Raw genomic sequence first — 72,089 nt, forward strand, 5'->3', positions numbered from 1 at the left:
GGACCATGCGGGAGCCTCCCAACACCCACGTTGGTCATTAGTGTCACATTAACCGTCTTTAAAGACACCTTTCCCCGTGCCGTTCTCCTTTCTGTTGCCTGTAGGATCAAGTCCAAATCTTTCATTGAAGTAACTGGTTCCTAAAGACATGCTGCCTTTGTGAAAACTTTTTCCAATCAGCCTCACCATTTCCTTAGCACACCCACTTGAACTTATTTTGAACACCTGTTTGAATTTGCACTCCTCAAATGCCGTGTCTTCCCTCGTCTTGCCCACATCGCTCAGCCCCATCGGAACTTCTTGTCTGTACGAGGCTCAGCTCACCTCTGCTCCTCTAGGGAGCAACATGCAGGGATCTCTCCACTTTTGGATTTCCCCAAGTACTTTTTGCACCATTATCATGCTGGTATTTCTTTCTCCAACTGGACTCCTTGAGTGTCCTAACCCTTGTAACTATTTGCTAATGGATTGTTATCATCAGTATTTTGGGCACTCAGAAGGGGTAAGAGAACATGGATCCAGGAAAAGACAAGGGAAACACAAAGGGATGGAGAATTTTATCTACAATGTGATGCTTTCATTGTTAGCTGAGTGCTCTCGAAAATCTTTAAAAATTCCCACTTTGCCGTGTGACAGAGGTCTGCTGCTGGGGTACTGGGGACACTTGCACATGGAGTCAGTCCGTGCCTTTCAGGAGGTGACCATGGCATGAAAGAGACTTGCGCTGGTTCATCTTTTTCCTTAAAGCTGCAAGGAAATCAAGTCCATGACCATACTGACTCACACATGTAGTGAATCAGGCCAAGCTCAGGACTAAATGATGAAAATGAAAATTAATCAGGGACTCCCATGGGTCTCACATATGGCAGTTTTGAATCTTTTTTTTTTTTCACTCATAATTGTTTTCTTACTCATTTTCTTTGGTTGAATACACAACCACAAAAAAAATCCACGAGGCGGTGGTGGTGATAGAAATGAATAAACCCATGGAAACAGTGAAATATCTACAGACCTAAGATTAGGAAGGAAGGAAACAAAGGCAATTTCAGCATCTCTGCGAGGCGTGCACACCTTTCCTTGCCAAGACCCCTAGATCCGGTTGTGAGACTAGGTGCCAGGTGCTTCCTTGACTCACTCAGAAAGCAGGCTGTGGACCTCTGGTGCTGTTGAGGTGAGTTATATCTGGCACACAAACACCATATCCTGCTCCTCCTTTCTGTCCTTCCCAGAAGCGATGAAAATGAGCAAGTAGTTGAGAAAAGAGAGAGATGGCTTGGTGCCTCTTCTTAATTCACAGGGATTTAAAATCAAAACACTTCATGGTGTTATAACGTAGGGTTATGTCCCCTTTATTGAATTTTTGTGGTAAACGAAACCACAATAGAAAAGAAGCAATCATAAAGAACATCCTGCCTCAGAACATCATCTTCCCTGGTGGAGCATCACCACTTTAATGCATCGAACCCTTTTCTTTTCACGTTAGTTAACAAACAGCATTAAGCGTGACTCAAGTCAGATTTTGAAAACTTGTCTGGTACCTTTCATTAAGAATTGAAAGCTGTGGAGGACTGTTGCTCCAGGAAACTTTGCTTGACATTTTAATAGTATTACCTCAGCAAGAGCAGAGAACATCCACGAACTTAGATTTGAACAAGGTAAATCACGAATTCATCCCAAACTGCCTTCTTTTGAGTGATGGGGTGGTTTTTATATGAAATGTCAATGTAGCTTCTCCACTTGACATAAAAGTCCTAATTAAAAAAAAAAAAAAAACCCTAAACTGCTGCTCAATTTTTTTTTTTTAATCAAGCAATTTCTGTTTTATCTTAAGTGCTTTTTGGAAGAGACTATCAGGAAAGGACTGGAAAGTAGTTATCATGACTAAATCAGCTCCTAGGGGGTGGGGTAAACAACATTGGCAGTGAGGGACCTCAGAGCCCCGGGGACCTCTCAGATGAATCAGATTCCTTCAGTTGTTGGACACGGCCCTCTGGAAGGCACACCATGAGTTAACATGCACCAGAACAGCTCGAATGTACTACCAGCTGGTAGTTTACTCTTGTACTGGAAGGCTGCTTTTCTTACACACAATTCTTTGTTGTGCTAAAGAGGCATAAATGTATAAAAGCCTAAAAGTAAGCCTTCAGTTTCTTTATGCCTGGCAAAATTGTCAGCACAATGTGCCTCGAGGACGTATCCACCATGCTTGCCTTGCAGGGTCGTTGTGAAAGAATTAGATCCTATGTAAGAGTCACCCCATACACGTTACAGTCTATAAAGGACTGACTTATCCATTTTCTCAGTTGAACCTCACAACATCAGTGGGAGGCAGGGAAGGCAGATATTATTATCTCCTGAGAGGGGGTGACCCCGCTGCTGCAGCATATGTGCGGCTTTTGCTGTAGGAAGACTGTTTATCGGTTGTATTTTCAAGTATTTTATATTGTACAGGGGTGTTTATTGCAGCAGTGTTTATAACAGGGAAAAATTGGAACCTACCTGAATGTTCATCAACAGGGGCCTGATTAAAATATAGCAGCGCCCCTACGCGGGATACTATGCAGCTGTGAGGAATTTTGAGTTAGAGGTTTTAGAAGTAACTTCATTAGTGTTGAAGTTTGTTCATTTATTTATTTTCAAGATTTTATTTACTTATTTGAGAGACAGAGAGTACCAGTGAGGGAAGGGACAGAGAGGGAGGGGGGAGAAACAGGTTCCCCGATGAGCAGGGAGCCCGATGCAGGACTCGATCCCAGGACCCTGGGATGATGACCAGGGCCGAACGCAGACACTTAACTGACTGAGCCACCCAGGAGCCCCTGACGTATATTTCCTGGGCAAGAAAATTATTCACAATATGTTTGAGCCAGTAAAACAATGCCGGATGATCCCTTTGTGATAAGGAAAACTGTGCGTGCTACACGGTGCTTCTGTGTGCTGAGAGTGTGCGTGGTATTTGTTTCCTTATGCTCATCGATCATTTTGAAATTTTAATGTTACTCAATATTGACAAGTCAACATTTTCAATCGGCTTAGCTTTGGGGATGACAATGGGACAAGTAAGGCCCTAACCTTGGCCTTCCTGGGTAGAGCGATCCCCTTGCGTGTGAGTGTAGCAGCCGTGGGCCTGGCTGGGACCTGAGTTGGACCCACCGGTGGAAAGGCGGAGCATGAGTTAAGGCATAGTTGGCAGGGGTGTGGAATGGGGAAGGGCAGCAGAGAGGGGTGGGGGCACCCCTAGGAGCAGCGGGAAGCCACTCCCCGGAGCCCAGGGGCAGGTGCTGTGGAGGAGGGATCCCCTCGGCAGAAGCTGCCGTGGCCAAGGGTCACAGCCCCTGTCAGATACCGGGGAAGCAGGGAGGAAATACTCTGACCCCTTTTCTCCTGCCTTCTTTTTTTCCCTGCTGCTGCCTCCCGTTGCCCGAGCCCAACAGGAAGGAGGGAGTCAAGGAGAACAGTTCACAGGGGTCAGTGCACACAGATGGGGCAGAGGAGGGAGGAAGCGGGTCTGGTGATGGGGACGCCTGGCCCACGCAGGGGGTGGAGGCCCCAGTGGCAGCCCCCTGAAGAGAAGGGATGTCTCCTCTGGAACGGAAAGCAAGAGCCTGTTGGGGCACTAGGAGGTGAGTGACCTGGTTTTTCTGCTTGTGCTCAGAGCTTCAGGAGCATGGGGATGGGATCACAGGTCACCTGGCCCGAAGGGAGCATGGAAATTCTTTCTGGACTGTTCCAGAGAGAGAAAGAGAGAGAGAGAGAGTTGTGCATCTCTCCCCGTTGCCCCCACTGCCGGGGAAAAGTAGACCCACATCACCCCCACTGTCCCAGGCTGGCCCCTGCTGTCCCAGCTCTACGCCCCAGCCCACAGCAGGATAGCAACGCCTCACACTTATGGGGCAGGCGGCCAGCACAGTGTGCTCTCAGCCCTCCTCCTGATGAACTCACTTCCATCCCTCAGCGAACCCTGTGAGGGAGGTGATGTTTGCCTCCTAATCCAGTGGCTAAGAGCAGCACCGTGGAGCAGACTGTTGGGTTTGAGTCCTGCCCCTGCCATTCCCCAGCTGTGTGACTCTCTTCTCCTCTGTAAAATGGGGACAAGAATAGTGTATGGTTCAAGGGATCATTAGGAGGAAGACGTGAGTACATGTATGAGTCAAGAGTTCTGAACCGGGTTGGGCACATCGCAATGTCGTTAGTTCCCACATAAGGAAACTGAGGCACAGAGATGTTAGAGTAGTTGCCTCAAGTCACAGAGCTGATAAGCAGCAGAGCTGGGACTCTGACCAGGAAGTGGGGTTCCAGTGTGACACAAAAGGGCCACTCTTTCCCTCCCTGCCGCTCTGAAGCCGAGGGGATCACCTTCTTGGGTTTGAAGTGGGTCCACACTCTCTGCCTGTGCAAGATGCAAAACAAGTCCCTCACATTTCGGGACACTCTCGCCACCGTGCAGGTAACAGTCTGCAGTCTGCAGAAATCTCATCCACCTTTCAAATCTCACTTCCTCCTGGCTCACTTCCTGCAGGTGTGTGGACCCCCCCCACCCCCCACCCCCCACCTCCGCCCTGACAGCAGGCATCCGGCAGATAGGGGTGAGTGAGTGGCTGCTTCGCAGTCTCACATTCCTGGAAATCAGAAGAAAGAGCAGAGTTGTGAGAATCTGAGGGTCCAGGTCCACCCGGGGCGGGGGCGGGGGGGGTGTCCTCAGTTTCCAAAATGTGCATGCTGGAGAGCCATGGCAACTATGCATTCCAGTTCAGCTCCCTGCCCTGGGCTGACGGAGAGGATGCGGACAGGCTCCCTCCTTGGACAGAAGATGTCAGGGGCACTGCCGTCAGTTTAACCACTCACCTGAGAAGGGTCAGGAGCAGTCAGGGAGGGCCATGAGGAAAAGCCAGCACCAAATGTTGAGGTAACTGAAAGAGCTCAGACTGGAATTCACCAGTTCTTAAAGCCTGGGCCATACGTCCCACAATCCCTCCTGCTCTTTGGTTCATTTCTTGGAAACAAGCTTACCTGCATCTCTTTCATGGCTTCCTCTTAGAGGATTTATAACTAGATTTTTCATCAGCTTCATCTTTCCTTTTACAGTGAAATATGATCAGTTACCACCCACAAGAGAAGCTGTGCCACCAACACGAATCGAAAGACCCCACGTTGCTGGTCTATAGGATGATTTTCTGGTGTATAGGGAATGTGGCTTCCTTGGAAGCACCTCGCAGGTACAGTACTTAATGAGCCACCAGTTCCTTTTGGGCATTGCAAGCAGGCCCCCTTCCTCTGGGCAGATGGCAGCCTGTGCCAGGACTCTGCTTGGTGAGGGAAGGTCCACCCACTCCCCAGCCAAGCCCCCTGTGCAGGGCTCACCCGCACAGCCTACCTACAGACCAGTGATGGGCATTGCATCCACAACTAGAATCTACCATAACCTAAGCAGAAGCCTGATATTTTGGGCTCTTCAATTTTTTTTTCTTACCCGAAAACAAGCAAGCAAGCTAGCAAACAAATAAAAAAGCACCTTGTTGTCCATGTGAGTATAGATTGCTTGAATTACAGCACATGGACATCTCACTTCACGGGAAAATAATGTTTTGTGAAGTCTGGGATAGTGTCTTAGCCTGGGTTCTCTCAGAAAGCAAAACCTGAGACAGGAGGGTGATGGAGGTGGTTGATTTGGGAAACACAGGCCCCAGGATTGAGGGGGAATAAAAGATGTCAAACAAGACGGAAAGGAAGTCAATCCAAGGTGTTTATTGAGCTGGTTCCTGGTGGGGTCAAAGGGGCTCCAAGCTCCTTGGACATTTGAAGACCATCCATCCTCTCAAGGAGAGAAAGTGAGGATGGATCACTTCCTGGCTCCTGGCACCAATCAGTCAAGGGTTGTCCCAGGGATGTTAACTCCTCAAACATCTAGATGTGTACATACATCAGAATGGTTGAGTCGATGGTAGTGTTGGCAGAGACACTGGGTCAGGGAAGGCAAACCCATATCCATTTCTGGTAAGGCTGAGTCAGTGGTCCTTCGAGGATAGAGGGTGTCTGATGGAAAAAACCTACCTCCAAGTGACTGGCTGGTTTCCTCAAGGACCATCTGCCATATGGAGAGTTCCTTGCCAGTCTCTCTAGTGACCAATATGGCAGTTCCAGTGATTCAGTACAGTGGTTGCTAGACTGGTCGTGGTGAGATGGCACTCATACTGTTGGGGCCATGCAGATGCTCTCTCTCTGACCTGTGTCCCCTCTGTCATGCAAGTCCCAAAGGGGCTAGGGAGAGAGGCTGGCTGGCATCCTCAGGACATCTTTCCACTTAGTGGTTCAGTGCCACCCTTGTAGGGGAGGTGCTCTGGTGGGCCTGGATTTGAATTGGAGATCCAGGTGCTCTGTGCCTGGTAGCATAGGTCCATCTGCATGATTTTCTCCATGGTCTCTTGTCTCCAGACTTCAAACCTTTGAGGTTTCCAACCCAACCAGCAAGCCATTTGCCATGGCCTGTGGGTCTAGATATACCCGGAACTCAGACAGCTTCCCCCACCTGTAAAGTGAAGGAGCAAGTGCATTGTTCACAGCTCTGCTCGTTGGGAGGAGTGACCTTCACTATTCCTCAGGGCCACTCTGCACAGGGCTCTAGTACGGTGGTCCAATTATTGCTGGCACTAACTTGTCAAGACAACCCATCTATGAACTAGGTCTAAGTTTTGTTTTGTTTTGTTTTGTTTTCTTCATTGATTGGCTGTAGGGAATTATAAGGCCTTAGGTGTGAACTGAGCAAGAGATAGATAACACAGGAATCTGAGGCAGATGGAACTTCCTTGTGTCCTCTGGATCCCTTCTGGCCCAGTCTCGAGTGAACCATTTCCACTGTATGATGTACTGCTGCTGTGCCTGTCTGACTTTGTCTGTCTAATACTACCCAGCTCATAATGAGCAGTTCTGGTTGCATGGTCACTTGGTGTCCCATGATCAGAAGATCCATCTCTATGAGGGCTCAGGAGCTGCTTTTCAAATGGGTTTTAGTTTTTTACTGCAGAAGGAAAGTCTAGTTCTGGAACTCAAGGATCTATGGGCTTGGCAGAGACTACACACACACCACATCTTTATTCACAGCAGATAACACCATTAGATCTACTTGTCATATGGCCTGAGTGGCAGGGCCACTTATGGCAAGATCTGCTGCAGATTTTGCTCTGACAGTCAAAACTGGCAGCCTTCCAGGTCACCCAATAAATGAATTAGAGCAGTATTCCCAAGAGTGACATATGCTGCTTCTAATTTCTAAAGATTTTTAGTGGCTTTAAAGCACCTCAAAATTCTTTGACACTTCTGCCATCAAGAGACAAGGTCCATGTTTTCTCTTCTGGAATCTGGGTAGGGTTTTTACTATTTCAAGTTAGAGAAGACAACAGAAGACACATTCTGTGACTTCAGAGGCTATGTCATAAATGGCTGTCTCCCTTGTTCACTAGGACACTTGCTCTTCCAACTACCCTGAAGCTGCCACACTGTGAAGAAATCACAGTTGGAACACAGTTGGAACACCCACATGGTGAGGCCATGTGTTGGTGCTCCACCTCATGGTCCTTCCTGAGCCTAGCCTTCAAGTGCCCCAGCCTAGGCACTAGAAATATAGGTGAAGATGATTCCGTAAGATTCTAGTCCAGTTTGTGTCACCCTCAGCTGTGGGAGTTTCCCCACTTAAAGCTCCAGCCAGCCTTTCTCAACTGAGGTTCCTCATCTGCGCCACACAAGAAAAGCGGTTGAGTGACTATTTTTTTTTTCCCATTCTCCCAAGTACCATTCTAGATGCACAAGAGGGAAATTAGTTCGTTATATACAAATGGATGTCTGAGGGCATCAGGGCTTAATTCTTCTGTGGAACCCCAATTTAGAAAAGCTGGCAAAAATCGAGAAGTTGAAACAAGACATTCCAAAATTCTGACCCTCAGAACCAGTGACCATAATAACATGGTAGTTGTTGTACATCATTAGGTTTTGTTGTGGCTTATTATGCAGCAGTAGAAGACGGGAGTAAGGTATAAGATTTAACATCCTGTCCTTTACCTCAAAGATGGTATAGCAGCACGCCTCAGATCACTGGACTCCTGAAAAATGTCAGTGATGTTGCAGCTTGGAGTATCTTTGTGGGGTTTTATTTCTCTGACACAGGACTTGCGATCTCTGTTTAGAGGGTTAAATTTGTATGATGTCATCAGGATAGTGTCCCACATATTAAGGCAGTGAAGACCCCTGCAGACTACTTTGCCATTGCACGAGAGACTTCACATAGCCTCAAGCAAGACTATGAATGTGTACTGATGTCCTTCCCACTTAAATGAGACTGACTTTTGATCCTGGTTATTGATGATAGGTTAAAAAGAATATGTTCATCAGATCAGTAACAACATACGGAATGCCAGAGGCTGTGTTGATCTGTTTTAGTAAAAATATCATCTATTGCTCAGCAACTGAGACTGGTGCTACCCTGTGGTGGTTGATGGTAGTCCAACTATCATCCCTCACGATCTGTTAGTTTATGTTTTCAAGGGCCATACAGGTGAATTAGCTAACATGGGTATGATAGAGAATATCATCCCCATGTACTTTAAGAGTGGCATTAATTCTCTTTCAGGATGCAGTGTTTGACTTGGGTTTACTTCCTTGGCTGGTGGGATTGGGGATGGATAGTTTCAGAGGCTTCCACTTGGCCCTTCCCACTTAATGGCTCTTACCCTGTAGTTCAGGAAACCAGTAGAAGGATACCATCAGCTACTTTGTTCATCCAAATAATGCACTTGAGAAACAGGGGAATAACTACCACGAGGGTCTGTGGACCTATGGGATATGCTTTGAGGTGTGCTTGTGCCAGCTCACAGTTTCTTTTCGCAGTTCTACAAGTCAGGTACTATCTTAGTCTCTCTCATCACTGGGAACACGCTGGTCTTTCAGCCACTGCCATAGGTGTCTAAGGGTCAAAGCATCTTCCAGCTCTTGTGTTCATATAACATGACATTCTAGAACTCTATCATTCTTACTGATGCCAAGTTGCTTAGACTTATGGCATCATTTCTTCCTATCAACTCCAGGGTGCAGGGGACAGGCACTATTGGAGTTACCGGTGCTTTTTTCATCACTGCATTTCTTACTGCTTTGGCCAAGGCAATGGCCTTTGGGATTTCTTGGGGACTAGAAACAGGTGGAGACTTCTCTGATCTCACTAATAAATCCATCCCCTGCCCCTTGGCCCTTCCTTGATAGTCTTCCAAGTTCATTCTAGCAACTCTATCTTATTTACTGTAATCCATTGCTACAGCCAAGCTTTAAAGAGTCGTGCTGGCAATGCATTATGACTGGATCCTGATGTTTTTGCCAGGATGTTAGGTCCTGAGTCAAGGAAGAATGCTCCCATCTCAATGAATTCTTCCCATTCACCTTCATCTTCAGGCCTCCATTGTCTCACCCTCTCAATGTGTGCTTCTATGAGTGTTTTGCTGGTTTCTGCCAATACCTATTTGCCAGGTCTTGCAAATGAGCAAGTGTACAATGAGTGAGCATCCTATTCCTGAATCAGGCTGTGCTTAGACCTGACTCCAGTTATTGGTAATAAGAGCAGGGCAAGGTCAGACCTTGGGGAGGACAAGCATCACTTTGTGAAGCACTTGCTTCAGATAAGATCTTGGCAGCATTTCCACATAAGGGGAACCTTATGTGTTTTATTCTGGAAAGGGATATAGAGTTTTTGCCTTGAGACCAGAGTGGATGACAATATCTATTTTTTCCTATCTTCTATTCTCTATTTCTGCCCTTCTTTTAGGTTGAGTATTTTTTTATGATTCTGTTTGATCTCCTTCATTGTCTTCTTAGCTAAAACTTATTGTTTTGTTACATTGTACTTCACACATAGCTTAAGAACCTTATAATAGGATACATCCATTTCTCCCCTCTAGGGCTTCACACTATTTTTGTCATACATTTCATATATATGTTTATATATATATAATCAACTTTCCTTTACATTAGTTTTCATTGCTATTTAAACAGCCAGTTATCTTTTAGACAGCTTTAGTTAATTTTTAAATGTCTTATCTACTTATCCTTTCCAGGGCTCTTCATTCCTTTGTGTAGATCTGTTATTTTTTCTTCTGCCTGAAGGACTTTGTTTAACATTTCTTGTAGCATGAATCTCCCAGTGACAAAGTCTTTCTTCTCTTGTGTGTCTAAAAAGTCTTTATTTAGTCTTCATTTCTGAAAGGTATTTTCACTGGGTATAGAATTCTAGGTTGACAGTTGTTCATCATTACAGATATTGCTCATTGTTACCTCATTGGCATTATTTCTGTTGAGAAGCCACTGCCATTCTTTTGCTATTGTTCCTCTGTACATAATATCATTTTTCTATGACTGCTTTTGAGATTTCCTCTTTATCATTGGTTTGAATAATTTCTTTATGATGTTTGTTGGTATAGTTTGCTTTATGTTTCCTATGCTTGGGCTTTAATTCTTTCTCCACACTCCATCTACTCCCTTGCAGACCGCAGTTATGTGGTTGTTGGACTGCTTAAAGTTGTCCCAAAGAGCAGTGAGTCTCCTTTTTTTCCCATTCTTTTTTCTCTCTGTGTTTAATTAGAAAGAGTGTCTACTGCTATTTACTAGAGTTCTCTAAAGTTTTTTTTCTAACAATATCCAATCCGTAATTTGGTGTAATTTTTAACCTCAGAAATTATAGCTTTCATCAGTAGAAGTTCATCTTGGGTCTTTTAAATATCTCCCATGTTTGTACTTCACTAGTTGACTACCTGTAGTACAGTTTTAATAATTGTTTGAATGTCCTTGTCTGTTAATTCTAACATCTATGTAAGTTCTGGACTGGTTTTGATTGATTGTTATTTGCCCTCATTATTGATCATATTTTCCTGCCTCCTTGCATAACTGGTAATTTTTTACTGGATGCCATACTTTGTGCATTTTACTTTGCTGGGTTCTGGCTATTTTTATATTCCTATAAATATTCTTGAGCTTTGTTCTGGGATGCAGTTAAATTGCTTGTAAACAGTTTGCTCCCTTTTGGTTCTTGTTTTTAAGATTTGTTAGGTGGAACCAGAACTGTGTTTAGTCTAGGGTGAATTATTTTTCAGTACTGAGGAAAAAAAACCTTCTGAGTACTCTACCCTATGAATTACCCTTCTGAGTATATGCCCTATGAATTATGAGCCTTTTTAGTCTGGTTGGTAGAAACAGGCACTATTCATGGTCCTGCTCCCTCTAATTTTTCTGGGTGGTAACTTCCTCATTGGGTAGCTTACTCATATGCATTCCTTGATCAATACTCTGCTAAATATCCAAGGGGGGGGGCTCTGTAGATGTCTGATACTCTTATTCTGTGCAGCTCTCTCCTCTTCCGTAGCCTGTTCTGCAAACTCTAGCTGCCTTGGTCTCCAAGAATCAACCCTGTTTTCTCTCAGGGAATCCACCGGACTCCTGTGCCTAGAATTCCCACCCCTGCACAAGGGCCTGAAAAGTCCCTCAAAGCAGTTAGCTTTTATAGGGGCAATTGTTTGTTTCCTATCTCTTGGGAATCACTGGTTTTGGTTGCCAAATATCCAGTGTTTTAAAAATTACTGTTGCACAAATTTTGTTCATCATTTTGGTTGTTCCAGATAGGAAGGTCTCTATTACTACATCTTAGCTAGTAATGGAGTATCTCTGTTTTAAAATATCTAACACCATATTCAACCTTTCATTTGTAGAATATTTGCAAAGATCTTGAGTGCAGGAACCAAGCTGACTTAATCTTTGTAACCCCAGATGACTGTCACAGGACTTTGCACATAGGAGGTGTTTGGTAAATGGTTGAAAAATTGAATTGCAATAGGACAAGCAGATGAAAATTTCCCAAAGAGATTTTTTTTGCTTTATGTGAGAAAGTAAGATCTAACTAAGAGTTCAATAATGGAAACTTTAAAGGTAGTAGTGATCTTTCTGTTATGGGAAATGTTCAAGCAGAGTGAGGGTGCTCATTTGCTGGAAATGTTGATTTTTTCCAGAGAAAACCTCAATCTGATGCCGGTTTTCCATTAACACTTCTTAACCTTACTATTGCCAAATATGAGATATTATGAAAATAAGTATTAAGGACTTTTTCTCTAGATTAAGTATAAAATGATAGTCCCCTATAAACTTTTCTAAAGCTATACTCTCTGTTATTGACAGAACATCATCTAATAAGGAAGCTTAGATACTATACATCCATACTGGCTGATTGAGAAACGGCAATACATGGGAATTCAGGGACTTGTTTTAAGTTATACAGTCAACTGTAGAACCAATCCAAGAATACGGGTGTCTAAATGCAGGACAGAATCCTTTCCCTTTGGCTATCTTGTCTCAGAATACAAAAGAAGTTTCAAAGAGTCCAATTCTTATGTTTTTAGTGTGGGTTTTAAAAGTATGCAAGAACAAAGCTAGTGGAACAACTGTGGGATTCAGATAACATGGCACGTGTCTCCATCATACAAAGTAAGCCTGAAATCAGAGTTGCTCTGCAGCAGAGGTTAAACAATAAGAAAATGGACTGGGGCTCCCCAGGGCCCTGATGATCTGAAGAATCTAGACAGGCATTGAATGAAGTCAGACAAGCAGGGGTTCAGGTGAGCTAGACAGTTTTCAAAGTAAATAAAACACGTCCAATAGCACAACCTCATTTCAGGTTGTGAAACAGAGTTTCTGGATAAAAGAGTTTTATTTATTTATTTATTTTTAAATAATAAATGCAATTTATTAACTATTTAACTGTATGCATTAGGGACTGAATGTTTGCCGTCTCCTTCAAATTCTTTTTTTTTAAATAAATTTTTTTTTATTGGTGTTCAATTTGCCAACATACAGAATAACACCCAGTGCTCATCCCATCAAGTGCCCACCTCAGTGCCCGCCACCCAGTCACCCCCACCCCCCGCCCACCTCCCCTTCCACCACCCCTAGTTCATTTCCCAGAGTTTAGATAATCAGGGCTTTGCAGCATAGACAAAATACAAAGGACACAAGAGCAGAAGTAAATAATTGAGAAATTTAGGTAACAAGGAAGCTGGTAGCTATAACACCATTCTCTTTGGTTTCTGATGGTTAAATTTCCAAAATTCACTGAGGTAGTGTAGTGAACAGGACAGAAAATGTTGGGCACTTAAATAATCTCCCTAGCCTACATCACTGAATGCCAAAGTAGTATTGCAATTTATGAGTGCTTCAGGAAGGAAGGACAAAGTAAAGGCTAGAGGGGACAGGATGAGAGCATCCTGCTTGTTGTGGAGAAGTAGGGTCACAGAAAAGGGGGGCAAAGGGAGAAAGGGGCTATAGCAGGGCTTCATCAGTGTCAGAGTTAGTGGTGAGGCTCAGTTGTACAGTGGAAATGGGGAGAAGAACTAAACAAGCCTGGACTATTAAGCAGGAATATCAGACCTGATTGAGAACAGTGGGCTCCACCCAGCACCACCACCAGCTCTCTGCCTCCACCACTCTTTATTTTTCTGTCTCCAAGACCCAAAGCCCCATCTCCAGCCTGCTAGGAACCCCATGGCTTGAGACCTAGCAAAGTAGACACAGGGCCCTGAAAGGGGTGGGAGAACAAATGAGAAAAAAGGGATCAGTGGGCTCTGGAGAAGAAAATGTAGAGATGGTTCATCCAAGAGGAAAAGAGAGTGAGTCTTTGGTCAGACTGGAAAGGGGATGACAGTGGATGGTGCCAGAGGCTCCATTTCTGACTTCTTTTTCCACCTCTGCAACCTGGAATTTCTTCCTTGGGGGTAAAGGCATCAGGAACATGAAATAGTTTTTGTGAGAAAAGTATTCCCTTTTCTATTGCATCTCCATAAAAAGTCTAGAGAAAGCCTTGGTTAGGACCACTTTTTCCTTAACAGCGTTTCAATATGGCCTCCTCTCCCCCACCCTTCTTTTGACGAGTGACTAGGCATCAGGGTAAGATCCCCAGTAAGCAACTGTAGTTAGCCGGAGTTGGGGTACAGTGCTTTGTTTCCACAGTATTTAGTGTCCTGCATTTAGACACAGTATTTCCATTTTGATGCTAAGTGATCTGGCTTTCACTTTACAGTAGCTTAAAGTTTCCTTTAAAATGAAATTTGAAAAAAAAAAAGTATTGAAATTCAAGCTGCCTGATTAGAAACTAATTATTCAACAAAATTCATCACTGATCTTAAGGTCAAGAGAATGACAGTTTGGTGTGGTGGAGCTAAACCCTGGTCTAGGAAGCAGGACTATGCCAGGGGCTCCAAGTGGGATATTTTTAGATCAGAGTGATTTCATTTTCATTTTTTATCAATGGAAGACATAACTCCTAGCCAGAACTTAGCATGAGATGTCCACAGCTTTAACATATTAAATTACTAAAGTTTTAGTCAATGACAAAGAAGTGGATGTTTTAGTGAGTCCATGCCAACTTACCACACATATAAGCTCAGAGATATTAAAAGGTCATGTGAAGACCCTCATCCTTAAGGGGCTCTTGGATGCCACCCACTGGAGTAGATTATTTTTAAGGGTGTTCTGGGTCCAAAACACTGTGCCAAGTATTCACTCCAAGGGCCAGCAAATGCAATGATCTGATAAAGAAGAATAGTGACATATTATCACATTAAAATCTCATTTTCTTTATCTCTACACCTCACCTATCAAATAGGTAGCCTGGAATAAATCTACTTGAAACAGAGGTCAGATGCCAAGCATAACCTTGTCCCCTAAATTCCCCTCTCCTAAGAAAAACGTTCTCATCCAAAGTTTTACAACATTTACTTGAAGGTCAAAGGAAGTGAAGACCTTCCTAGGTGATATGGGCAAGGGGAACGAGGTGGTTGGCCTGGCTGGCCTACTTCTCTCCCAGAAAGCCTGCAGAAAGCCCAGAGAATTTCCTATCTGTAGACCGCCCCCCCCCCCCCCCCCCCAGAGCATCCCTTCTCTGTATTCCAGGGAACAACAGGGGTTAGGATAGTAGCTTTAGAGACTGACAGCCAGGGTTCAAATTTCAACTCCCATAGGGAACCTCCATTTTATTTAAATTTTCACATTTGTCTAGCATAATAACTCAGTGAAGTAGGTTCAACTTCAGGGCAGTTGCTGTTACTACAAAACCTTTATGTGAATTAGAAAAGCACATGCCCGTCTCCTGAAATGAAGGCATTCTCTCTCTCTCTCTCTCTCTCTCTCCCTCTCTCTCTCTCTCTCTCTCTCTCTCTCTCACACACACACACACACACACACACACACACACACACGGCACATAAATCACAAAAAGCACCCTGATCTCAGGGCTAATACAGTCTCCAGTGGGGAGGAGGAGGGTGGCTGGGCAAAGGGAACAAGGAGAAGATTCGGCACCCACCTGCCCCTTCCCTGGGTGCTTTTACAAAGGGCTCAGCCTACCAAACCTTACACAGTGGCTTGAGAGTTATCACCATTTTACAGCCAGGAAAGGTTAGATATTTGTGTTTTAAAAAGATCACCCTGGCTTTTTGGTCAAAAATGGGTTAGAGGAGGATGGGCTTAGAGGCAGGGAGTTTTAGAAGCCTGCCACAGCTGTGCAAGTGAGAGATGATGGGCATTCAGGATAAGGGGCAGCCTACCGGTGGTAAGGTGCACAAACATCCCCAAGATGGTGAGGGGACAGACTAGACGGGTCTGGAGGCTGCGATGAGGAGTCAAGAGTTGATGATGATGGTGGTGATGGTGATGATGTCAGCGGTACTATTTACTGATGGCTTGTTTGTACCAGGTACTAACTTATTTACGTAAGTTCTGTGAACCAGGAGAATTGACCACATTTCATTCCTGCATGGTTGCTATGAGAGTCAAGGTAGCATAAAGTGTCTGTGCCACAGTAGACCTCTCTTAAGTGGTGAATACTAGTCTAATTATTAGTGAGCAGCCAGCATTTGAAATTCCTCTCTTAGTTCAGACGCCCTAGTTTGTGTGAACGGCCAGTGGTAGATAAGGTAGGTGGTCGAGTGTAATTAAGACAATGCTTTCATAGCTCACTGGCCATCAGATTAGATTCCTCAGGTGACTTTTAAAGGTAACAGATACTCAATCCTACCTTCATCCCATTGGTCTGGGCTCCGGGGTCTGTGTATCAATGTTTTAAAAGCTTTCCATGTTGCCCGCTCTGAGAACCACTGAGTTAAGAGTCTTTGGCATCAGACAAACCAGGTGAAATTCTGGCTCTGCTCATCAAGGCATGGTTTCGAGGAGGATGGTCATACAGCCCTTTCCAGGTTATGTGAGGGTTATATGAAGGGTGGTACGTACACCACAGTACGTACCTGGCATAGGTCTGGGGATGTCTCTGTTTCTGCCTAGCTTGGTATGGTGTCTGGTCTCCAATGTGGGGTCAGTAGGTGTGACTGCCATGCCTGTGAGGTCAGGATACAAAAGGACCTGAGGAGGCCACGGACCAGCCCCAGAACTGAGAGCTTTGCATCCATTACCTTCCTTAATCCTGGCCCAAAGTCTGTCCGTCTCTCAGATGCAAAAACCCAGAACTACAGATTAGATCATCAACCCGAGGAAGCTGGAATTGGAGTCCTGGTCTATGTCTTTCTACTCCACACCACAAATCAAATCCAGGCCATGCTTTTATTCTGGAGAAGGACTTGTTACAGAATCAATAGTGCCATGGAGAAGAACCCTTGTCTGTCTGGCTTTGAACTACTAGACTGAGCCACACAGTGATCGAAGGACAAGCAGGAACTCATAGCCAGCCAGGGCAGCGCAGAGCCTTTCGGTCGGCAGTGGTGTGGTGGTGATGGGCAAGGAGGGGAGTGTGTGGAGAGGGAGGTGGGCAGGAGGCCAGGAGCAGAGAATCACGTACCTAGTATGTGGCCGGGGTAATGAGATGACATATGTCAGCCAATACAATAGCTGGTAGAGAGTAAGTCCTCAGTGATCATTATCTTAACTTCTTCCTCTTCCAGAGCTGCCTTCTGCCCCTAAGATAAGAGTCCATTCTCTTTAGTGGGACACATCTGTTGGCCTGTCTGCCCACCCTTCCCCTTTCTGGGAATCGCTCCCCCTCCTCGTGTTCCTGGGGGCAACCATGGTCATACAATGTCCCCTTTGGTCTTCGGGAGAACTCAGAAGTGGAATCCATTAGAGAAAAGTAGCCACTCTGTCCTGGGAGATTTGGACTTTCTCTTTTTCGTGTGTTTTTGCTTTTATCAGAGCAGGTGATCTGCTACTGGCCAGATACAACTGCATTCGGATACTGTACGGGGGTCCAAGGCCAACCCAAACCACTCCTGGGAATGCCAATTTCTTGTAATGAATTAGAAATCTAATGCTAGCAGCTTCCCTGCTAAGTGAAAAAAATTACATAATTCCTTCTGCACCGCTGCATTAGGCAGATTTTTTTTCTTTTTCTGAACATACAGTAAATCCCAAGTGTTTTAAGCCGTGGTACCTTTCTTTAAACACAATATGAAATCACTACCAAATTTAAATAAAAAATAAATTCCGGGTAGTGCTAAGAGATTCTCCTGCCAAAAACTCTCACACAATTAACACACGAGCAGAATGTGTTGCTAATTTCATGCCACCGGAGTCTTTTCTACTTCAGAATATAGAAACAAAATCGGGTCAGAGCTCCAATAATAACGGGATTTTGCTTAAATATACAGCCCTGCGGTGCAGGTATGTTGTAAGCATGGGCGAAAAGTGGAATCACAGTGATGTATGAAAGAGCTTACCCCTGCAAATACAACTGGAGGAATTTGTCTCCAGCTTCTTTGCTGCAGGAAAGAGGGAATGAGGGAGAGATAGAGAGAGAGAGAGAGAGAGAGGTTGAGAGAGAGAGTACAGCACTGCCCGGTTCTGCGGGGGGGACAACATGATCATCAGTGTTTATCCATCCACGCGTCTCTGCTAGGGGGGCAAACGCCAGGCAAATTAAACTTGGGGACCCACGCCCCGTAAATCCTAGAGCTCTGATTGCCCTCCTGTCCCTCAGACTGTCTCTCTCCAGCCTCACTCACCTCCCACCTCTTCGCCTCCTTAAGCAGGCCTGGTCTTTTCCATAACAAAAACAGCATAAGGAAAATATTTTGGCAGCATTCGGGGCCTTTCGCATGGTGACCCTGACCTCCAAATCAATTTTCTTTATTCTTAACCCGACCTTGGCATCCATTCTCGCTGGTGTTCAATATTAGTTACAAAATCCTGAACTCCGGGAGACCTTGCCTCCTCCTCCCCCAGACGGCGAGGGCAGGCCACGCTGCCTGCCGAAGCAGGCTCTTGACAAAGAAAAATAAGAAGAGGATCAGCCCGCACTGTGGGTTCCATAGGAGTCTCATTTGCACCAAATGCCATTAGCCCCATTATTTACTCAGACAACAGCGGAGGCGGGCGCCCCGGCTTGTGGAGGGCGCTCCGATGCCACCATGCATCACCAGGACCCAGCGCTCCGCTAAATAGTGATATGGAAGGTGGGGCTGGTCCATAGAATCCATCACCCACGGGGTCGCCTAGTGCAGGGACTGGAAAAATTGTGCCCACTTCGCCATCGCCGCCCGCATTCATCCCGGGAAGGGGGTGAACTGCTAAGAGAAAGTGCCAATTTCAGCACACGTGTTAAAAAGAGAAGCAAAGAATAAAAAGAAAAGAAAGCATCTCCCCGACTAAGACGGGGGAGGGAGGTCTTTAAAGGAGAAGCCTGCTTTTCAGAACTCTGCGCATTTGCTCTGAGAACAAGTACCCACGGAGACTAGAGTTCGGGGGTCATCATACATTTAGGAGGAGAAGTTAGCTGGCAGGGGCTATTTTTCTGCAAATTAGTTTTCTCTCAAGGGTAACGGTGGGGGAGGAGCAGAGGAAAATGAATTGGAGCCCGTTGAATAATCGGGTATTGTCTGGCTGGTTGCAGGACCTCTGAACTGATGCTCTGAGAAGCCTTTCCAGGCCTGCCTTTTCTATGGGCCAGGATGGCAAGCCTCTCACAGCTGTTGATGAGTGTCCTATAGGGGCAGCGAGGGGGACAGCAGTGTGGCCCCACAAACAATGGTCCACAGAGCGTCGGCTCCACTCGGCGAGAAAGCCACGGTCTGCTGGTCATTACTGCCCAACACAGGGCTGGACAGGTGGCCGAGCAGGACAGTGAGACGAGGCAGGTCCAAAGTTTGCGTTGCTCACAAAGAACCGAGGCAAGGGGCAAGGTGGAAAAACACAAGAGAGCAGGCAATGGTAGGCCAGCTTTCCTCGGGGGGAGCAATGGTTAGAAAATGAAAATGAGTGAGTTCATCTGGAAGCGGTGGTCTCATGGTTTTTCAGGGCCAGGGTCCGACTGGAATGCTCAGCACCAGGTTTGTCCCGCAGATGTCTTCCTGTCCTCACTTTGGCACTTAAAACACGGCCTCGTCTAAACCAGGGCTTCTCTGTTTCCCCTGAAGTGTCTGCAGGGGCAGAGGAGCTAAAAGTCCAAATACAGGGGACTCTGGAGGCAGAACCTGGAAGCACCTTCCACAGAGGAGGGCCTTTGCTGAAGTATCGGCGTTCCTTTTAAACACTGATGCATTGTGCAGTGACCTAAAATACTCAACGTTAAAAACAACAACTTAAGTTCCTTGCTCTCCTCAATTCGAAGATCTCATTCGAAGATGAAGCTCAATCTGTATCTGAAAAAAAAAGAAAGAACAAAGAAAGAAAGAGGGCAACATCAACTGAATGCATACTTTGAGTGTCAGAGGCGTCCGTCCACACTTCCAAAGCTTAAAGCGCGAATTAGAAAAAAATCTATGTCATAAAATCAAGGAGATAATGTAATTACAATCAAGGAAAATGGAAACGTCAGGAGGTAACAACCAGTGGAACCCGTGGCTCCAGGCATACTGGGGCATACACCAGTTTGCAAAGTATCACAGAGGAGACAGCTATTGTAAGGTGATGAAAAATAGACTTACCTGCTTGTAACCACCTTGTAATAAAATGCTGTGTCCTTTCATCCGGGTGTTGTCAGAGTGTGGTGCAGCACCCGGCACACAGCAGGTGCTCAATAAATATTTGTGGAATTGAAAGTTGTTGATAGCACTCTGCATTCACGTTCCCTTCCAGGGAGCCTGTGGCAGGTGGGGAGTGTGGGAGGGGACGTCCACTCAAGCCGTGTGATGGGCTCCCCTCCAGGGAGGGCAAAGCCTGGAGTAGGTGTCCTGGGACATCTGTCAAGAGTGTAGGCAACTGGGCTCACGCCCCATCTCTGGCACCACCTACTTGCATGATCTTGGGATCTCCCTTCTCTGGCAAAAGGAGGCATCGAGAGCCACCCTCTCAAAGATCTAGTTTAACAGTTCTACAATTCTGCATATCTGGATTTATTTTAAGAGAATTTTCTTTCTCACCAGCCCGTGGGGGATGATACTATTCGAGGACTAAAGCAAGGGGCGCGGTGGGAGAGAGAAATCTGTGCTTTTTGTTCCCACTGCACCTTGCCTACTGGATGGGCGGAGGGGCCCGGTAGGCTCCCAGCCTCAGAGGCTGCTCACTTCCCTGCCCTTGGCCTTGTTCTGGGAAGAAAAAAACTCAGGACTGAAGACTTAACATAAGGCACGGTGGAAAATACCTCCACTGTCTTATCGTGAATTCATGGTAGATGAGGTAATTCGCAAGGCACATACTGTAATTCACACTTTACCTCCGCCCCCCCCCCCCCCCCGCCCCCCGCACAGGTGTCATTCTCTAGCACAGGGCTCACTTAGCACAGGTAACCATACTCTGGTCAAAGGGAGCGGAATCATCTTATGTCAGTGGTATGTATTATCGACTCCACATTTTGTTGCTGTTGAAACTAATAATATTATTTGGTTATTTGTTAGAATGACCCAGATTTCAGGGTCAAATCAGCAGGAATTGGAAATGAAATAAATGATGATTCTGAGTGGAAAACATCAGGCAGCAATACACCCTTTTGTGCAGTAAGAAGCAAAGTTGGTGATTCTTGACATGAAAATGCAATGTTTCCCACTTGAAGAAAACCCAAACTTATGAAACTATATAAATTAGAGAGTAATGTTTTTAATTATAAAAGGATTTTGCTTCCTACAATGATTCATCCCTAAGGCTCCAGCTTCCTAGAAGATTTTAAAGTACTATTTAATCTCCCTCCACAAAAATTCATATGCCACTTTTAAAAACAGATGTATGACATTTGACTTTATTTCAATATAAATAAAACACAGAGCATCTGATCCTGGACGTCAGATCTCTTTCCTGAAGTATGGAAGCCTTGAAATTCTATCATATTTACTCACTCATGTATTCATTCATTCAAACAAAGTACCGATCAAGCCCTAATGTGTGGCAGGCATGTTGTTAGGCCTGAGGATATATCCCGATCTCCTGGTGATTTTTTTCTTCCCCATTGCTTTCATCCTCCCTGTCTCCCAGGTGCTGGGTGAAACCGGGGGTCTGATCCTCTGGAGAAGGGGGTAATCATGCTAGGATGACAGGTAATGCCCTTCTAGAAGAGTATTGAAGTCAAAGTTATGGTAAACACTCAAACTTCAAGTGTGAGGTTGAGGAACTTTTTACTTATGGAGATTGGCCAAAAGCTCTGGTTCCCAAAGCACGGTCCTTGGACCAGCAGCTCTGGCATCATCTGTGACTTTGCTGGGAATGCTGACTCCTGGGCCCTGCCCCTGAGACTCCCGATCTCTGGCACCAGGGCTCCAGAAATTGTTATAACCACTCTCCAGGTGCTTTTGATGCATGTTAAGGTGTGAGAACCACTGCCCTGAAGTTAATCAGGCTTCATCTGGGCAAAGCCCCTTAAGAGTCTTCTTTCAAATCCTATCACCGATGGAGTCTTTTCACAGGCCCGTAGTGTCTCTAGTTCAGTGTTCAAAATCACACAAGTGTCTGCCAACCAAGTCATTTCTGCAAAGTTCCAAGTCAGGGAGAAAAATAGCAAATTCTCCGGGAGAATCAAGAGGGAAAATATTTGGACAGGTAATTTTAGGAACCGGCTATGGATCGCGATGTACAATAATGAAGTTGAGCAATTAGGTTTGGAAAGCCAAGCACAGAAAATAATTAACCCACAAAGTAATCATCTTGTAAGTCCCAAAGCTAATGATTAAAATAAACCTGAAACAAATGATTGTTTAACTTTGAAGCTGTGCTTGTTTTAGCCACAGTGTAACTTCAGGTGTGAGCTCCCGGGAATTGTCGCTGCCTGCGGAGATTGGCTTTGGGACAAGGGCATGTGTCCACTCTTCTGTCCCTCCTTCCCTGGGGAAGGTTGCTCGAGTCTCACAAAATACCACTCCAGGGTGGGTCAAGGAGGTTGTGTGGGCTGCTGGGCCCCGCTCCACACGGGGAGTGGGGGTGGTGCCTCCAACCCCCCAGAGCTGCGCCCAAGGCCTTGGTGGGCTTCAGCCATCTTGAATCCTCTATCACCTGGGAGGCTGAGATGCACGCTGCGTTTTTATGCAGCTTGCTTTGCACTTTCATTGGTGGTTTAGTATTGCAAAGCATGGCGCTCCCCTCCCCCACTCTCTTCTCCACGCAAAGAAGTGAATTAATAACTAGAAAACAAGACAGCAACGCAATCTAGAAGGGCTGGAGCTTCTGAATGTCACTGTGAGCAAACAGCAGTGGAGAGAAAAGGTTCCTCTCCATCTTTCAGCACTGCGCTGTCTGTGCATTGACTTGTTTCCTGACACATGAGCCATGGCTTGAAAGGAATTCAGGCCCCAGCAAATTTTGCATTGCGCTTCAATGTGGCCTCTGGGATTGACTAAGGGCAAATCTATTATACTGTTGCCATGGAGACCCTGGCACAACTGCTGATAAAGAGTGTCTGATGTTTGGTAGGCCTCGTAGCATGGTACATACCATTTAAAGGACGGTGTGTGTGTGTGTGTGTGTGTGTGTGCGCGCGCGTGTGCAGTGACTGGGGGCGGTGGGGTGGAGAGCTGGGCGTAGTGGAGAAGGAAGGAGGAGAGGCTGGTTGGGCATATCGTGAAGGAATGTTCTGTGCGTTTACAAAGAATTTGTGAATACTTTCTTGCCTCTAAAAAAATTTGTTCTGCCTTCTAAGAATCTACGTGTTAAACAGATGGGGGCAGCAGAAGATCCGCAGACTCTCCCCTTGGTCTCGCAAAATTAGTCTTTAGTCCATCTGAAAGAGAATTAAGCTAATACAATAAAAGTGAAAATGCACTCTTTTGCGTCCTTTGATGAATGCTGCCTCCATTCAGCTGCCTGTCTAAGGATCAATAGTAGGTCTGCGAGGATCGCCAGGGCTTGCTAAGCGGGCTAGCAAGATGATGGATTTTAATCATTAAAATGATTTTATAAGCACGAAACAAAGAAGGCCGATCGTACTCTCACATGCATAATCTCAGTTTTGCTGTTATTGATTTTTGCCAGTCCTAAAATCCCTTCCTGTCTTGAAGGCAAATCTCACCCTCCCCAAATTCCATCCCACACAACCATTTCTGGCTCCAAGTAATCAATATGGGCAACTTGCATTTTTTTTTTATTGGTGCCCCCTTCCCCCCCCCTCCACGAGCCCCGGACCCCAGAGGAGGATGGCACATGGAACCCCAGCCGAGCCTCCTGGTTGGCGAGGTTGGAGGCGCGGCGGCTGGGGCAGAATCACCTACAGTAAGCAGGCTTTAGAGCGAGCGGCTCTAACAATGGGAGGCCGGGCAATCTGCGACAGTTGATAGGATTATTATTATTACAGAGCGCAAAAAGCTTCTGCTTTCTTTTCTGCTGCTTTGCAGACCTCATAAGGCCTCTCTGTGATTTCTGCATAGTTAATTTGTCAGTTTATAAATTACCACATTATGTTAACGCTGAATGCTTCAAAACACAAATATATGCACAGAGGGCTTGAATATTTGAAGTGTTTTAGTACTATGGGGAAATAATTTTGTTGTCAAGCTGTGGCAGATATAGAACTGCTAGGGGATACATGGCCATTTCATCAGGACTGTGTCGATGATGGCCTGTGAACATCCAAGGGGGAAAATCATCTTTTATCACTATTGTGTACCGTGCTGGTCCAGATGGAGGATAAAACATGCATGAGTTGCCCGCAGCTCTGAAAATAATTATACTCATTTGCCAGAAATGTAGAAAGTGCATCCAACCAAGTTACCACCCATCATAGTGACACTCCGTTTGCATACTGATGAAGTTTAAAGCCAGAGACAATGGTGTTGGTATCAATAGCGAAGGGGGGGGGGGCTGGGCACCACCAGTGCCGTAGGATTAATAGCGCCATCATTTTATATTATGCAGCGTTTCACTTATGCTGCATATCAAAAGACTACTGCCTCTGAGGTTCACCTCACTGTTTATAAGATTACAGTTTGCTTTAAGACTCCAAACATTAGCATGGATTCTTTTCAGCTTCCACAAATGAATGCAAAAATATCTGTTCGATAAAGCGCCTAGAATGTAATTATGGGTAAATATGTTTGGATGCCATTATAAGTGCCTGCATGTGTGTGTATGTGTTTGTGAGTGTGGGCGGGTGTGTACATACCCACATGCACACGCGTGATTTTGGAAGACCGCGATGGAATATGAGAAGATAATATGCGCATGCTAAGTCCTGGTACTACTGCAGAGTAATTGATGAATGGGTTTTTAAAATGTAGAAAGAGAATGAATACAAGTAGGACCCAAGAGAATAATTCTTTATATTGCAATCAGCTCAGCTTATATGTACTTGCTTTAATCGTAGAAATCAGCAATAAAAAACATAGACTTGGTTATTTAATCCTTACTGAGTAAAAGAGAATGTCTTATAATGACCCTCTAAAATATTACAAAATATTAAATTATTCCAATATGCCTCCCCTTTTTAGACAACCGTAAAATAATCAGTGTAGCCCATAACAGAAGATTAACAGAGTCCTTTCCACTTTTGAGTTCTGCAAACACACATGTAGGAGCTAAGAAGAGACACTTTTCTCATGGATCCCAGAATTCTCATAGGTGTTCTCTAGTTTGAAAATAGCCCAATCATGATGTTGTCACAAGACTTATTTTTAAGTAATGATTTTAATTAAATCCTCTAAAAAGGAAGCGATTCTGTACCTCTCTTATGTGGTCTGTACAATGATGATTATACAAGTGCAGTTCCCATTTTCCTCTGGTGTCGTGGGGGCAAGGATAACGATTTCCATCTCATCACAGGACAGAGAGGCTATACTTCACTCTGCACAAGACTCCAGTGAAATCAGAGGGAGGGTTTTGCACGATGAAATTACAATAAAAACAATGGAAGAAAAAGCAGTTTCAACCAAAGTGGTTCAAAGACAAGAGCATAATGCAGGATACTGCAGAAGATTTTTACGTGGCAACAGTTTTGTTTTTTTTTTCCAGCTAACTGGTGCAGACTGGACCAATACATTTTTTGCTGATTTCCCAGTTTTCTTTCCCTCAGAGTGGTCTTTGAAACATGGAGGGAACAGGGTATCTCACAACTCAACAGTGAGTGGTTGAGAGAAAATGAGGCCTGTAAGCCAGGACCCGTGAGGACTTTGACATGAGTAGGTGGCAGGATGTACTCTTGGTAAGTTGAGCACAGAAAGAAGCAGATTTACGGGGTGTTGCTTCTTCCTACCCTCTCCTGAAATAGCATATTGGCTATAATGAGAAGGCCATTGGGAGGACACCATTGAGAATGCTAGTGGGCTCAAAAACTTCTGAGAAGAACAGGTGATGCATTTATTTAAATTTCACTGAGAAATTAATCTTCTGGTTTTTCAGAACTGTTGTTATTGATCAGTTTTTACATGCCTGAAATTCTTCGTATGGTCTCAAGTCTCAAAAGGAAAACCAGTGAACAAAGAGACAGATACACACACAGGCATGAGACTTGGTCAAGGTCAGCCCAGTCAGAACGTAAAGCATTAGAGAATACTTTACCACGTGGCACGTGCGGGTGAGTGAGTGTGTGTGTGTGTGTGTATGTGTGTGTATATTCACATACACACCTAATTTTAAAGAGATATCTGTATCTTTAATTCTAATTCAAATTATCAATAAATTAGTGATTTGAACACAAATCTGTCTGACTTCTAAGGCAACATGAATTGTATCATATCAATGTGTACCAGGCCCACAGGAATCTATCTAGAAGTGCATAAAGAGCTAAGTACCATAACATGGGGGCAGGTAAGGCCTCTCTGCTAACAAAGGAATGAAGTGAAAAAGGAAACAATATCTATCAATAAGTGATCTTGACAATAATAGCAATTGAATATTTGAATGCTGAGAGTCCTCTCAGTGAATAAGTAATCAGTATCTTTTTGGTGACAACACACTTTGGGGGATAAATTAATCTAGAAGTAATTTCCCCTACATACTACAGGTCAAGATGTGAAGCTCCAAACTGCCTTGTTGGCTGCAAACAGTGCCTTCTGCTTCTTTACCCTACTGACAGAAAAGGTATTAAAAACTTCTGTTCTAATACCGTTCTCCACTGAAAGGAGGCAGGACTCCTTGGAGCAATGCCTAATTCCAGGGCCAAGGCTGGGAAAATGCAAGATGAGCCTAGAGTATTAAGGGCAACTGAGGCACACAGAGGCTAAGGAACTTGCCCAAGTCACACAGCTAATAAAATTGCTCTTGAATTATATGTGGATGAGGCAATTTTAAAAGAGAGAGAAAAAAATTAACATCCAAAATGGTCCTGCACTCATACTATTGAACAAATGTCTTTATGTCATCACTCCTCTTTAAGGAAACAGAGAGTGGAAATCAGAGATGATGGATTCTGACTTACACAAGAAAAATCCCATGGAACTCTAATGGGGAGATTAAGTTGCAAAGAAAAACTATCAAATAAAATGTTTTAGGTTTATATATAACACGTAAACATTAGGACTTTCCCATTGTGACAGACTTTAGTAATGAACCAAACAACCCCAGCCCTAATCACCTGGCATGAAGAGGGCTTCCATTGCCACTTGGTGAAGTCTGTGGCTACATACAACAAAGTCAGTGAGCACACGAGGCAATTTTGGCAGGCCATCGATGATGTGAATGGGAACCTGAGGGTTTTCTGAGTCCTGCCACTCCATAGCTGTGAAACCTTGTTAAAATTCTTAACCACTTTGTGCTTGGGTTTGTCTGTTTGTAAAGGAAGAGACTTGGACCAGAGAGAGATCCCAGTGAGTCATCACATGTTTCTGTTTTTCTCACAATGAGGGAGTTGAATAAGCCTTAAGAAATTCATTGAGTGGTTAGTTTTAGGCTGATATGTTCCATCACATTGATGGGCTGTGTCTCAGCCAAGATGGCTGATTAGCTAATCAGGATCCTCCAGCTCTTGAGTGGACCTTAGGCCTGGATGGTTGTCAAATGGCCATATGTAAATGATGAATGAAGTGTCACACTGAAGATTGTTACTCTGAACCACTAGCCTAAGTTGTTAAAGATAAGGCAATGTGGATCATCTTTCCCCCCTCCCACCCTTCTTAGATTAAAATTCTGTGCCTTCCTCTGTCTTTCTCCCCTCTCCTCCCCCAATTTGGAAAATGCATTAATGTTTTTATCACATTCAGATTACTGGGAACACTATGAACACTATTGTATTTCACAGTCTGGTAATCCACAGAGAAGTTTTTTGTTTGTTTTAGCACAAACTTTTAAAAAATTTGAACCGATTACAGATTTACAGAAAAGTTGCAAATGGAGTATATAGAACTTTTTTCTTGGACCATTTGAAATACATGGTATGGTGTTTGTGGACGATCAGGCTATGATTTTCTAAATCATAAGATTGTTGTAAAGATCAAGTGGGTTAATATATGTAGGCAAAATAATGCTTCACCGCTTGACCCAATATAAAAAGGTAGGAAACTAGAAAGGACTTGTGAGGTTGGTTTGAAATTGGAGTGGCTGATGGTTTTTGATATATTAGAAATAGAAATATACATGTAACATATATTCCCTAGCTCTGTCCACTATAGGAGTCCAAAAGACCGAAGTACACTATCTAGTGCCCATATCTTGGTTTCCAATCCCATGCCCCACTGAAAGGACTCTAGGACTCCTTAGAGAAATAGGTGATTCCAGGGTTGGGCCAGGGAAAGTACAAGAGGAGCCCCAAACATCTTGTGCTTCATAAGCAAGAAAGTGCTCAAAGAATGATGGGAGTATATAAAGCCAGTTTGAGGGAGATGCTATTGGAAGAATTGGTGACATTAAAGCAATTATATCAATGGATTATAACCCATGAATAAAACTATGAGTCTTTCTGGAGATAAAGAATGAATGGATTGAGTGCTGGATGAATGACAGGGTCATTTTACCTAGTTTCAAAATATCTCCTTACGAAATACTTATGAACTACAAAGGAAAAAAAAGAGCAGTTTTACAGTGTAAAAGTCTTTCAGATTCCACCTTAGTCAAGTGATTCAAGTGAATGCCATCAGTAGTGGGACAAATGAAAACTGCATTATCTGATCAAATGCTTTAAAAAGGACACGGCATCACTTCATCACTTGTACGATACTCCCGAATAAAAGAAATGAGGAAACCTTGGATAAATTCATAATGGCATTCTACAAGACAGTCTACAAAATAACTGGCCTATAATCTTCAAAATTGTCAATGTCATGAAAGTCAAGTACAGGTCGTGGACTTTTTCCAGATTAAAGATGACTGAAGAGATGTGACAGTTAATTGCGATGTGTGGTTTATAACTGGATTCTTCTACTATAAAGGACATTATTGGAACAACAGTCAAAACTTGAATGGGGTCTGAGGATTAGATGGTGGTAATGTATCCATGTGAATTTTCTGATTTTGATGGTTATATTGAGGTTATAGAGGAGAATGTCCTTGTTTGTAGGAAATAACATGCCTAATTCCTGAACTTGGGTGTATGTTGTCACTTTACCTGACAAATAAGATTTTGCAGATGTGATTAAGTTAATCTCTTGAGGGGCAGCCCCAGTGGCTCAGCAGTTTAGAGCCGCCTTCAGTCCAGGGCCCGGACTAAAATTTTTTAGCTAAATTAAATGCTTTAAGTTATATGGCAATTCTAGGTTTTAAAAAGGGTATTGGGGATCCCTGGGTGGCTCAACAGCTTAGAGCCTGCCTTTAGCCCAGGGCGTGATCCTGGAGTCCGGGATCAAGTCTCACGTCGGGCTCCCTGCATGGAGCCTGCTTCTCCCCCTGCCTGTGTGTCTGCCTCTCTCTCTCTCTCTCTCTCTCTCTGTGTGTGCCTCATGAATAAATAAATAAAAATCTTTTTTAAAAAAAGTTAATCTTTTGAGATGGGAGATCATAAGGAATTATTCAGGAAGATCCTTATAAGAGAAAGAAGGAAGCAGGAGAGTCCGAGGAGATTGCTGATTGAAGCAGAGGTTGGAGTGATATGACTTCTGGAAGGGAGATGTAAACCAAAGAATGTGGGCAGCCTCCAGAAGCTGGACAAACAAGGAATGGATTCTCCCCTTGAGCCTCCAGAAGGAATGCAGCTCTGCTGACACCTGGATTTTAGTCCACTAAGACCCATTTTGGAATTAGTGCTCTTACTCCACAACAGTAAGAGAATAAATTTGCTTTGTGTCGTTAAACTTGAAATCATTTGTTACAGCAGCAATAGGGAACTAATAAAATACATGGGAACTGTTTAGAACGGTATCTGGTGCATCATTGGCACAATCGTTTGTTTCTTGTTGTTCTCATTTAGTCTTTTCAAAGCATTTGATTTAGTTTTCATAGGATTAAGAACTCTGTTTTCCATAACTTAGGCTTATTGTTTTATGTAATATTTGCCAACATCCCACATCTACAGCACAGGTGGTATAAACAGGTTATTGAATAAAGAGAATGGACTTTTTATAAGTCTGCTGCCTGGTCTCCATTTGCCCTTCCACTCATGCCCTGCTCTGGTCTCTGGAGGCTGATCACATAGACTGTATCATGGGCTTTCTTGCCCTTGACTCCCGTTGGCATCTACAGAGACAGTGGGCAAAAGATTGAGGGGAGAGAAAAGAGCAATGTCAGGGTGTTTGTCTCCCCAGCTCCTGCCCTTCTGGCTCCTGTTGGGTGGCCTCCTCTGTGACTGGCTTGGTCTCTGCTAGTTTCTCCTTGCTCTTGCTCCTTCAGGTTTAGGGGTGGTAGCGGCTCACAGCTGTTGCTAGTGTCCGGTAATTCATCTTTTTTTTTTGACAGTGCCACTGCAAGTTAATTGAACTCTCCTCAATGACCCACTTTGTGTGTACCATACTGTGTGGGTCATGACTAGCACAGTAAATACCCATAATTTCTATCACAGAGAGCACAAATACCTAGGAATGCTTTAAGGAAGGTCCTTGAGTTGCTTAGTAGCCATAAGTAGTGAGTACACCATGGGCACACAGAAAGAATGGACAGTTTTGGTCTAGCTACAAGCTCTGGTCAATAGCCTTCAGCCAAGGACCATCAGGAACATACCTGTAGCAGAACAAGTTGGTTTTAGTATGTGTTGCAGTGAAGGAGAAAGCACACTATGGGGCCTATGGTGACATCTCACAAGGAGGCGTTAGAAAGGACTTACAGGTACGATTGTGTTGGGTGATTTGAGGAGGGTTTATGACACCAGGGCTTTGCTCTGGCTTGGATACTGTGAAGAAGCAAGAGTAATCCTATGATTGTGTATCTCAGTAAAATGTATCTATAAGGAGGCCAGAATATACCGAGGATAAAGCTATAACTGGTAAAGTACCATCGATCACTCATATTAGCTGGGAGTGTGTGCAGGGGATTCTTTGGTATTTGGTGGTTTGCACATTATTTTTTATTTTGTCTGTGTTCAGACATGATCACAGAATGATCTTGTTTTTGTCTTGATCCATCTTGGTCACAGAGTAGCCTTGTCTGATGCTGACTTAGAAATTGTTTTTGTTCATCAGGAGAACACTAGGGCCTAGCAATCAGTGCCAGGACAACTTCTAGCAAATCCATAGAGCAGTCAGGAAATACTTTTCTCTTTCTCATCTTGTTTCATGAAGACTGAAGTATGATCTGCATCAAATCACCCAAACAGCTTATTAAAATGTAGATCCCAGGGCCCCACAGATCTATTGAATTAATATCTAGAGGTTGGGCTTGGAAGTCTGTATTTCTAATTGCTTGCTGCCTCATTCTGATGCACACCAGAATCTAAAGCCCACTGGTCTAAAAGAGAGATATCACAAACCCAGGTTTACAAACCTAGATTTACGGCAATAACTCTCAGTGTGAGGCACCAAGAACCAAACAAACTGTGTGTTTCAATTTTCATCAGCATCAAGTTCCAGCATCTTGGAATGATAGGATTTTTAACTCAGTGGAACCAGCCTTTGAATTTACAAGGTTATCTGTTCTTATACCTTGTGTGCCAGTTTTAGAAAAACTTCAACTAAAGAGGTCAACCTGTAAGTGACAGAAAAGAAGGGGCTGGTCATCTATTACCATAAATCAATAAAAGGTAGACACCAGTAGAAAGGCTGCTGCCACACAGATAAAAAAAAAAAAAATCCAACAACAATGAGGAATTGCTTCCAAAGTCAGTGAGAACATTCACAAGGGTAAACCAAAATTCCAGAGGCAGAGCTTTTCAAGATGCATGACTGAAATCCCATTTAACAAGGTAAACTACAGACCAGAAATGAGATGCCTTAGCTGTAAAATGTTTAGTCAGATTACTGCAGATAGAAACACAAAAATCTTCCTCAAAGGAACATTCTCAAGAGGGAATACAAAGAAAGCAGAAATGAAGAAGTTAATTTATTCTAAAACCACAACTAGGAAAATATTTGGCCTTTTCAAGTATCAGAGAAGGAGTACCAAAGTCTAACTAAGACAGAGCCTAATAATGAACTTGATGTTGAACCTGATTTTGAAGCATTAGTGAGATTTCCCTCTTAGGATGACAGGAGCAAGGAGACTGGAGGCTCAGACATGGCCACCAAGTCTAGTGGGGAACATGTTTTTTTCCCATTGAATTTTCCTGCTCTTCAGATGTGGGAGAACTGAGCTCACCGCAATCAAATAACCCCATCAAAGTTTTCCTAACAGGAAGTTATGAAATGAGTCTTCTTAGCCTGAATAATGTGTTTTCCCTTAAAGTCTATTTTGTCTGCAATCTCCACAGGCAGAGAGTCTGCATCTATAGCTCATTACCATTATTCTGATGATATTGTTACGTCTCATCAATTACTTGGGAGCAAGGTCAAATTTAGCAGCCAAATCTCCCCTTTGGTGAGGCCATCAAGAATATATCTATCACCTCCCTTCCCAAGGTCTACATCCCCTGCAAAAGCTTCTATACCCACATTCTCTCTCCCCTCTCTCCTCCCTCTGCTCCCTTTCTCCACCTCCTCATCCTGTCACAGTATTACTGATTACAAAATCCTGCCTGATTTAAGCCCTGATTCATTTATTCCTTTTCACTTTCATTTGAGAAAGGACAAGCAAGAATGGGTGAGAAAATCATGGAGGTATAAAGAAGCAGAAGAACCTACATGTAAGAGAGAAGAGATCGTCTGCTTTTGTAAATAGATATTGTAAATGAGAGGTATGTGGTTCTCGTAGAATTGTAGTCCATGGGGAGGACCTTTTTGATTGAGACTATGATTATATAAGCCATACCACTGAGATTTATTTTAATTAAAGAAAGGAAAAACTTCCCAGCCAAGCAAACAAAACAAAAAGACAGAACAGCATATATATATATATATATATATATATATATATATATATATATATTCTTTATTTCCAGAATTTGGCTTTGTTATCGAGCTGTCAGCCAGTCGAAAGTTCTCAAAAATTGTGTCTGTTTCCTAACAAACTCACATGGAAAATCTACCCTGATGTATGTATCTTTAACTATAGGCTCAGGTTTTAGATTTTTTTTTTTTAAATTTTTATTTATTTATGATAGTCACACACAGAGAGAGAGAGAGAGGCAGAGACATAGGCAGAGGGAGAAGCAGGCTCCATGCACCTGGAGCCCGACGTGGGATTTGATCCAGGGTCTCCAGGATCGCGCCCTGGGCCAAAGGCAGGCGCTAAACCACTGCGCCACCCAGGGATCCCTAGGTTTTAGATTTCTTTATGAGAGCTTAGCTCAACCCCACAATTCATTTATTCAATTTACTTCCTAGAATTAATAAGGAAAAATTCAACTTCATAAACACAGCTGTACTGGCAAACAAACAAAATGAGATTAAAGGGACCTGTTTTGGGGATCCCTGGGTGGCGCAGCAGTTTGGCACCTGCCTTTGGCCCAGGGTGCGATCCTGGAGACCCGGGATCGAATCCCACGTCGGGCTCCCGGTGCATGGAGCCTGCTTCTCCCTCTGCCTGTGTCTTTGCCTCTCTCTCTCTCTCTCTCTCTCTCTCTCTGTGACTATCATAAATAAATAAAAATTAAAAAAAAAAAAGGGACCTGTTTCATCACTTTCCAGAGCATTTATGTTAACCTTTCTTCTGAATAGTTAGGGTTAAAAACCCACTCTTTTAAATTTGCTTTTTTCTTCTTGAGGTACTAAGCCTTGTGAAAATGCAAAACTTCCAGGAGATGTAGCACTTTAATAGCCTGCCACCAAACCCTGAATTTCTTTACATATTTGGAATCTGTGCTGTTAAGTGCATGTGTATAGGTTCAGAACCCTACATTCCTGGTAATTTTTAAAATATTGACCATCTTTATCCATAAAAATTTGTTTTGCCTTAAAAATTAATTTGTTTAATACAAAAAAACCACAATGGCCTTTTTAAATAAGAATTTCTTTCTTAAGTTTTTTCTAATCAGTTACCTTTTTATCTTTCTGTACCATTATGTTTTGCTGTCTCTTTTATACAACTGGATTTTAATTCTAATCTGAGCATCTCTGCCTTTTAGTGGTTGAGTTCAATCCTTTATATTTATTGTGATTATATACATTTTGTTTTATTTCCACCATATGATTTTCTGCTTTCATACTTTTACTTTGCTTGTTTCCCATTATATACCTTTCTCTCTTTTTTTGGAGAGTTCACATTATATTTATTCATATGATAAAATGTTGGAGCTTCATATTCTATCCACCACATTTCTTAAGAACTCTTTTCTATTTTATGTCCCTTTATCTTACTATCATTCACAATGACCCACTTTTGGAATTTGTTTTTCCTGTGTTTTCCTGTGATAGAAGTCCTTATTCCCGGAGGGTGACTGCTTCCACCAGGGAACACAGTAGTAGTCCCATTTTACTTTTAATTTGGCTGCCACTGGGTCACTTAGGGTTCCTCATGCCAAGAGACCAGTAGGCAAAGAAAGGACACACCAACCTTGCAAGGGTAACTCACACTGATCAGGAATAAATAGAACTGCTGTTATCTAATGGAAAAGAGGAAGACTATGTTTCACATTTACTGAGCAATTGAGGCATGTCTTGATACTGTACTGCCCAATTGAGGTGCTTAATGGATAAGTGCAATAGACACAACTTCAGAACGACATAGTGCTTAGAAACTTAGGCCTTCATGGCTTCCACCAGTTTAGTTACTAAGACCATTACAGGTACTAACCAAGGGTGAGGAGACTTTAGAATGGGTAGTAAAGAAAGGAGATGGTGAAAACTGGTTATGCTTTTAAAATTAGTTGCAGCAGTAAGATCTGCAAGCTTTCTCCACTAGTTCCCCTGTATGATTCCTTAGGAATTGAGACCAACCAGAATCCTGAGAGTGCTCTTCCCAAAAGGGACATGCTTTCCACAAAATGCAAATGTAAATGGATCTGGGCAGCTCAAGAGTGAAGTAGCATGGTGCTGATGTGTGCTGCTCAGAATCCCCACCTCTCATCTCCAATTCCAGGAATGAGACATTCTATCTTTGTGGCTTGATGTATTGGCTGCTGCTAGCTCACTTCTGGGTCTCTCTGGGGATTGTCTTTGGCCAAAGGGAACCATATTTCCCAGGTTTATGACCTCTTCTCAGGGGCGACTTGCATCTAGTGGCTGGTTGATATTGGGATATAAGGGCCCAGTTTTGTTGTCTCAATTTGGTATATTCTTGAAGATCATCCCCTAATTCCAAAAGTCCTTATGAGATCAACTGGCTGCTCTGTTGCGACTGTATCACTGTATTTCCTTCTGCCTGAATCCTTTCACATCCTCAAATGTGTTCCTTAGGTTACTCTCTAATCAACCTCCGGTATGCAAATCTCTATCTCAAAATCTTGTTCCAGGAGATTCCACCTAAGACATCTTTTGAAATAATAACTTCTACTATTGTAGGTTACTGAGTACTTACCCTTCTGTTTTTGTACCTCTATTTTGAATTATAACCTCACCTTCGGTGGAAACCTTCCTGTGAAAATCCAGTGTGGCCTAAGCTGTAAAAGTGCCATTCCATAGAGATTTTCTGTTCACTTCTATCAGCTACTCTAGAGATATCACTGTCCCAGGACTAATTTTTATGTAAATTTCCAATCATGACAATTCCCAAACCATGACAGAAGTGTACATTCTAACTTTGATACAACATGAGGCAGAGGCCTGAGATTTTCTTTTTTCTCAGAACAATTTTTTTTCCTTTTCCATAGCCCAGAATAGCAAACTTCATCATTTATTTCTCTTATAAGGTGGGCAGATCTTTTTTCTAGGCCCCTCATTACCAAGGCTATATTTTGAGTATTGCAGCTCGTGAAGAGATATTAGCTCTCAGTCAGTGTCTCATTGAACTCATAACCTCATATCCTGGCCTATGCGTTAAAACCCAAACTACTAGCTATTACTGAATTTGATAACCACTCATGGGGAAGCTTCGGGATCGGATCCTAAACTCATTGCTCTTCATTTCAGCCACCTTGAGATTTCCATTTTTTTTTGGAAATTGATATGCATGAATACGATTTTTAATATATTGACAGAATCTGAAACGATTGTAAAGTAGCTAAATGTTTCCTGGAGACAGGTGTTAGGAAGAAATGGAAATCATGAAAGCACTGATCTTGAAACTGACATGAAGGAAATGACACAAATGAGAAGGAAATGAAAAAAAAGATCATCTCTTTCATGCTCAGGTCAAGCCCTGATTGCCTAGGCATTAACATGGTAAAAACTGATCTAGAATCCTAGTGGACTTCAAGTAGCTCCCTGATAAGACTGTGAGTTCCTTAAGGACGGGAACTGTGTCTTGTTTCCTATTATATTCCTAGCATCTAGTGCATGCCTGGCACATACTAGATGTTCAGTGGATACTTGTCAACTAAATGCATAAGTCAGCAATAAAGCAATGCCATGCAAAAATGATAAGATGTTTAAAAATACACAAGAATAAAGCATCAACACTGGTCTAAGAAGATTATAAAAAAATAGGAAAAGAAAATGAGCTGAGTTATAATCCTTTCCAGTGTTCCTCCAACAAATGTTATTGAATCTGGACTGTGCTAGGCATGGAGAATGTGATGGTGAGAAAATAAAGACATGTTGTCTGCCCATGTAGAGTTCTGGGGGAGGCAGACTTTAAATTAAAACCAAAAAAGTTAGTATGAAGACTGAGGTGACCAAATGTTCTGTTATCTCAGGAAAATCTCTCTTCCTGCATGTTGTCTCAGTGTAATTATTCATAGTCCCCTCATTCACTATCAGAAGTGTCTGAGCTTGTATGGCCATCCTGGCTATGACTGGAGGGTATATGGAATTAGCAAAGGCACAACAGAGAATCAGCTACTCAGAAAGTAGAAGAAAGGCAAGACTGTCCTGAAAAATGGTAGGTGGGACTCACAGGTATGTGATTGTGGAGGGGTGCCAGGAGGGGAGAGCCTGCCAGGCAGATAGAATAGTATGTGCAAAGTAGGGTACATCAAAGAATCAACAGGAGGCCTGTCTGGTAAGAATATCAAGGGCAAGAGGTAGCCTAGAAGGATAGATGGCATCAGGCCATATAGACCTGTGGAATCTTATGAATTTTGGAATTTTGTTCTTTTATCCTTTAATCAAGGATGGAGGTGGGGGAAGTAGGGGATTTCACATTCAAAAGGATTCCCTTTGGCTGCAGTGTGGAAAACAGATTTGAGAAATTTCAGGAAGCTACTTGGGAGACTACTGCACTAGTCCAGTTAAGACATGGTGGTAGCTTGAAATAGAATGGTGGTAGAGATGAAGAGAATTAAATGGATTTGAGATGAATGTAGAAGAAATGAACAGAACTTGGAGAAGAATTGGCTACAGAGAAAGGAGAATAGAGAAGCATCTAGAATAGATTCCTGGTTTATGCACCTATGATTTACTAGGTGAGGGAATGCAGCTAGTATTAAGAATGGCAGATCTATCCATCCGTGCATTTGCCTCTTCAAGGAACCAGCATTCTCTGACATTGGTGTATGGCAGACACTGTGAGTAATAACAAAGGTGTTTATTATGAAATCTAACACGAGGAGTATAAATACACACATATCTGTTTAACAGTTGTTATACTTTCAGCTGCTAGTAATAGAAAACCAGAAAATTCAAGTCAAAATCACTTAAACAATGAAAACATTTATAAGTCCTAAAAATGGGGAGCTCCGGCTTGGCAGATTTGTTGGCCTTAATGACGTCAAGGATGTTAGTTCTCTCTGCCTTTCTACTCTGCTCTCATTAGTTGACTTTTCCTTCACTAGTACCTTTTGTTATATAACTGTTATCCCGGCTTCAAGCACATAGAGCCATGACAGTGTGAATCAGCTGCAGAATGACGATTTTGCTCATGCATCTCTTTTTTTAAAGCTGAGAAACCTTTCCATCCAATAGATTCCTTCTCACATCGTGGTACACAGAATGGTCTCCCTGCTTACTCCTAAGCAAGGACTGGCAAAGGAAACAGGATTGCCATGGCTTGTCCCGTGAGGCACACAGCCAAGTAGAAGAGGATGCCTTGCCAAGCAAATTTGGGGTTTTGTTTACAAGGGGAAAGAGAGAAATGACTATTGGGTAAGCAACTGAGGGTGTCTGCGCTATCTATAGAGCAAGGCAGTATTTGTATTGTCTTCGGAGCGGTTCACAGTAGTTCAAGAGATTGAAGCGGAAGAAATCGCTTGGAGATTGGAGGAAAAGAGATGTTTCCAAGGCTGGGGAAGGTTATTAGGTTTATGTCACTCTGAAGGCAGAACCTGAGGTCTGAGATTACAGCACCACTTAAAAGGATACAACATAAATCCATCTTCACCCATTGATCCTCCTGATTTCTGGTGTCCTGGCGGCTTTCCTAAATTCCTCCAAAGTCATATAAATACTGTTTTTTATTGTTTCTGAGCTTCCCTGAACTGAAAGAAGAATGGCTGAATAGTATTTTGCATAAAATACTAGAAATATTTGTTCCTTAGCTCTGGCTCAGTCCGAGCCTGACCTATTTCTGTCATTACTACTGGAATAGTTCTCCAGCTCTTGCCAGATTTTGAGTTGTCAGGATCATAATTTATCCATCTTGTTGTCAGATTCACAGCTAGTTTGCCTGACTCTAGGGGAATCTAAATGACTATCACTACACATGGTGTGCAACTCATATTTTAAGTGCATTTAATTCCAAATATCCTTCCCGTGCCACACCCCAGACCCGAAGACTTACCAGGCTACTGTTGCAGTACCATATTCCCCTGTTGTGGAGACCTCCAGGGCCCACCCAAGAGCAGTTTTCCTCTAGTTTCCTTTAAATGCTCCCTGACATGACTGACACTATTCACTGGCCACAGTTAGTAAGGCAGTCTCCCGGGTCTCGAGGCCCAGAGCTCTCCTGTGTTTCACATTTCTTCCATCCTCACTGCCCCAGTCAACTATTCTCAAATCAGGCCTGTTCGCCAGAAGAGTCTTGATTTCCCGGTTCGGTTTGTAACCTTTTTATTTTACCAATGGCCAGTCTTGAAGCTTTCCCCTTAACAGACAACTCTCTGCGTTTGCTTTTATAGGGCCTGCCAGAGGTTACTTTGCATGTTTATTAATTCATCCTGTTCTGCTTTTCTCCCTTACAATAGGTCCTAGTCAAGGTTTTAACTAAAGCATTAAATTACCCTCCTGACTGTCCCTTCCCTCTTCCTCTAAGGAGAGCTTGGAAAGGACCCCAGTTGTGGGAAGATGTTAGGTCTTTCTCAAAAGCATTCTCTGTCAAATAACAAGCATCCAGTTGTAGTTCAAATAAGATCCTAATAGTGATTTACGTGTTAAGTAAGAGTGGTAATTACTGGTTTTAAAAGCAAATCATAATGACTTTTTACAGTTGTACTTACACTCGATTATTCTTCCTTTCTCATTCTCTAGTCAGTGTTCTAATTACATCGCCCCAGGAAAATACACAGGGAGAAAATGCAGCAAGACACACGAGATGGTGAAACACTCTGGTTCCTGTGAGGAGCCTGCTAAGATTCGGTAGGTCGTGTAGCATTACTGGAAGTAGTCATACTTTTCCTGAGTGACTTTCTTCTTTTTCTAAATCTCTTGGTCTCTGTGAATCATGTCACCGATCATGTTTCCCTTTTTGCTCTGGCTACTAGAAAGCTCAAGATCATAATGTTGTGGCTCATCTCTAACAAGCATCCAGCCCGGGGTGTGCGCGTGTGTCTGTATACTGGGCTCATTCTTTAGTCCATTCTACATTTTTTTCCTACACTCACTTTACATTGTCCTGGTAGGTTCACTTATTTATTTTTTCACACAAAAGAAATTTATTTCTTGTTCATACAGTTGTTGATTGCAGGTATCTGGCAGTCGGCCTTCTGTGAAGGAATTTGGGACCCATGGTGGTTATTGATCTACCATCCTCTAGGACCTCCCACCTAGAGGAGCACATGTGTGAAGAGAGAACAAAGGAGCCTGCAGGAGACTTCCTGGTGTAGGCCTGGAAGTTCTGTACCTCACTTCTGCTTGTGTTCCAGAATGTGGTGACATGACCGTGCTGAATAGGAAGGGAGCTGAGAAATGTGGTAGAATTCTGTGTCTGGGAAGAAAGGAAAATGACTGTGGTGAATGGCCAATACTTGTCATCTAGCATGATGAGAAGTGAGGTATAAAGGAAACGGCTTGCTTGTGTTCCCTAAGTTATTTCTGCTAAGAACATTAGAGTTGTTGATGTCGGAGGAAATAACCATTAATTGTTCAGCACAGAATCCGAGGGCAACTGGGGCATTTTCTCTTTGTGACACCTTGCCTTTGTGTCCCTTCTTCTCAGTTCTTCCTGCCATGGATGTTGTTCAGGTCATTTCTACTTTGGACCCAGCTGGAACCTCTGCCTGCCTGGTCTTTGGGAGAGGACTATCTTCTGAACTTTCCTTGTGGTTGTTTCTTCTGCAGGCTGGCTGACATATTTTATTGTTACCTAATGCTGTGTAAAAAAAAAAAAAAAAAAAAAAAATTCACCCCAAAGCTCAATGGCTTAAAATAGCAATAATTATTTATATCTCTTGTGGTTTCTGTGGGTCAGAAATTTGAGGAGTGGCTTAGCTGGCTGTTTCTGGATTGGGGTTTTTCATGAGGTTGCACTGAAATACCTGCTGGGGTTCTCAGTCATCTGAAAACTCGATTGGAGCTTGAGGATCCCATGGTAGCTCGCTCACACTGATGGTGAGTTGGTGCTGGCTGTTGACAGGATGTCTCACTTCCTCTCCATGTGGGATCTTGAGCAACCTCCTGACACGGTGGCTGGCTTCTCCCAGAATGAGCATTTAAGAGATGAGGCACAAGCCACCATGCCCTGTATGAGCGGGTCTTAGAAGCCCTGTGCTATCGCCTCTGCCTTAGTCTGTCATTCACCCAGAGCGGCCCTGATTCAGCATGGGAAGAACCACATGAGGCCCTTGGGTATCAGGAGGCAGAAATCACCGAGGCTACCACACATACTTTGCATTTGGAATATGTCCCTGCCTCAGTCTCAGTTTTTCAAAATTCTTTCCCACTTTCAACACTCAGATCAAAGCCCATCCTTTCCATGACATCTCTCCTGGAAAGGACACGTTTCTCAGCTCCCATCCCTCAACAGCTAACTCCTATTGTAACTCCTACTGTTCTTACTGTACATATGGTCTTTATTATTTCGTACCTTGTTTTGAAGATCTACACATATGTCTTTTCTTTCAGCTGGAGTTTAAGCATTTGGAGACATGCCCTCTGTCATACAGTTAGTACTCAAGAAATATTTTTTTAGATGGACAAATGACGGAGTGAATGGAGAGTACAAGCCAAAAGCCCCGAGTCTCTGCCTATGGACTTTCCCCTGATGCTTGCCCCTAGCCAGATCTCTTCACCCCACTCATGGTTTATTCCTCCGTCATATATAATCCTACTAATACCTTCCCCACCCTTCCCCACAGAGGTGCTTTGAGATTTGAAAGAGGTAGCCTGGGATTCCCTGGGTGGCTCAGCAGTTTAGCGCCTGTCTTTGGCCCAGGGCATGATCCTGGAGACCCGGGATCAAATCCCACGTCGGGCTCCCTATATGGAGCTTGCTTCTCCCGCTGCCTGTGTCTCTGCCTCTCTCTCTCTCTCTGTGCGACTATCATGAATAAATAAATAAAATCTTTAAAAAAAATATTTGAAAGAGGTAGCCTCCTGAAAGTGTTTTCAGGTGTATAAACAAGAAGGGCAGGGTGAGGTTGGTTACCTGGTTCACCAGTGAGGGCTTAGAGGTATAGTATTGTGACAGGTGGGGATCGGTCAATACTTTGACTTCCTCCTCGGAGAATAGTTAACGCCTGCATCAAGCTGTCAGCATATAAATACCCTTCATTTCAGCAGCTGCCGTCAGCAAAGAGAGTTTTCTGGACCAGGCCTGAGCTCCATCACCATACTTCTGGAAATGTCGAAGCTTAAAGGTAAGGTTTGTCTCTCTGGTAAAATTCTCAGGTGTTCTCTTCCTGCGTGTCGTGTACTCTGGTTTTTCAATTTTTTCTGTTATAGACAATTGTCTAGGTGGAGTGTTTTCCATCCCACCCTTTAAAAAGTATTATTTTAAAACTTAAAGTCAGTCCATCTCCCTTTTTGGTGTATAGTTCATGCATTTTCATACATGTGTAAAATTATGTAGCCAGTGCCACCGTGATCGGGATATGGAGCAGTTCTATCACCCCAGGGGATTCGCCTGTGCTTTCTCTTTGTACTTGCAACCCTTCCCCCAAACCGAGGGCAACCACTGTTCCAGGCTCCATTACCACAGTTTTGTTTTCTTGAAAATATCTTATAAATGGCGTCATATAGTAGGCAGCCCATAGGGGTTCTTCTTACTTGACGTGTCTTTGAGATTCATTTAAGCTTGTTCATTTTTATTACTGGATAATATTCCTTTATAAGGATGTGTTTTGTTTGTTATCCATTCACCTGTTCAAGTGCTTTTGGAATGGGATTTTTGGCTCACCTGGTAAGTGTACATTTAGCTTTACATGTAGCTACCAAACTGCTCTCCAGAGTGGCTGGAGATTGGTACCCAGTACCAATCCCAGTACCATTTCGGATTCCCACCAGCGATGTATGGGAGACTCACTTGTCCCTTGTCCTCACCAGCCTTCGTATTGTATTTTTTAAAAAAGTATTTTCATAGATAAGTAGCAGTAGTTCATGACTTTAATTTGTATTTCCTTCAAAGGTGAAATCTTTGTTGAAGTCTTTGCCCCCTTTTTAATTGTGTGGTTTTCCTACTGTTAAAATTTCAGAATTACCAATGTATTCTGGATACAAGAGTGCATACGGATTCTGCATTTTACATCCATAAATTCATGAGATATCAGACATACAAAATGGTGCTTCCTATCTTGGCATACTTTCCCAAATTGCTGCTAGCACTTACTTTTCAGATTCCTTGGTGCATTCTATCCAGGTTTTATCACTGGGAGAAACAAAGTGGAGGGTGCTTATTCCATTTTATCCAGAACTGGAACTACTAGATGTAAATCTGACTCTTCTTACCCTGTCAGATTTCTGGGTTCTGTACACTAAGCAGGACTTAGCACGTTGGCATTGCCCTCTGAATCTGGCATAGTGCCTTGAATGAGGCTTTGTGAGCCGAGTACTCATTAGATCAGGGCCCACTGGGGCGGTTATGTCTGCTACACAATGTGGAGTCTCAGCAGGATGGCTCTCATGGCTGGATATGTTTGGGACAGTTTGGCTGTGGTCCTATATCTAGGTCCTAAATGTTGGCCATCAGCTAGATTCCTCTGCTCCATGTACCTTCTGCTTGGGCTATCGTATCTGAAATTGCTTCTTCACTCATGTGTCTGGTGCCCAAGCTAGGATGGCTAGAACAATGAGGGCATGGCTGGCCACTTGTTCTCCGTACGATTGGTTTGTGCTTCCTCACAGCATGGCAGTCTCCGAGTAGTCAGACTTCTTGTATAGCAACGAGGTTCTCCAAAGCAGCTCACCTGCTTACTTATAACGTTATTCTATGCCGTGGTACAAGTGCATTTTTGTAAGATACCTTTGATCCATTTTAGAACAAGGGGGGACATAAATATGTAAATCAAGGGAAATACAAATTAGGTATCGAGGGAAGAGAAAGATGTGTGAAGTTGTTTCCCTAAAGGAGTTTAGAGTCACACTGGAGGGAAAAACTGTAGTCATTAAAAGTTGGCAGGCAGTAAGAAGTGGAGAACATTTGTTTCCTAAGGAGTGGTGTATACAGTGCTATAATTTTTTTTGCAGGAAGCACTGAACACTTTGGGCATCATAAAGGAAGTGGATTTGAGCTGTTTTTCCTTAATTTTTAACGATAGAGAGTATTTGGACCAGCTGAGGGAGCTGGAACAATCCAAAAAAGGAGGTGGTTTATGAAAAGGTAGACATGTCAGAAAAGCCCAAGGCATGTTTTGGGTCCTGGCAGTCAGCCAGTTGGGCACAGTCTGTCTGGTGAAAACTCTGGGAAGGATTTTTTCCTTGGCCATATGTCCATTCACCCATCATCTGGTAAGTGTGCCTATGTTTCCTTTTGGGCAACCAACTCTCACTACTCCAAGCCCGGTAGAGAAGCATGGGTTCAAGGCTGACCAGAGCCGTACAATACATGGGATAAAGTATTGATTGAAGATGTCAGCAAGATGAAAGGCGAGGAGGTTGCAAAGCTCATCTCTGCCCCTTCCCTCCACCCCACCTCACAGAGTTAAAAAATAAATACAAACTGAAGAAAAGAGCTCAGGAATGGGCGAATGAGCCACTCTGAGCCAATGACACACCAAGACAACTTGGCTGGAACTTCATGTTGGATGTGAACTTACTACCAGGGCCGGGTGTGCTACTGCCATGTTGCTACCATGCAAAGCCTGAGGCCTCAGCTCCTCAGACAGAGCACAGCGTAGAGATGGAGAGGGACTGAGTCCCAAGGACACAGCACAGCCTCCTTTCACAATACTCCAAGACGCATCACCACACGTACACAAAATGAACACTTGAGCCAGATATCTGGGAAGAATGAGGTGAAAACAGCATGTAATTCAAGAAAAGGAGAATCATTGGCCTAGGGGTAAAATCCAAAATCTTTTCCTGTCATGTGCACCAGATTCCATTCTCTGAACATTCCTTGCTCTTTGAATTCCATGCCGTTGCTGATGCTGTTCCCTCTCTCAATTGCCCTTTATTTTTGATTTGGAAAGCTCTTTAATCATCCTGGATGGCCCACTTAATGAATTTTTCCCCCACAGAATTCCACCCCCCCCCACCCCACTGCTGAAAAAAATTGTGTGACTCTTCCTCTATTTCTCTATTGCAGTATTTGTCTCCTTGTTTGGCACTGTGTTTGTCTGTCTCTTGCACGATTCTGTGAATTCCTTCAAGGAACGAAGTCTTAAAACACCTAAACATCCCTTCAAAGTATTTAGCCCAATACTTACCATCTCGTACACAGTAAGAACTTAATAGATGCTTGTGGACTCGGTAGTGAGTATGTTAATTAGATAGTGGCAGGTAACAAAGAGTCCTCACTGGAGTCCCCTGCCTTCTGTTACCACCATGCCTGGAAGCTCTTCCATCTTGGCCTGTGGATTGCTCAGCATTTCTTACTGATCATAACTTGTTTCTTCTGTGTTTTCCAGCCCCCTTTTGATTAAGTGTGGCCATGAACTGATTTTATTTCAGTGAGTGGTAGAAGGGATGTGTACCACCTCCAGGCTTTAAAATTTCCATGGGGTATGTTTCCCACCCCACTGCCTGGGGAATGCCCGGAGTGACCTTGGAAGACAAAGATTGAAAGCAGCCTAGGCTCCATCAGCCTGAATCCTTAACTGACTGCATGAAACAGAACCCTCCTTCCTCCCCTCCCCCCGCCCTTTTTTTTTTTTTTTTTGGCCAATCCAGAACACCTGCGCTGAACTGCCACAAAGAGAGAAAGAAACTTCGCTGTGTCAAGCCACTGCACTTCTGGGGTCTGTTTGTTTGTTTCCAGAACTAACATTGCTCTAATATACTCAATAGAATTTTCTCAGTTTGAACCAGATTCTGAATATGGTGAATATTATATACAGGGCAGAGCAGAGTTGTGTTCTGGAAAGCCTCCCTGTTGTTTCTGGCCTTTTCCTTTTTAGAAAAAGGTCACCCGTGGTACAAGGCAGCTGGGCACAGTTTTAGAGTGGTAGGTCGAGGGTGAGCAGGGTAGGTTCTATTCCTGGGTCTGCCCCCCCCCCCCCCCCCCGGCTTTGGGTTCCCAGCCAAGGAAAATGACAGCATGGATGCTAAAACAGCCACCCAAGGGGAAAACCCATAAAAGCAAAAACAATCACCCCAGCAGAATCGCAGGTGATAGTGATTTCTGCTGCAGAGGGAGAATAACGTTCTTTCACCTCCTCTCTTCCAGGCTTCACTAGTCCTAACGCGTGACGCCTTCCAACCCTACAGACTCTGCTTACTGATGCCGGTCTGGCCAGCTGAGAGGAGTATTTGACCTTTCCCTGGTGCAGCCAGACTGCAGAAGCACCAATCAAAATGTCTCTGTCCTTGTCAGTGTCAACTTTCTAAGCCATGGGATGAATATTGAGTTTACTTAGTCAAAAGACAAACAAATAAAAAATGCCACAAGGAGCAGCACTAGTGCAGCAACCCACCAATCAGTGTTGTTCCAAGCTGCAAACTTTGCTGGCCTAAAGTATAATCTGTTTTTACAGAGCTTGTCCCGGCCACATCCACATCCTGGGAACAGGCTCCTTGAGTGTCCATTGACCACCCAGAGGAGAGAGAGCTATTTCTTATCTTCTTCTACCAGACTTTCCTGTGTTTGCCTATGTGGGGAAAGAATTATAGTGGTGGTTTCTCAGGGCCAAAGTCCTCAAAGAATCAGGGATCCCTAAGTCCTCATGTAGGTGAATAGCACTTCTCTCACCCTCCTCATCAGAATCTGCTGCCATAGTAGACTCCTTTCATGTCCCCAGGCCTGGATGCCCCATTATTTGGCCCTGGGCCCTAAAAGAATTGCTACCACTGGCATGTAAGTAGGCTTCAGAATCATTTGGAGAATGTCTTCGGAATGAGTACAGGCTTGCAGTGTGCACTCCCTAGGATTCTGGTTCAGTACATATAAGATGGGGTCCAAGATTCTGTAGTTCTGATTGGCATCCCAGGTGAATCTGATGCTAGTGGATCTGAGATCACACATTTAGGATCCTTTCCTCTTGGCTGTTGAGTGATCTTTTAAAAACACAAATAGGTTCATAATATAACTACATTTTTTTTTATGGCTTTCAGTTGGAATCAGGATCTGGTCTACACTCTTCAGATGGCAAGTGAGGACTCATTAGGAATTGGCCCTTACTTATTTCTCGAGCTTGACTTGTTTTCACCTGTACCCCTTGTCCTCTTCAACTCATTTTCAGGATCTGCTTGCTTTGCCTATCACTGCTATGTGAATGCTCTTCTTTGCTTGGAACACTCTTCCTCCTTCCCCCAGTCTTTACCTGGCTAACCTATAGGTAGACCAGACCTCCCTTCTTCTTGGAAAATCTTGTGTGCCCCACCTCTGCCTGCCCCCCTGTGGAGAGCACTTACCACTGTGCAGTGTTAACCCTTCACTAGTCTTTGTCTCTTACCAGCACCAGGGCTTTCATGGCAGGCATCATGTATTTGTTATTAAGTCCCCAAGAAGTTTGGTTAGGGGATAGAGGACGGAAGTGAGCAGATGTGAGACTGAGGGGCAGTTGTTCTAGGTCTTAGCCCTACAAAGGTTACAAAACATCACTAGAATAACTTGGGAACTGCTTCTTTTCCCATTAAAATAGACAGTCTCAAGGAGAAGTAATAAAATATTCCTGCTGGTGTAGGCCTATCACTGTTGAGTATTTTGGCAACCTCGTCTTGCTATTGCAGTCAGTAGGGGTTGGAAAACAGAGTAAGGGCTGGCCTACTACTGTTGACATGCATGTTGGAATGTTTCAAGACTCTTATGACCCAGGTACTCTTAATTCAGAGGTCACAACCAGACATCCCAGTGTAGGAAAATACCTACATTCTCATGGAATCCATATTATATCTCACTGTGTGATTTAAGTAGAATTGCATTGAAGATGATAAAACACCGAGGTCAAAGGAACCCAGGTCTCAGCCTGACGGGAGAAGAGCCATGCCATCTTGACACTCCCATCAGGACTGCAACCCATGCAACAATATTCTCTGCAAGTCACCATATATTGGGTCTTTTTGTTGCAGAAATTTAGCCTTCATCTTAAAGAATATGGATGGCCTCATGCCTCCTTGGCAACTTTGTCAGCATGAAGCTCCTGGCTCAGGGATGAGCTCCTCATGTCTTGCTCAAAAAGTTTGTTGCAAGGAGAGTACCGTGGAGAAACCAAGCAGCTAGAGCTCAGCCTGGCCGTTCTGTGCACAAACCTAGTCTCATACAATTAACCCCACAAGCCATGTTCCCTCTTTCTTATTCCTCTGAGGAAACAAAGCAAATAAAAAAAGAATATAAGCCAATGTTAAGAGGAGGAAGCACTTCCTCCCTGTGAGAATTCAGAATGTGGGTGCCCACCATCAATTAATACCAGGGAAATAACAGGAAATTCTCTGGGGAAAATGTGAAAAAGGGAAGCATTTGCTTTTGAGCTGTCTGAATAATGAGTCTAGGGAAAGCCAGTATCTTTCTTTCGCAGGCTGTTGCTACCTTCTCATGAATACCACTAGTGCATTTGCTTCCAATAGCTTCTAGCCTCCCAGGAAACAACAGAGCCCTGACATTCCCCTGGCTTCCTGGGAGCCTGCAAAGCAGACATCACTGATCCCATTCTCTAAATGGGAAAACAGAGGCTCAGAGGTTGAGTGATTTATTTAAAGTGCAGCATAAGCAAGCAAAGAAGCCAGCAGGAGATAAGAGCTTGTCTAACTCCCCAGTCAATTTTCAGTTCCCCAGATAACAAAGAACCTAAATAAACCTACATCAACACCATATGGTATCAGCAAAGCAGGGAGATGTTGGGCACTCGTATTAAAATGCACTATAAAGGAAAGATAGTTTGTATGTGTGAATAGTCAGGGAGCAAACCATCCTTTTGATAATTCTCATCATTTTTAGTTCAGTAACCCAGGATGACATAAGTTTTGATAGACGAGACAACTTGACTAATACCTATCCAGTCCTTATTCTTCATACAAATTATAAGTCACAATTGTTAGGAATACTCGATAGGTAACAATTTAATTAAGCGTGTTTAGAACTCTGGCTTATCAAATATTCTTGGCGGGAAATCTTGAGGTCCCTTTCAGGAACTTGCCTTGAGTTTTGAAACGAAAATACATTTTATTGTGTTCTTCTGTGATAAGCTGTTTCAGAATTTTCTCCAATGCCAGTAGGAAATGTAGATTCAGTTAAACTACATTGCAAACCTGTTAACCTGGAACAGCCACCAACTAATCCAATGTATGGCCCCCTGGACACAGTGATGCATCCCACTAGGCTGCCATAAGGGCAAATACGATTTGTCTATAGAATTAGGCTTCGCAGTTAGAGTCCCTGCTTTGGGTGTGATATCCTGTGGACTACATGCAGATTTAGTGTCCCCAAACAGATGGGCTTTCCCTTTATGGGCTACTCTTCAGTTTTCTAGGCAAACTGCAGCTGCGCTAATGTCCCTTTGTGTAAAGGAGTGTTTAAGTTGAACCACTTCCCTTTACCTGATGGGTATTCAGAGTTTTGGGCCAGGGACAACTGGGATATGACAACATCTGCAGGAAAGGAAGATCCCCTTCTTTGTGTTCTTTAGGATTGACTGTGACAAGCAGAAAAAGCTTCTCTGGATAGCAGTGAGGTGCAAACAACAAACCTGCTGTGGCTAGTGGAAGCAGGAAGGGGAGTTTGGCAACACATCTGTGATGGTTCAAGGAGTTTGCATGAGGCCACATTAACAAGTTAGGAAGGTCTGCAGGTAGGAACAGTGCCCAGGGCCACACTGGTTGAGGAGCTGCCTTCCTTACTGGAATGCAGTCCTCATGGCACCATCGTCTTCAATCTGAACTATTAGTGATTAGTCAATTAGTGGAAACTAGGTCACATTTTTTGGGAACTCTATCTCTAGCTGCAAAGGAGGCTCTACCTTGGGCAGGGGGAAGATTTCCCAAACACTGAAAGGATGTTCAAAATACAGATGGTGACCCACAACATAAAATATGTCTATTATGTCTACCATCTGACTGTCCAACAACTCCATAAATTTTGTTCCATACTAAAATTCTAAACCTCTCCGATCACAAGAACAGAATGCTTCTGCCTAACAAAGCAAGTATTCCTTGCACAACTGAAAAACATGCCCACCTTCTCCTCAAAAGGAGGATAGTGTAAAATCTTGTCCGTTTAGGCATCAAGCTCTTAGCTCAGGTCACCAGGGGATGTTCACCTTCTCCTGTTCTGTCACAATCCCATCTTGATCCTCTGTGGCCTAAAATGTAAAGTTAATTACCACTTGATGTTACACACACCCTATAAAAAATGGAAGGGAAATGGAAGAAGGAAGAATAGTGAGTACATACAGCAAGGAAGAGAAATAAATGGCTAATATTATTGTTGTGCATGTGGTCTTGTGAATGTGGATGGTTTTAATGACATCGCCTTCTACAGCCATGCCATGTTATTTTTGCCTTCAGAACTAGTGTGTCAGCTGGTTAGAGTTCTTTCCCTGACAAGGGGACTTTTTATGTAGGCTCCATGCCCAGTGTAGAGCCTAATGCAGGGTTTGAACTCAGAACCTTGAGATCGAGACCTGAGCTGAGATCAAGAGTCAGACGCTTAACAGACTGAACCACCCAGGCACTTCACAATCAGACCTCTTCTTAGTGGTCCTTTTTTTTTTTTTTTTTTTTTATTTATTCATGAGAGACAGAGAGAGAGAGGAAGAGACACAGGCAGAGGGAGAAGCAGGTTCCTTGCAGGGAGCCTGACGTGGGACTCGATGCCCAGTCTCCAGGATCATGCCCTGGGGTGAAGGCGGCGCTAAACTGCTGAGCCACCCAGGCTGCCCTCTTAGTGATCCTTCTTTTATTTGGTTACCATTGCATTTTACCAGTGGACATGGCAATACACAGAGGGACCCAAAAATATTTTCTGGATCCATAAAATACTCCTTCTACAAAATGCTATAAACTACCTTATTTTGCTTTCTTAATCAGAATCAATCATCCCCATCAAAAACCCCTTTATTGCCTATTTTTCCAGTGGCATGAAACCTAAAATATCCTCTTGAGAATGTTTTATTTTCTAGTTCAATGAAACATTCCATGTTCCTGGTGGAATTCTTCTTCTCTTGGGCACCAAGGCTTCAACATGGGAAGTACCCAGAATTGCAAGGATTGAAAATAAAGCTTTTTCAATGGGATCATTAGCTCTAATATTGAGCACTGCCCCTTTGTTTACACCTTTTGGTTCCAAGTTCTGTGCACTTTGGTTATACGAGGGAAAATAGTATCATAAATTTATCATGGTTTGGAGAGCATACACATCCTATAACTCAAAAGGGGGGTGTTGCTCAGCTGGCATCATACCTGGAAGTTCAGTAGGTTTTTTTGTTTTTTTTTGGTTTTTTTTGGTTTTGTTTGTTTGTTTGTTTGTTTTTTGTTTGTTTGTTTTAACATTCTGCGAATAGACCATGGGAATCCAGAATTTTCTGAATTGTCGAAGGCTTCTGGTATATTCCCAATTTAAGTTCTCAAGGTCCCCTTCTTTTCTATTAAGACTATATAACTCTGATAGAACAGACTTAAATATGACTTGAATAAGCTATGATTTCAACTGACCAGGGAATTTGGCAACCCTCTCAGGACTAAACTCAGATTTTAGCCCTATATTTGAAAAGGACAGTTTAGCACAGTACTAGGAGGTCCCTGTTGCTCTGACCATGTCCTGAGCAGAGAGTTGAAGCATCCTAGTGCAGTTAGAAGTAACCGTTGATTTATTCATGTCACTCACCTTGTTTGGATTCCTCATCCTACTATATCCCCCGACCCTTGTTTTCACAAGATATGAATGCCAGGTAACCACAGGCACGAATACTTAAAATATCCCACCAGTGTCCCATCTGCTAACACTAGGTGGGTTTTTCACTGCCTTGCCCTTACCAGGTACCCCTTTCTTCATGTGTTTCTGACCTGAAACCACTCCTCAGATCAGTTTCTATATTGGTCAAGGCATTCTTAGCTGCGAATACTAGAATCCACTTCAGTTAATATGCGCACAGGTGTAATGTATCAAACCCTAGAGAGGTGATTCACAGAGGTCAGAAGATGAGATAGAGAGATGTGAAACTATAAGCAATGTCCAAATGACCCCAACCCTGTTGCAGTGGAAGCCCTCCTCCTACTGCTGCTGGTGTAGCCCTGTGGCTCACTTGGCTGGTGATGGATATGACATGGCTCAAGGCTGCTTCTGAAAGATGGCCATCTTGCCAACTCTCTGGCCAACACAGTGTATTCATCATTTCTTTCTTCATGTCCCTCTCTTCTAGACTTAAATCCCACAAAGGGGTATTTGATCCTAGGTCCTGGTCATGTGACTGTACCCTAGCTTGCAGAAGAAACTGGGAAACAAACAGGATGGCAGTATTCATGCGGTGGAAAATTTTCTTGGTAGATGAATGATGGAGCATGAATAATGTCCACTACCATAGGAGGCTTGTTCCTGTTTTTCATTAGTCAGATTGTTTTGATTTTGAGTAATATACCATATCAATAATCTGTTGGTACGTATGGAATCATGAACAGAATCAAGGAAGGGATTTCCAGAGGTGATCTGATCGAGCCTCAAACCTTTACCTCCTAAATATGAAGGGTATGAAATTATTTATTCCCATTGTATATGTGAGGCAAGCTGAGTCCCAAGGAAGTCAAATGCTCTGCACACTGTTGTTCAAATTCCTACTGGGAAGTTAACTTTTTTCCTTTTTTATGGAGGGAGGGGAGCTGCAGGGGAAGAAGGATGAGCAGGGGGTGGAAAAGGACGGAGGGAGAGAGAGTATCTTAAGCAGGCTCCATGCCCAATGCAGAGCCTGACACAGGGCTCAATCTCATGACCCTGAGATTATGACCTGAACTGAAATCGAGAGTTGGACACTCAACCGACTAAGCCACTCAGGTGCCCCAATGTTATGTCGCCTTTTTAGGAGGTTTGATGTCCTTAAGCAAGAGATCATGGTTTTCCAATCTTGGAAGTATAGAATAAATCTTGCTTACAATTTTATTTGAATGCTAGGCATAAATGAATATATAGAACAAGGCTGAACAAGTAGGTAGCCTTGAGTTTTTTTTTTGAAGGAAGCCATAGGAATTTTATACAATGTAGTAAAACAAACAAACAAACAACAACAACAACAAAAAAAAACCCCCAGCAACTGTAGTGGGCATCTTATTTGTTATGTGCTCAGCATCTATTCTTTCTTTGAGTAGTAGTATTTCCTGGGGGAGTTTTCCTCCTCAACATTTTAGCCCTTGTGGTTGATTGACCTTCTGTCCTTCTGTCCCCCAGCCTCGGGTGAATATACAACACAGCTCTGAACAATGAACATATTCCATCCCCCTGCTTTGAGGGACGCTAAAACTTGGTCTTTGGAGAGTGTACTGAGTGAGGAACTCCCTTTCTCTGACGCTTACAGTGGCAGGTGTATGCCGGGAGTGGCTGGGGTCCCCATGCAGACAGTTGCCTGAGAATCAATCAGTGCTAGAAAGCCAGTACTGAAGGGCAGAAAGGGTGTGGATACTGATAACCTCGGTTAACCCCTACAGCCAATTCAGCCCACGCCCAGAATTTGAATTATTTAAGCCACTAAATTTTTTCTGTTTTGGTTGTGGGTTATATCACTTTTTGTCAAGTTTTTGACTCCAAAGGAATCTTACCTGATGATGCCCAAGCAAGCTTCCACATTGGTCTGGCTTCCATGGTAACCTCTGGGTGAGTAGTTCAGCCTCTTGGATTCAAGGACAATGGAGGGCCTTGGAGGTCACTTAGGCCAGCGCCCTCTGCCTGGCAATTCCAATTCCTCCAATGGCTCTTAGGACAACAAGCACCAAGTCAGCCATTCTCGTTCCCAGGTACATCTACTCAGCTTATATTCCACACAGAAAGTCCAAGTAACACTTTATGGAAGTAATAAAATAAAGTCGGGAGATTCCACACCCAGGTGCATACACTGTTTTTGAAGAAGGATCCCTTAAGGACTTGGAATTTCTATCATGGGACAAGACCAAACTATAGGAATTATTGCATCTTCCAAAAAAGAAGGTCATATTCCTATTACCAATAAAGTGGGATGACTATGTAATTCCTTGAGCATCTCAAAAAAAGGTTATATACCTTTCATTGTCTATAATATACATATGGTGTCTCATCTTGGTGCATGAGGCTATTTAGTGGGAGTGGGAGGGGAGTCTCTCTAGTGCAGTGCCAAGGGACTATAGTGCAGGCTGAATGAAAGAAGGCTGACCAAAAAAAAAAAAAAAAAAAGAGTACATACTGAATGATTGCATTTCCATAAAACCTCAGAAAATGCCCACTAACCTGCAGTGACCTAAAACAGAGCAGTGGTTGCTGGAGACAAGGCTGGAGGGGGAGAGTGGAGAGGATTTGCAAAGGCATACAGGGAAACTTTGAAAATGGAAGGAATGTTTGCTATCTCACTTTCACCAGTATACATGTATTGCAAAGTTCTCCAAACACCTCAAACTGTATACTTAAATATGTATGGTTTGTTGTATGCAAAATCAACCTCAAGAAAGGAGTGAAAAGAAAAGCGTATATATCAAACTAAGTAAATGAAGCATGAAATGAAGAGCAGATTGAGCTGTGAGGCATATAGGAATTTAGTGGAAGCTTCCACCCTCCTGAGTGAGCCCCTTATGCCTAGAGAAGCTTATGACAAAGTCAGATGAGGTTCTCAAGCATGACCTGTCTTAAAAAGGCCTGTTTGCCCCAGGTTCTCCCTGACTTGTGCACACCAGTACCTGAAATCCCTACCAGCATGGTCCCTCCAGCCCAGCCGCTGGAGACAGGGCCTTTTCCACTGAGTGTGTGCATCGTGGTATCTCATTAGCTAATGCCTCACTTTATTTACTCTAGTGGCTCCTAACCTTTCCCCCGAGGAACCCTAAATTACACACCAGGGAGATTCTGTGACTCTAGGTTCAAAAGTAGCTCGTAATTTTTCAAGTGATGAGTTTGCATGTTGGGCTAATTAGCAGAACTCCCAAACAGCTCTTAAACCTTGGGCAGCACTTACTCCTTGCCCAGTCCTTCTATCCCTGATGCGCTCCTGTGGCCCCTCACCCACTCACACTGGAGCAGAGATGGACAGTTGAGGCTGTGACTGCTGCCTTTGACCCTGGCATCATGTCGCTTGTGATAACGGAGCTGGATTTGCTTTCCACTTCTTTCAAGCCAACCTCCCCCCACCCCATATCCTTTATCCTCCTGGGTTTTTTGGGCAAGTAAATCCCTCAGATAGTTCTTTAGGATCTGCTGTGTAAATCCTTAGGAGTGCTCCTTTCTGTGCTGACCTGGGAGTTGCCGACCAGTCAAGTGGCTAATCTTGCAGAATGACTGGTTGAGTGGGATTTACCTCTGTGGGCTCACAGCCATTGTGCCAAGTTTGGTGTGCAGGAATAATATGTAGGCCTGGTCAGTGTAGAATGCAGAGAGGACATGGGGAATGGAACCAGGAACAAGAGGGTGCCCGGGTTCTGGTGGGGTGCTACAGACTGGAGTGAAGGGTGTGAGAGGCCCTGTGGAGGCCCTGTCTCCATCCTAGGGTTACAGGGCTTTCCTTCCTGTCTTCTGTCTCAGACACTGGGAAACTTGGCGTGAGGCTCTGGACACCCTATTCCAGGCATACTGTCCTCCCAGGAGCCTGGAAGCCACATGTCTGGTTTCCACACAGAAGAAGCAATTCAGTTTGAAGTTAAGTTTTTAACTTAATGACAGGCTAATCCGTGCATCTTGAAGGGGACAGCGTGGAGCCTTGCCTTTGCTCTCATATCTATACCCCTCCTGCAAGTCCAACACACACACACACACACACACACACACACACACACACACACACAAGCCTCATTTGCGAAGATGCCTCTGAAATGTATTCACTGAAGATAATTATAGAGGTCTAACACTTCTGCTCTTCAATTAATGCTATAAAATTAATGATCCTTCATTTTTACATCCTATGCAAATGATGGTGTCATCTCCAACTATGAGCCTCTCTACTCACGTGCTGAATATGATTAGTGTCCCTTGAAGCTGAATTAGAGCATGTGACCTCCCGGGGTATGGCAGGAGTGCAACCTTTGCACGTAATTTCCAAGGTTTCATTACGATATGTTCTTAAAAAGCAGAATTTCAGAGTTGACACCAAAACATGTTTCAGTGACTGATCTTTTGGGGTTGTGGCCTTAGGAGAGGGCAGACAGGAAACAGCTCATAAATCTCCCGTTTTCAGCCTGAGATTTACCAGGCTCCACAATAAGCATGTTTCCAAACAAAGGACAGAGATTCCTGTAAGATAATGAGGCAGGTAAAACAGAGTGCAGTGTACTCCAATATTGTACCCATTAGAATATCCTTCTGCAAATAGACCCAGGGGAATGCTTGGCCAGGGAGTAGACCAGTTTTTTTGACAAAAAGTTCTGAGAACTACCAAAAAATGGCTGGCTCAGGGGCTCAGAGAGGGGGGAAAAACTAAGATGTTACGATTCTTTCATGTCAAAGGCTGGAGTAGCAAAACTTAGGACTTGGTGCCTTCCGCTAAGGATGGTGACATCTTGCAGGCATCATTGGGTGCACACAGCCATCTCGGGAGGCGTGCTCCTGTACTGCAGGCAGCTTGCAAGGGTTGAAAATACCACACAGCTCGAGTGCCCTCACACTCGGAGTCGGTGTCCTCACTCTCATTGAGAGAGGTTTTGTCAAATAACAGGATGCCATCTGGCATTTGAGTCCTGGGGAGAGTGTGCAACTGAAAGGGGCTGGGGAACTAAGGAAGGTGACAGAAGGGACACGAAAGAAGGAAAACAGAAAGAACCTTGACTGTAGGAATTGGGTCCCAGGTTGATGAATCCTGAGGTCTCTAGCAGCCAGGATCTGTTGGTCTGATGGACACATTCCCGAAGCCAAGTTCAAAGAGAGTGGGCCCATTAGTCCTTTGTGATCTGCTGAGTTGTGTGAGACACAAATATTCAGAAGATTCTTTTTCCTCAGTGGCAAGAGAGACTTCCTTGGCTGAGGGAACACTGACTGAGTTGAGAAAATTCAGAAGTATGGAAGAGGTGGGTTTAAGTGGCCTGCAGCCACAGGTTTGTCTGGCGGGTGACAGAGTTGCACGTGGGAAAGCTGCTGAGCTTTTGCATGGGGAGTGTTGCAGTTCAGTGAAGCAAAGACTTGTGCTGTGGGTGATGTTACTTTGCACGACCATGTTGCTGTGGCTGCTGCACCAGGCAAGTAGCCTTCCTGGTGTCCTGCTCCATTAGAGGAAGACATTGAGGGAGATGCTCCAATACAGGGCCTTATGGATGTGTAGGAGGGACAAGGGGGCTGGATCAGAAATGTGGGCTGGATCAGAAATAGGAGCTGCCTTCTGTACTCATAATGAGGGAGAGAAAATTGTATTCACCAGAATTGCTCTTAGAGAGAGAGCTCTGAATATATTTGGATGAAGAAATATTTTAATAAGCCACTTGGGGTAGAGGGTGAGACCCAAGAGTATCGTCAAGCTAGAGAAGTTATTATTAAACTGTTCTGCATGTGATAAGGAGACGAATTTGTCATAATCATCAGAGGGAAGAGGAGAGAAAAGAAAAGAAAGTGAGGGGAAGTGGGGGGGGGTTGGTGAGAGGTGGGGCCCTGTGTATGGAGAACCCCTCTCCATGGCTCTGGTTCCCAGCCCCAACTCTTAAATAAAATGGGGATGCTCTTGATGGGGTTTTGTGAAGCTCCCTGAAGGAGCCGAGGTTTGGGTCTGGTTAAGGTGGGGGAAATAGAGGCCGCACCCATGAGTATGAACCTCAGTGGGGAGGTGTCCAGAGGGACAATAGTCCTGGGCGGTCCCGGGATCCCAGCACAGACTGGGTTTTAATGGGTGGTAGAACTAGTTTTGAATCAAGTTTATCTCATTTGTCCAAAGATGGGAGAATTGGAGGTGCGGGCAGCCGAAACCCAGGTTATATATGTATGACCATAAAGCGACTGGAAGAGCTGAGGATGCCTGTTGTTGTTAGTTTATTTTGTATGAGATGTCTAAAATGGGATACCATAGAATCTAATGAATTTGGAGATGGGGACTCTTTATAGAAGAAATTAAGATACAATGAGTCCATGTGGGCAGACCCTAATCCATGTAAGTTACTTGGGAGGTAGGGCTTTAAAAGGGGTAATTCAGTTAGTCTAAGGTCATCAGAGTGGCTCCTTGATCCTGTATCACTGGTGTCCTTACAAGAAGGAGAGAGTCGGGGTCAGGCAGCCATGCACAGAGGGAAAGACCCTGTGAAGAGGCAGCGAGAAGGTAGCTGTCTGGCATCTTGGTCTTGAACTTCCAGCCTCCAGAACTGTGAGGAAAATATGTGTTTGCTATTTATGGTACCCGCCCACCCCTTTGTGGTATTTTGTTGGGCAGCCTAAAACTAATCACAGAAGGGAATGAACCACCAGTACTGGATTTACCTGCTGGAATGAATGCCAGGCTCTTCTCCCCTCTTCCAACGAGCATCTCTCTCTGCTCACAGACCCCACCTTCTTTCTCCCCTTGCTTTCATGGCTCCGGGCTTCACATTGTGAGATTCTGGTCCTGGTGATTGTACATCAGCCCCAATACCTCTTAACTTGTGGAGATTGGGCATCACAAGTAGGCCACGCTGCGTCTTCCATCTGTCCACTTCCTTGCCTGCCTTTGTCCTCTGTGGACACAAATGATGAACTTCCAAGGAGGGGTGGGCATTTTTTTTAAATGATAATAATGACTAAGCTACTACTCAAGGAATTACAATACAGTAGTAGCCTGTAATTCTACTTTTCATCTCTCCTAAGAGAGAAGAAACATTGTCCCAACACTTAAAGCATTTATTATATCTTAAAAGCAAGCTCTTATTTCTGGTTCAGAGACTTAATGTGGCACTTATAATTATATTCTAGAGACAACATTGTTAAAAATTTGGGTATTCATGCTAAAAGTGATTTTTAAAAAATATGTAATTACCTATTAATTCTCCCAAAGTGGTATGATTCGCCTTTTTCTTTTCGTTCTTTCTTTTTTTTTGTCATATTTCATACTAAACAACCCATTTTTTAAGAAAATCTCTGAAATAACACATGGGTGCCTTGGCCTTGGCATAGTTAAACTCTGCAACACATGGTGATTTCTGCAGGAACATTAAACTGAAGTCATAACAATGGGTAATATTTTAATATAATGGAAAATGATCATTAACTTTTCTCGACAGGAAGGAAATGAATTTTCCTCATTGTACACATTCTGCAGAAAGTAGGTATGAGAACATTTCAAAGGCTGTTCTCCCCACCCAGAATAGGCTGCAAGTATCATCCAGACAATAGCCTTACAGAGTCTGGTGTCAGCAAACTGAACAAATAGAGCTTCTGAGGGAAAGAACGTGGTTCCATGTCTCAGAAATACATGTAAATGAACTTGAGATTTTAGAGTGTGATTAGGCCTACACAGAGTAAAGTACCTTTCCCAGGAGTCTTTCGCAAATCTCAGGTAAGTCGTTATCTTTCTCATGTTCTTCTCCCCCACCCACTCATCGCAAATATCCTATTAAACCTCCATAGATCTGTTTCAACTTAAAATGGTGCCTAGTAATATTCTAAGTATGCATTTATTAAATATTCTGTGTAAGTCACCAGGACTTGAGAATATTTTTGTGAGCCATCTGAGACTCTTGTATAAATTGTTTTTTTTTCAAAGTCATGAATCTCAAAAGTTGTCTTCGCTATAGTTGTCCTGGTCCCTTACACCACCACCCCTCAATGATTCTTAGCTTGTCCCACTTCTTGTTGCCTCTGTTTCTTTTGGATTTTGTCTGTCTCCATAGTTCTTAGCTGCCCAAATACAAACTGTCTAGAATATAGGCACACCCTAGGATTCTCCTCCCAACATTCAGCATCCAAGTCAGACCAAAAGGGAACAGAGGCCAGATTCATTAAAACAGTGATCCAACACCAATGAGGGAAAGAAAAAGGAGGCAGACCAGTTTTTTGCAGCCATGGAGTCAAAGCAATCAATTGATTCAACCTCTTTTCATTTCAGTGTTTTTGGGGACCATGGACACACAGCTCTGAGGGTCTCTCCTTGGATCTCACACAGCTTTTTTTATTGTTTTTTTTTGGGGGGGGGGTGCCTGCCTTCTTGGCTGTTCATTATTACAGAAATGGAGACGTGGTATTTGATCCCCTCACCCACATTACCAAGCAGCTTGTTGTTACACAGATTGGGATCAGCTCACCACCCACCTCCACCGTAACAACTGTTGGCACAGGAGTCTGCTGTGACTGCACCAGATGTGCTCTCCTTCCCCCAAATGCCAGCCCCCGACAGCAGTTCCAATGCATGATGACCCCTGTTTGTAGCTGGCAGGACTTGTCTGCAACTTGCATCATTAATAAAAACCTTTTCACGCCTCTCCAGGTTGTCAACACAGATCAAATTTTTGTCTACCACATTGCTCCCCTCCCTATTCTCCGGGTGCCCAGTGAAGCCTTTGGAAAGGAATTTCTGCTGGACCTACTCCTACTCTGAGTGCCTGTGAATCTTTGGCAAACCTTGCAGTGGCCCTGCCCTTCCTCTCCCCAGCCCCTTCCCTCCCCGAGGCAGAAAGAACTGGCAGCAAACTGCATTCCTGCCCTCCTGCCACTGGGCTGATGGTAGCTGTACTGTGCTCCCTTCAGGCCTGGGGTACCCCCAGCCTGGCGACAGAGTTCCTCTACGAGCGACCTTGGAGGGACATAGGGCTTGTGTGATCAACAGAGGGAAAACAACGTTGCTAAAAATCCAACCTTGCAAATGGCAAAACCAGCCAAATAACAAACAAAACAAAACAACCCTGCTTCTAAAATGAAAGTCTGAGTTTAGTCTTGATTATGAGGATTCTGATGAATTCTGAACCAAGTGATAGCCCATGAAATATATTTAGTTTGCTCTATTTTTCTCACCCTCTTTATATCCCTCTAATCCTTCTCCCCACTCCTTTTCCAACAGGGTCTTGAGACTTTGTGGGGAAAAAGAAAAGTAAAACTGGGTTGGAGTTGAAGAGATCTGGGAAAGGACAGAGAAGCCAGTCAGAAATCAAAATTCTTCCCTTGTGTTTTCCTCTTTGTTTGCCCATATGAAAGAAGGCTTCATTCAGTCCTTCCCCCACAGGGCCACCATGAGATACTTCGTTTTTCTTTTCCCTCTATTTGAAATTTAGGGTTTTTTATTAGTATATTAAATACAGAGAGACATCTAGAAATAAAAAATGCTAGAAAGAAATTTGAGGCATGACCGCACAGTTAGTGAGGCCAAGAAGAGGACCTGAAGTGAAGAACTCCACCAACTCCAGTCCTTGATATAAAAGGACTATCTTCCCTACCCACTGTAGATGCTCAGTGGTAAGGACAACAAGGACAAACCCAATGTGTTGGCTGCTGATGTTCATTCATTCCTCACTTCTGTTCACAGTGCTTCCTGGCAGGCATCCATGGCGCCATATGCTTTGGGGAAGTGGGAATGCTGAATGTTGAATGCTGTGGTAATGGGGAATTGAGTCTTATTGCTTCATAAGATTCCGGGTCGCAGAATTGTTCTGAAAAGGAACATGTCCCAATAGGTGTATGATAGGAATCATGGGATGGGATGGGACTTGAGAGAGTCCCTCTTTAAACTGAGTTACATACGTGAGGAAATGGAGGTCTAGTGAGGCAAAGCAACTTGGCCAAGACCACATAGGTGGTTAGCGTGTAGGTAGAGCCTTAGAATTTGAATCTGGAACTCCTGATTCTCCTATCCTACCGACAAATGTGCTACTTGTACACTTCAGGATTCACCCTATGGCTTTAAGGGTGACCCCAAGATCAGATACTGAAGCTTCCTATATTTTAAGCCATTAAGGTATCAAGAATCTTTTTGCTCTCTTATGCCAAGCAATTGATATCAAAACACAAAGGAATAAGGAGTATAAAGAAAAAATGGGGCTCTAGAGTGAAAATAAATTGCAGTTCTGCATAGACCATGGCTTTCTCTCTTAGAATCTCAGTTTTCTAATCTGTAGACTGGGAATCTTCCTCCTCATCATATCTTATAGGCCCCTTGTGGACGTGATCAATAATTGATGGAGAGCATCCGGCAGAGAGACTGGCACATGGTAAATACCTGATGATGATAGTTAGTTGAGCAGGAAGAAATTGTCCTCTAAAATCACACAGCCAAGCCCTGAGCCTGAGAAGCTGGGTCAATGGGACAGAAGCCTGGAGTATTTGTGGCACAGGACAAAGTCCTGTCACATCAAGGTCCCTTCAACTGCTATTCCAGCCTAGACAATTAAAATTCTTAGACCAAGGGCACTTATGTATGGACAAATGTATTGGAATCATTTTGTAATGAGATGATTTCCCAAAAAGCATCCAAGAAAATCAGTCTCTGAAGTGACATCTAAAGGAAGAAAAAGTAGGCTTTTTTTTTTTTTTTAAAGATTTCATTTAACAGAGAGTGGGAGCAAGAGGGTACAAGTAGGCTCAGAGGCAGGCAGAGGGAGAAGGAGAAGCAGGCTCCCTGCTGAATAGAGAGCCCGAGGTGAGACTCGATCCCAGGACCCAGGGATCATGACCTGAGCCAAAGGCAGATGCTTAACTGAGCCACGCAGGTGCCCCTGAAAAAGTGGCTTTACAGCATTACAGTGATGTATGGATGCCTGATAAAATAAGAGGGAAATGGACTTGAATGTGAAAAAGAATTAATGGGAAAAACATGTTTTGGAAAGAATTGATCTTGAAGTCAGAAGAGGGAGATGAAATTCTTGACTTTGCCCTAACGGCTGTGTGACTTCAGGAGAGTCCCCTGAGTCCTCTGTGTCTCGGTCTCCTCAACTATTAAGTGAAAATAAAATTAAATGCCTCACAGCATAACAGAGACAACGTACAAGGAACTCTTTTAACGAAATAAAATGTATACGTTTATTTTACCTGTGTAACAAAGATCTAAACACTTTTTCAGATTTGGTCAGGTTTCAGAACTGACGTTTTTGTCCCCTCACAGAACAAGGTAGGAATGAAAAGGAAATAGGACGTCTGGTTCTATGATGTGACGTCAGCGTGGTTTCTTCTGATGCAATCCCGCCTCTGAGCGTGTACTGCTTCACACATGCCTGTCTGTGCCATCTGACTCGTAGTTGCCTCGGGTCTGAGACCAGCCCCAGGGAGGTGGGCAAATGGCAGGAGGTGGATGGAAGGTCAGTTCCAGTGGCAACCCCAACCCCTGGAGTGTGGAGAGGGCACAGCCTACTTTGCTCCGCTGGCCCCTCCTCTGAGCTTACAGTAAAGACTCTGCACCCCAGAGGGAGTAGGAAAGGAAGGTGACAGGGGAAGGAGAATGTTTTCTGAAAATACAGCAGCTCTTTTGGAACACAGAGAGCAGATGCTCTTTATTTTGCTTTGTCCCTCCTTCCCTGGCATGTGCCCCCATCGCCCTGGATAAAGGCAGGCAGCCTCATTGTTCTTGTCTCTGGGAGAGGTGTGCCCACATGTGCACACACGTGCAAGCACACACACACCCTGCAGCCCACAGATTCTTCACCCAGTGGGTGCCTCCTAGAGCAATTCCCACTCACGCTCCTGCAGCCCAGCGAGGGTGTGAGCTCTGTTTCCACAAGCAGCACTTCTTAAGAGTGATTTTCGTTTTGGAGTTAGTCTCATCCAGAGGGTCAACTTGGCAACATCATAGCACACTTGCTTCTTTATTAGAATTATGTGCAGTTGTACCATTGGTGATCCAATCACCCAGGGACTCCCAGACAGGGAAGAAAAGGCAAAGGATGAAAATGCATAAAGCAGAAGAGGCAATCACTGGCATGCATCATGATCAATAAGACAACAATTTAAAAAAGGCAAGCTTCTCCATGCCCTGAGGCTAGCACTCGGAGTCTCTGTCACATTTGGGAGAGAGAGTGGAAAAAAAAAATTCCTTAAGCAAGTGCATGAAAACCTGCCAGGCTGCCACCTCCTCACAGAAATGGTTTGGGCACTTTGAGCAAGGTTCCAGAATTGTTCTCCACAACTGTGTGTGTCTACCTTGGGCAACAGCTCATCTTAAAGACACGAGCCTCAACCTTCTCTTACACACACACACACACACACACACACGCACACGGTGTTTACAAATCTGATAGACTCACAGGGAAATATGCACATTTCTATTGTAAAAAATTAAGATCTGGGGAAGGTTCATCTCAATGGTAATTAATAGCTGCCAAAGGTGGACGGTACATCCCTTACTGGCTCAGGCCACAGAGGACAGGTTGAAGAAAGAATATTCTAGGTCAAGCCAGAAAGAGGGCATTTAGAGGGACAAACTCAAATCTTTCCAACTTGTCAAAGTAAAGTTTATCCTTTAAGAAATAAGTTTCTTGCCACAGACTTCAAAACTGATCGAAAGCTCCCTATGTGACACGTAGTAGACATTAAGGACCACTTTTCCAAGGTAGCTCCTTCAGGGCTTCCTAGCCCACACCTGGTGCTGAGTCTTCATGGAACTAGAGGGAGCCTCTGGCCTGAGAAAGCAGCCGGGGACCATCAGCCCTCTGGCCACTAATACTGGGCCTTGGGCTGGTTGGCGTGGAGAGAGAGGTAGAAATGCAAACAAGAGGCCTAAATTTGTTTTGTTTTAAAGATTTTTTTAAAATTTATTCATGAGAGAGAGGCAGAGACACAGGCAGAGGGAGAAGCAGGCTCTCTGTGGGGAGCCCAATGCAGGATTCGATCCCAGGAATTTTTGTTTTGAAAATGCTGTTGAATCTCTTTGGACGAGCAAGACAAACACACACAAAAGACTGTTCCCAGTTAGTGTAAGGACCGTCCTTGGTGCTGCCCCATCTTGTGTGATACTGTTTGCTTCTGTGTCCCAGAACTTAGCAGACTCTCCAGCACTTCAGTATTGTCGCACTGAAGACAAAAGCAGAGGAAAATGGAACATTAGAAATGCGGTGCACCTGGTATTTAACTATGAGACAAAGAGTCAGCTAGGTGGCTGCTGGTAGCTTGCATGTGGTTAACTTAGCAATGGACTGAGGAGGATGGGGGATGGTGTGCTTTGGTGGAAAAAAGGCAAAGAGGCACAAATGGATGAATTTGGAAGGGAAGAAAACACAAAGATGGTTTTAGCAAATGGCCCCTGGCTGGGAGGACAGAGGTCTCTGATTTTAGATGTTTCTGGGAACCCCATGAAAAAAGCAGATCGCCTCACAGCAAGTTCCTGATTGACAGTGTGCGTGCTTTGCCCATGGGTACATTGGCCAGAGGGAGGGAGGGAGGGGGGGAAGGAGATAAGCAGGTAGGTAGGTAGGTAGGTAGGTACAATGCTTGGGATGAAGCGACCATTCATGAGGAAGGAAAGACATTGCCTGAGATGAGAAGCAGAGTCATTAGAAGAGGACTCAGTGGGTGGAATGTAGGCCCTGTAAGGCCTTCTGGAACATTTGCCCTGGGAGAAGGGCTACCATCTGTAGGCTCAGGAGCATTCCTGTGGCTGAACACCTGGCTTAACCCTAACACATCTTTTAGAGCCTTTAAGCAGAAATAAGCATGGAAATATTAAGAAATGTGTATATTCAGAAAAGAAAAAGCAGAGGCTTAACTTGGGGGAAATGTCTAAATGATGTTGGCTGTGCAGGGCCAACATCTCCACCATGACCCCCAAAATTTACATAGTCTGAAGCCCTTCCTTACCTTTGTTTTCTTTCTTTTTTAAAATTTTATTCATTTATTCATGAGACACACAGAGAGGCAGAGGGAGAAGCAGGCTGCCTGTGAGGAGCCCAATGTGGGACTTGATCCCAGAACCCCGGGATCACGACCTGAGCCAAAGGCAGAGGCTCAACCACTGAGCCACCCAGGCATCCCCTCTTACCTTTATTTTAACTTCCTCTCTTTCTTAGAGAAGATTCTGGATTTCAAGTGGGGTGCTTGGTAGCCAGGCATGCTCTTGCTCTGTACGCTCCCCAGCTGCTGACCAGACAATCAAGTGGGGATCCCCCAGGGCCTAGAAGGGAAGCCTGATAACAGCATAAAGATACATTTTCTACAATTTAAATGAGACCCATTTCTCCGCCAGCTCACATTCATGAATCCTGCGATTTTTGTTCTTCCTGATTTTAAGATGCCTCAACCTGTGACTAAAAGAAAATGGGTCAAATCCCATCCTAACAACTCTCAGGGGATATTCTAATTCTTTGGTAGTCCTTCACGTTGCTTACATTGGGTATTTGCCTAAAGGAAGTAGGGCTTGGAAAACATCTGGTTCTACAGATTTTTGGAGGCGATTTGATACAATTTGTTGGTAATAGGATTTGATCTGTACTAAATCTGAATGTCTATGTTATTTCAATGGATTTAGTGAAGTTTTGTTTGTTGTTGAGATACATGCGGTATCACCCCTCATCCTGTCTTCCCTGGGCTCCAGGTGGAAGCCATCAGGCAGGCCGATAATAATAGTACGCTTTATCAGGAGGCATTACTTTGTCAAGGAGTTCAAATATGATCTCATTAATATCTTACCTTGGGAAAAGCTGAAGGGAGAGAGGATGAGTTGCTCTAAAATAAAAACACATGTGAGAGCAGCCATGGAATGAGGACCAGCCTCCCCAATGCTACTTGCGGTGGTTAGTTTCCAAAGATGGCTCCCTCAATGACTCACACCTCCCATTATTCATGCTTTGTGTATTCCTGTATTCTTGAATCTAGCATATTCTGTGACTCACTTTCAACCAATGAAATATGGCAGGAGTGACACTGTGTGACTTCTGAAGCTTGGACAAAGGAAGCCTTGCATCTTCTTCCTGGGTCTCTTGGAACACTCACTCTTGGGACACTCGGTCCCCCTTAGAATCCAGCTACCAGAGAGTGAGGAGGCCACGCTGTATGGAGAGGACATGCACAGATGCTCCAGTGGACAACCTGAGCCGAGCTCCCAGCCAGCATCAACTGCCAGCCTTGTCAATGAGCCATCTTGGACTTCAGCCCAAGTGAGCCTTCCAGATAACTCCCACCCCAGCTACCACCTGACTACAACAGGATGAGATAGTCTAAGTGAATACCACCATGGAGCCCTGTTAACCTACAGAACTGTCAGACAAATTAACATTAAGCCACTGAGCTTTGAGATAGCTACGTAGACGTAGCTAACCAGAACATTGCTCTTAATGTTTGACTATACACTGCTTGGCAAAAACTTAACCGAATCCCTCTTGGAACAGCTACGGAGGACTGCCAGGCCTCCCTAACCAAGCTTTCACCGCTGCTTAACGGAGAGGTCCTCCTTGCTGTTCCTCTTAGCTTCGTACTTCCCTCCTCACTTACTTGAGAAAGAGTGAAACTCCAGTCCGTGGGAAGGGAGCCTGGCAGTGGTGGGGCCAGCAAGAGGAAAGCAGGAAATGAGAGGCAACTTCCTCAGGTGAATTCCTGTGAAGCGAGGGTTGCAGATTCAGTTGCCCACAAGTGCTAAGCAGGTGAGGTGGTAGGATGGCGAGGGCATAAGACACTTGGGTGGGGGAGACAGTCTGAACCAGCCAACACATGACTGTTATGGGGGTGGGTGTTAAAGCCTAAGGGAGGCCTCTGGCCACTCTGCATGGTCTTCTAATTTTTTTTTTAAGATTTTATTCATGAGAGACAGAGAGAGAGAGAGAGAGAGAGAGAGGCAGAGACACAGGCAGAGGGAGAAGCAGGCTCCATGCAGGGAGCCAGACGTGGGACTCGATCCTGGGTCTCCAGGACCACACCCTGGGCTGAAGGCAGCGCTAAACCGCTGAACCACCTGGGCTGCCCGGTCTTCTAATTTTTGAAGTGAAGCTAGAAAAATCTTTCTTTAATGTACACAATGTACAAATGTGCTTCTTTCCTTTCTTTCCTTTCTCTCTTTCTTTCATTGGCAGTGGATTTTAAATGTTTATGAATGCTATGTCAACACAACATACCCAGGACTCCAAAGGCTGCTAGTTTGATGTGTCTACCGTAGATGGTAGGATAAAACCAGGCCCCCATCACGTACACCCCAATGCCCACATTTTTTTTAAGATTTTATTTATTCATGAGACACACACACAGAGGCAGAGACACAGGCCGAGGGAGAAGCAGGCTGCATGCAGGGAGCCTGACATGGGACTCGATTCCGGGTCTCCAGGATCACACCCTGGGCTGAAGGCAGCGCTAAACCGCTGAGCCACCCAGGCTGCCCAACCCCCCTCCCAGTGCCCTCCTAATGAGAGTAATCACATTCTCCATCTATGCAGTGTATTACAGTTTACAAAATGCTTTCACACCTGTATCTCCCTCACCAGGGAGGTTTTGTGACTTGCCTGAATCAACACTGCTCTTGCGGAGGCCAGCCTCCTGCTCCTCAGTCGGTAGCTCACCCCATTTCTGCTCTCTCTGGGCTCTCTCTGGGTCCTGAAAGCATATTAAACCTAGAATAGTAAAATCAGTGCTGAGAAGCTAAGAGGTTGGGGGGGATGCTGAACAAGATGAGGAGATGCTCTGGAGCCTTCTATAGGCCTCTTTTGAATCTTAGTTTCAATGATCAAGACCGACACCCTGACTTTCTCCAGGGAAATGAGATGAACGCTGGTGTCCCCAAGCTTGGCTGAGGGCTGGGCCCTGGAAGATGCCCCTTCTTGCTGTGTGTGATCACTGAATCTGAGCAGCCGTGACACCCTCCTCGCAGTTCCCTGGAGAAGACAGAGAGAGGAAGGAAAGCAGCATCTGAAGCCATGCCCTCCTTACACAAAGGAGACAGTTCCACGCCAGCTCCAGCCAGGGCGAAGCAGGCCGGAGGAGCCCTCTGCAATCTGTTACAGCCAACATGTCAGGATGGATAGGAGACAACAGGCTGCTTTATTCAAACAAAATACCCCAGACTTAACCCAGAAGACTCTAGTTTCTACATTTCTAATGGAACAAAGAGGCTGCCCAGGGACCAGACTCCGCAGCTTTTGAGGAGGGCTGCTCACCTGGTCACTGCTGCCCTGTGGCACAGTGGCCCCGCTGAGGGCAGGCCTTTCCTCAGCTCTGGTAGGCTCCATTGGACACAGCACCACAGCCTAGAAAATACTTCTCTCCTCCACCTCGTTTCCCACCCCAGCCTCACAGCGGAAGTGACTTGGCTTTGACATACTTAGCAAAGATCCAGGGAAACTTTGAGGGGTTCAGGTCGCCTGGACAGCCGCCACACGCGCAGACCTCGTGCAGGCCACCAAACCGTGGGCCCCGTCGTGAGTTACCTTCCCCTCCTCTTCTCAGCCTCTGGGATCAATGTGGACTGGTGACCGGTCCAGCAGGTATGGCACTGCAGGCAGGGAGCCTCAGGAGGTGCTCCCCCTGCAGCCCCGTGACTGAATCAGACCTGGCAGTGCCTGGCTCAGGGGGCACAGGCCACGCACCTGTCCAGGCCTGCATGGGTTCCTGAGTGGCCCACAAGGTCCCTGAGCCCAGGGCGCTCTGCAGCCTGGGTGTCCTCTTTCCCTGAATTCAGGGCACCTGGATGGAAGCACACCCGCCTCCTTCTTCCCGGGGCCAGTGCCGAGGCCACAAGGCAGGCGTAAGCTGCCTGACTCGGGGGGGCACGTCCTGGGCCTGCGGTGAGTGGGCCCAGCAGCGCCCCTCAGTCGTGCGGGGGTGGCGGCCTGCCTCCTGCTGCAGCTGCAGTCAGTTCTGGTTAACTAATAGCTTCTCTGTTGGAGAGGGGCTGAGCTAAAGTACTTAACGAGCTACCCAGGTTGGGTCTTCTAAGAAATAGCGCAGTATCTGTATTTGGTTTAAGGAGAAATTCCTGTTTTCGGGTGGTTAATTGCTCGGCATCCCGGAGTTCACTGCAGGCAACGTTGAACACCTGCCTGCGACCCGGACCTGGACCCAGAAGGAGCTAGGCCTTGCCCTCTGGGAGTTGAACTTGCTGGGTGAGAGCCTGCGCTGCCCATCTGGAGGACAAGGAGTTGTTTCCTCCTGCAAAAGAGAAGAGAAGAAGAAAACGAAACAGCCACCAACTCGGTCTGCATAGGCCCGGTTGAGCTCCCTTCAGTGCATCCTGCCTGAACCTGGTGGAGGAGGCCAGTCCCTGAGGAGAGAGGAATCTGACTCTTGCCACCTGTCTGACATACCCGGCAGGCTAGCCTAGGGAAGGAGAGCCGTTAGCTCCCCGCTGGATGAAATCCCAGAGGGAGCTTCCTAATAAGAAGAGCAGGGCGCGGGGATCAGCTGGGGGGAAGGGGGGCAGTGGGAATGTGTGAGGGAAGTATCATTTCTGGAAAGAGAGTATGATGTGCCAGGCAGGGCTTTTACTATTCAGGTCGAAAAGGGTTTTAGATGCGACTTGGCATCACCAGTAATAATCTACTTTAATTCAATTTGCCATAAAAAGATGCCACTTTTGCTTTTTACATAACGCATTAGAAAATGCAGTGCTCGCCTTGCTGAGTACCTTGGCTAGCCTCCTGTGGCAAGGACACACCGCACAGGGGACCTCGGGGCTTAGGCCGCTGCAGCCGGCTGGCTCAGCTGGAACTCTCCTTGACCACACGGCTCAGGTCCCTATTCTTCTGTTTCCCTTGGAAGATGCTCCTGCAGGTTCACCACCTCAGGGAGAAAAAAAAATGCTATGCAAGCCCTGATCGTCAACTGGCCCTTGTTTCATTTCACTTTGTCCCACTGTCTGTCAAGCCACTGAGATAAAGAGAACTCCTACAGCACAGCGAGACAGTTGTCATGAACCCAGCCAGCTCTCCTAACCTTTCCTCATTTCCTGATTCTAAGTATATAATGTTAGTCAGTAAATAGCTTGTGGTGCCCCCCTAAATCATTGACAAATGTTCTTTCTCAGTGTGGTCAGTGGGATCAGATAAACAACTGAAACTTTAGCCACTCTACTCCTCTATCCCATGGAGATTGAGAAAAAATTGCACATCCAGGAACAATATGTGCAAGGGTGGTCTCCTGGCAATTTGCAGCCAATTACAAGTGTACATTGCTTTGCACAATGGATGTGCTACTGAAAAGGTTATATGCAAATCGAATTTTTGTAAATTGAATTATATTTAACATGCACCAAGGGAACTGGCTATTTTAGGGACACCAAAGTTGAATTCATTTTGTGGAGCAGGGAACCCTTTGTAAAGCAAATTACCATCCTCCAATTCATATATTCTTTGATAAGGTCAGGTTTTATTATTTTGGACCTTTTTGAACTACAGCATACCTACAGTGTTAAAATGGTAATAATGAGATATTCAGAGCTGTCGCCAAATTCTAGAAGTAAGGGAAGACTAACTCTGATTCTCCTCCTAAAAGAAAAGATCAACTGGAAAAAAGAGACTTTACAGTTTTGATTTGCTAGGATACCCACGGAGCTATTGTTCGTGTCTCGGTCTAAGCCCAGCTGACTCCCCTAAGCCAGGGCTCTGTGCGCTCCTGCTACGTTAGTTCATTCTGGACCAGCAGGCTCCTCGGCTGGTTAAGTTCCCAAAGTGACAACCAGTCTCCCCGCAGCCTTGTTAACCCTTAGGCCCTCTTATCAGAAGGCCTGGGGCCTATCAGCTTTTCAAGGGCCCAGCAAATGTCTGAGAACTGAAAGAATATAAAGGAAAACTGCAAATCAAAATTAATAAATGTTTAATTAAAGATCTACAAAATGCAACATTGTGTCAACTTCATTAATTGTTAAGGTTGGTATTCATGAAAATTTAATTACCTAAGAATTAGAAAGGAAGAAACAAAAACTCATTATTCACAGCTGCTATAGCGGCCTGTATAAAAAAATCCAAGGCAATCTATAGACAGACTGTATTAGTCGAACGGAGGCCAGTTATGCTGCGGTAACAATTAATCCTGAAACAACAGTGGCTGAACATAGCAGCAATTTATTTCCTTCTCATACAGTCTTGTTGAAATTCTGAGTGACTCTCCTCTGTGTAGTGTGATTCATCAACCCAGACTTTGCCACTTCAGTGCAAGGCGTCCACACCTGTTTCAGCAGAAGAGGAGAGAGAGACAGAATCATGCAGGAGCTTTTCACTGCCTCAGCCTGGAAGTGACCCATTTGAGAAGACCAATATAGGACTGCCACTCCCATCTCATTGTCCTCAGCTGGTCTTAAGTCCCCTACCTGCAAGGTACCTGGGAAGTGTAGGGGTTTGTTTTGTTTTGTTTTTCTGAATGCTCAGGGAGACCTCATCATATCTACCGTCCGTGTAAACTATTAAACAGTAAGAGCTCAGCAAGATCAATATACCCAAATCAATAGCATTCTGATACATCTGAAACAAACAGTTACAAAATGGAAATTCAAATACGTATTAACTTAAAATGCAACAAAAGCCATCGGAACAAACCCAACAAGATATGTAAGATCTTTGTAGGGATGATTATGAAACTTCATTGAAAGATCGAGATGTCAATCCTCTCCAAATTAATCCATAGCTTCA

At 44.2% G+C, this 72,089-nt stretch overlaps 2 long non-coding RNA genes across 5 annotated transcripts; both read right to left on the bottom strand.

Annotated features, from left to right (window-relative positions):
* Positions 1–5,711: 5,711 nt before the first annotated feature.
* On the bottom strand, positions 5,712–39,846 carry LOC112660027 (uncharacterized). 4 transcript variants are annotated; one of them, XR_004813512.2, is made up of 8 exons: positions 39,224–39,845; positions 18,021–19,655; positions 17,736–17,777; positions 16,862–16,979; positions 16,314–16,403; positions 15,618–15,789; positions 14,443–14,600; positions 5,713–6,526 (listed from the first exon to the last, which is right to left on the bottom strand). It is a non-coding gene; the product is annotated as an uncharacterized LOC112660027 (long non-coding RNA). The 4 variants fall into 4 exon arrangements; XR_003136648.3 differs by having other exon boundaries at positions 5,712–6,526; positions 17,736–19,655; positions 39,224–39,846; XR_003136649.3 differs by lacking the exon at positions 17,736–17,777.
* Positions 39,847–67,898: 28,052 nt separating this feature from the next.
* LOC125753883 (uncharacterized) lies at positions 67,899–70,241 on the bottom strand. The gene is made up of 3 exons (XR_007406617.1): positions 70,091–70,241; positions 68,789–69,615; positions 67,899–68,342 (listed from the first exon to the last, which is right to left on the bottom strand). It is a non-coding gene; the product is annotated as an uncharacterized LOC125753883 (long non-coding RNA).
* Between the last annotated feature and the right edge of the window lie 1,848 nt (positions 70,242–72,089).

This window comes from Canis lupus, chromosome 2, assembly GCF_003254725.2.
Source record: "Canis lupus dingo isolate Sandy chromosome 2, ASM325472v2, whole genome shotgun sequence".
Classification (NCBI taxonomy): domain Eukaryota; kingdom Metazoa; phylum Chordata; class Mammalia; order Carnivora; family Canidae; genus Canis; species Canis lupus.